Here is a 72,089-nt window from a genome sequence, read left to right as displayed (position 1 = left end):
CTCACACAACACCCGGGCTCTTGTTCTCCGACCTTACAAGGAGATATCACTTCCAACTGGGAGGGGAGGTTACTCCAATTTGTCTCTATGGCAACAGGGCAACCTTTTTCTAATGTAAACGACAGTACAGTGGTGCCCCGCAAGACGAATGCCTCGCAAGACGGAAAACTCGCTAGACGAAAGAGTTTTCCGTTTTGGAGGTGCTTCGCAAAACAAATCTCCTATGGGCTTGCTTCGCAAGACGAAAATGTCTTGCGAGTTCCTGCGGGTTTTTTTCCCCCTTCCCCCCCTTTTTTAAGCCGCTAAGCCGCTTATCAGCTGATCCGATAAACTGATAAGCCGCTAAAAGCCACTAAAAGCGCTAATAGTGCTAATCCGCTAATCTGTCAATGGGCTTGCTTTGCAAGACGAAAAAACCGCTAGACGAAGAGAATCACAGAACGGATTCTTTTCGTCTTGCGAGGCACCACTGTACTTAACTAGCTAGCTTAGTTCCCTATCTTAACAAAGGAAGTGATTTGGTTCCTTTCCCACATATCAATTCTACCGCAGCTGCACAGGTTTGGAAGGTATCATCCAGACTGACCCACACACCCCAACCTACAACACTATATTAGTAAACCTAATATAGCAAAAAGCAGCTTATGAAGGGAAATTGCTTCTCAAAAATGTAGTGAGAATACAGGCAGATATCTCACTGGACCAACAAACTTATGCAGGTAAAAACATACACACGCTCTCGCTGGCTGTGGACAGCAGACTAGGCAGGGGTCAGGATTGTGCCAACCAGCTCCTCCCTGTTTATTTCTCTGTAGGTCTGCTCCCCAGTTTTTACTTCCTTAGACCTATGGGTACTGGTTACCCACAGGCTATTTTAATTCTGTCTTTGTTGCTATCTCTCCTGATAAGCCTGCTAGGCAGCTGGGCAAGGGAGGGGAGGAAACCACTGGGTACCATTTATCTCTGGAGAATGATGAGGGCCTGAGTTCTCTCTATATTGCATCCCAGGGGGAAGTGTGTGTGTACTTATATATAGACATATATATATCCTTCTTGCACCAGCGATAAATAGGAAGGGAAAAGAAAACTGACTGTGATTTGTAAGGCCTGGTTTGCGAACCGTGAGCATTCCCTGCCTTTTCCTTCCCTTCGTTGTTTTTGTTTTGTTTCGTTTCGAAAGCCTCTTCTCATATTTTATTGTGTTAGCAGAGCAAAGCCAAACAGCACACAGTAAGACCCGCAACTTGCAAAGTGAGCCTATGCCAAATCCATCTATCACCCTGAGAAATCAAAAGAGTAATAACAAATCATCTCTTAAAAGTAATTTGCTTTTGAGGGTTAGCACGTCCTTTCCTTTGCTTACTAGCTTTTTTTTTGGCTAATCAATTTATGTCGAGATTTCCCCATTCATTGGCTGCCTGACCTTTATAGAGCACGGCTCCAAGGGGTAGCAATATGAACAACCTCTTCAAATGTGGGACTTGCCAATATATTCAGGTAACGCTTCTTCTAATCTCTGTTCGATGGGGCTCCCCGCTCCTTACAATGCTACTGATTAAAGTGACGCAAAGAGCAAGGACATGGAATACTTGGGCCTGGTGTGTCTTTTCAGCCAGAGTGCAGTTCTAGCACCTCTCAGGTGGTTGCCATTGTGGGCCTTTGCTCTCCCCACCTGCTTCCTGCCTTTTCATACTTCTGAGCAGCCCAAAATGAACTTTTCAAGTCAAAATGGCAGCTGGCCAGTGTGCGCCAGTCTACACTTCCTTTTAGAGCTATGACTCCACTTAGCTTCTAGCCACTCCTAGTTGCGATTGGTCAAGCTATGGGGCAAGGGCAATTTGTATTTCCTTTGCTTCATTCCATCTCCCCCGTAGTGGCGGCAGGTTTTAAGCTTTCAAGTCAGGCCTCTCCCATTGCACGTGCATGCATTTGTGCAAAAGCTGTCCCAGCCATCCACCTGAATCTAAGAGAATGAGGGAGGTGGGGGTCCATTTATTTGACCTGCCCTAGAACCAGGGATGATCCCCAAACCAGCTAGGGAGACAGTTTGCTTTAGTTTTCAGCGGGACGTGAATGTGGCTGTTGTCAAACCGGTATCTGTCTGGGGCTGCCCTGAGTCTCCCAACAGTTTACTGTAGCAACTTACTCCCAGCAGTTTACTGTAGAAAAAAAGCACTGCTTGGGTCTCAAATCTGGGTGGGCACAAGGGAGGAGGAGCTTCCATTGAAGAAGGGATGCAGGATGAGGCCCCATGGCACTCTAGAAGCTGCTGGACCCCAACTCCCAGCACCCCCACCTTCTGGCTTCAAACTTGTGCTGTGAATCTTGACTGCCCCCCTAAATCTAAATGAGCCCTCCCCACTACTCTGAAATGGGACAGAGGAAGAAAGAAGGAAGGAATTTAGAAGGAATAGTGTGATTTAAAAGTTTTGTGGAGGTTCCTTCCCTCCCCACTTTGAATGTAATTAGAACAAATCAGCAAGCGATTCCTTTGTGGAGTCTAGTCTAGACCTTTAGCTGCTTGTGCATGATGTTTGCCTGCAGATCTCCCCTGTCACTGCAAGGTCACTTCGCTTTGGTCCACTTGAGACTATCTTCCGGCAGCAGACTTGTTCTTTGCCATCTGCGGCACTTGGTCCCAGTTTATTCATGTGGGGAGCAGCCAGTTCTCATCATTGAAATGCACATTAAGAAGTTGACTCTGAGCCTCTTTGCCAGACATTCTGACTCTCTAAACAAAAGGCACTGAGATAAGGGACAAAACTGAGTTTCCATTTGTGAACGACTTTCTTTTTCTGCTGCTGTCGTTTCTGAAGCAGCTATCAAGAGTCTGCTAGCCAGCCCTGGCCAATCACAAATCACTCCAGATAGCCAGCCCCAAAACCTTCAAATTACGTCTCTCCAAAGTAGCCCTAATCTCCACAAATTGCTTTCAAGGATGGCAAGTGCAAAGCCAGACTTCTCTTCTTGATGCTTGCTATAACAGCTGTGACAAAGGAGTGTGGGTTGACGCAGAAATACTGGGAAAGAGCATTCAACTTTTAGGGGACACTTTTGAGAACTAGTTCAGTGTCATAGAATCATAGAGTTGTAGAGTTGGAAGGGACCCTGAGGGTCTTCTAGTCCAACCCTCTACAATTCAAGAATCTCAACTAAAGCATCCATGACAGGTGGCCATCCAAGCTCTGCTTAGAAACCTCCAATGAAGGAGGCTCCATCACCTTCCGAGGGAGTCTGTTCCACTGTCAAACAGCTCTTACTGTCAGAAGGATTGTCTACATCAGGGGTCGGCAACCTGCGGCTCCGGAGCCACATGTGGCTCTTTTACACCTTTGCCGCGGCTCCGGGGCAGATACTAGCGAGGGGAGGAGGCGCATTGTGCTCCCCGACACTCCCCACTGTGGCGGGCGTTGTACTGGCTGTGACGTCGCATGGGGGCGGTGCGTGTGTTAGTCACGCACCGTCCCGACGTCACCTTCCCGCCCGCCCGCTACATTGTAAGGGGCATGTACACTGGTCACTGCATTGAAAGGGGGCATGTACGCTGGTCACTGTTTTGAAGGGGAGTGAAGAACACACACACAAAAAAGGTAACTTGTTAATTTAACGTTTATTTCTATGAGGAGGAGTAATTCTGAGGGGTCAAACAAAGAAATAAAAAAAGTGACAAAAAAGTTATTTTTATAATGACGAGTTTTGCGGCTCCCAGTTTTTTCTTCTTCGGAAACGGGTCCAAGTGGCTCTTTTTGTCTGGTCTACATGTTTCCAGAGAAGGGGCCATCTTAGTCTTGGGCAGCAAAAGGATCTAAGAACCAACCATTTGATCATGTATTATAGACAAGGTTTGGTGTGCTTGAGCCCCAATCCTCGGATGCATGAAGCGTTACAGCAATCTATGTGGTCGGGTGATGGGGGCTGTCAAAAGTAAAATGCAGAAAATTGCAGGCACTGAGGACTACATGCATAACACAAAACAGTTTTTGAGGAAACATCACATGTCGGCATTGGTAAGCCTATTGACACAGATAAGGTGCTAAAAATCCTTTGTTCGGCTCACTCCAGAAGTGATAGCTTCAAAACTCTTGATGTACTGTAATTCAGCACTTTCATGGTGCAGTCTCCCTTTGAAGTATCTTGGCTCCAGGGTGTCCTGGAAGGCTGAACTGTTCTGCCACTGCCTAAGAATGTGAATTGTGAGCCAAGAAGTTCAAAACCAGGCTTTACTTATTCATTTTGTATACCCTGCCTTTCAACTGAAAAGGTTTTCAGTGTGGCTTACAATACAGCAGGTTGTAATAATGAGATGAGGGGAAGGAATTCTCTCTCTCTCTCTCTCTCTCTCTCACACACACACACACAGAGAGAGAGAGAGAGAGAGAGAGAGAGAGAGAGAGAGAGAGAGCGCTTGCAGCCTTTAGTCCTTTGATGGAAGGGGTCAAAACATAAGAGGAGTCAGCAGTCTCTTCTGATGTTCATAACATGCTTCCCTTTAGTTCCACAGTCCCAGGGCAACTAGCTGTAACTAGCTGTCAGATCAGAGAAACACAGGAAGCTGCTTTATACCAAGGCAGGTCATTGGCCTGTTTAGCTCAGTATTGTCTACACTGACTGGCAGCATCTCTCAAAGTTCTCAGACAGAGTTCTCTCCCAGCCCCACCTGGAGATGTTGGGGATTGATCCTGGGATTTTCTGCATGCAAAGCACGTGCTCCACCACTGAGCTGTGGCTCTTCCCTGAAAACGTGCCCAATTCTAGCCTAGTGTTCCACACTCTGACTGGCAGCAGCTCTCTGGCCTTTCCCATTTTCCTGATCTTTTTCTTTGGAGATGCCAGGAATGAAACCTGGGACTCCCAGCAAGAGAAGCAGGTGCTCTACCACTCACTGACGTATGGCCCTTCTTCCTAGGAAGTGATTTTTGTTGTCCAGCCAATCAGTTTATGATTTGCGCCCTCAGACCGCACTCAGAGGCAGCTTTGCAACAGAAAGAAATACGAAACCAAAAGAGGGAGTACATATAAAAAAAGCAAGTGTATAAAAACGTCACAGCGATAAAAATGGAGGGCAGCTGTCTAAAACACGAACCAGGTGCTCTGATGGAGAGCAGCACCACTATGAGCACAGATCACCTGTCCTAAGCCTTTTGCCAAACGTCGCTTCACCTTAACTGTACTGGCAATCTGTTTCTAACATTGCATGTGCACTATACATTTAAAGCCATATCATACTACTTTAAACAGTCACGGCTTTTCCCAAAGAATCCTGGGAAGTGTGATTTTTTTAAGGGTGCCAAGAGTGGTAAGGAGACCTCTGTTCTCCTCACAGAGCTACAATTCCCAGAGTGGTTTAACAGTCCATCCCTCTTCCCTGGGAACTGTAGCTCTCTGTGAGGGAAACAGGAGTTTCCTAACAACTCTCAACATCCTTAACTTCAGGATTCTTCGGGGGAAGAAGCCACGGGTATCTAAAATGGTATGGAATAGCTTTAAATCTGTACAGTGCAGACAGGGCCTCTTCAAGCCACTTTCTGATGTGCCAAGGAAGCTGTATCATCCCTGTTACAAGGGACGTGGGTGGCGCTGTGGTCTAAACCACTGAGCCTCTTGGGCTTGCTAGTCAGAAGGTCGGCGGTTCAAATCCCTGCTATGGGGTGTGCTCCTGTTGCTCTGGTCCAGCTCTTTCCAACTTAGCAGTTCAAAAGCACACCAGTGCAAGTAGATAAATAGGTACCGCTGTGGCAGGAAGGTAAACAGCATTTCCATGCGCTCTGGCTTCCGTCACAGTGTTCTGTTGCACCAGAAACGGTTTAGTCATGCTGGCCACATGACCCAGGAAGCTGTCTGCGGACAAATGCTGGCTCCCTTGGCCTGAAGCGAGATGAGCACCGCAACCCCATGGTCGGATTTGACTGGACTTAACTGTCCGGGGGTCCTTTACCTTTTTTACCTATCATCCCTGTTGTAGCTCAGGTCTCTGCAGTTAAAAACAAAAAAATAAGCAGTGAAACTTGCTTTCCGTTTACTTGTACAAAGTTGCAAGCAAAATTCACCAGACCATATCCTGCAAAAGGAAACAAAACAATCTCCCTTTCTGCCTTCAGGGTGAGCACAGAGAACTCAAGAACCTTTTAGTATTCAGTATCAGCAGGATACTTCCTTTGTCTGGAAGAGCAATATTTCCAGCAGGGATACTCCTGTTGATGGATTACCCAATCTTGTTGTCCAAACCATATATATATATATATATATATATATATATATATATATATATATATCGTTCCTCCTCCTCCCCTCTCCTATGTAATTTAGAGGTGTCCTTGCCACCCCCAGATACAGGGCAAAAGTGGCTGATGAAGCAATCAGGTTGCTGCAGAGAGGGGTGAGCAGGTGGAATTTTAAGCTACAGGATAAGGCAGCAGCAAGCTTGTGTTGTTGTTGTCATCCCCCCCCCCCGCCAAAGGGGTGGTGATGTCAAACCAGTGCAGCATAGCCAAAATTACCACTCAGAAGAGGGGATCACTTCTTTGCTGAAAAGGAAGTTGGGTTTGGAATTGGGGCTGGGGGAGCACTGTTCTCCGGCTCTGATCATCTGCAAATCCTCCTGTCAGGGAAGAGAGAGGTCAGGCAATGACAGGTTTCTGCTGGTCATTAGATTGCAGAGCATGCAAAATGAGCCAAGCATGAAACAGCCTGTTGTAGGAAGCCAGGACGGAATGGGAAGTGACCTCTCTTCTTGGAGTGATGATTCGTACAACCCTCCCGGGTCTACTTTCTATGGATTTCCTCTCTGCTTAGGCATGCGTCTCTGTCACCCGCAGAGAAGCGACAAGAAAGTTGTGTGTGCATAACATGGACCATGATGAAACCTGTCCCTCAGCATCTTGAAAGTGTTCCTCTGCCCGTGAAAGAGGCTTGGTTTTTCTGCCTCATTCTCAGGATGCTTTAAACGAGAACGGGAAAACGTTTTTGGCCTTCCCTCTTCCGGGAGCCACATTCTGGTGGTGGGCGGGGCCACGGAGGAAGTGGGTGGAGCAATGGAAGTGATTTACAGGGTGGCACCGTGGTCTAAACCACAGAGCCTAGGGCTTGCCGATCAAGGTCGGCGGTTCGAATCCCTGTGAGGGGGTGAGCTCCCATTGCTCGGTCCCTGCTCCTGCCAACCTAGCAGGTCGAAAGTACGTCAAAGTGCAAGTAGATAAATAAGTACCGCTCCGGCAGGAAGGTAAACGGCATTTCTGTGCGCTGCTCTGGTTCGCCAGAAGCGGCTTAGTTATGCTGGCCACATAACCTGGAAGCTGTCTGCGGACATATGCCGGCTCCCTTAGCCTATAGAGCAAGATGAACATGCAACCCCAGAGTCGTCCACGACTGGACCTAACGGTCAGGGGTCCCTTTACCATTACCTTTCAAATACACAAAAGTCAGAAAAGTATTCTATACGGGTACATACCTCTTTCTGTCCAGGCAAGCCAGAGGTACTATCAAAGTTTCCTGCCAGGCATGGAAACACACTGGAAGAGGATGTACAGTGGTGCCCCGCAAGACGAATGCCTCGCAAGACGAAAAACTCGTTAGACGAAAGGGTTTTGCGGTTTTTGAGCTGCTTCGCAAGACGAATTTCCCTATGGGCTTGCTTCAGAAGACGAAAACGTCTTGCGTTTTTTGCAAGTTTGTTTCCTTTTTCTTAACACCGTTAATACAGTTGCGACTTGACTTCGAGGACCTTTTTTGAGGTTTTTGGCGATTTTTGAAGCTTTTCCAAAACTTTTCCGACACCGTGCTTCGCAAGACGAAAAATTCGCTAGACGAAAAAACTCGCGGAACGAATTAATTTCGTCTTGCGAGGCACCACTGTATAACAGGAGCAGTTAGGGAGATGGCTGCGGCCTGTGGGTGTCCTTGATTGCCAGGATTGGACTCTCGCCCTTCCTTCCAATTTGAACAAAGGAGAAACACAAAAAGCTTTCCTTAGTGAGTGATTGAGCTGGTGGCTAATTTAGGCTCCTTCCCCACCATCACCAATGACTGGGCTGGCTGTTGGGGAGAGGAATGTTGATACCATTTTTGGGTCCTCTGTTTCTGCTCTTCATCATTGTATTTATAGCCCACTCAGAGTCAAGTGTGAATTTCATGCTCTTTATTCAGCTCGTAGTAGAAATGAATGAAGCTTTCCCCAAAACATCTAGCTATATATACATTATTTACACAATGGGCCCCGCGTGATTGGCTAATTCCGGGCTGCTCCTGTAGGCCAATCAGGTTGCGGATTCTCTTCCTCCAGATGCCTGATTGGCTGCTCCTGCGGGCCAATGAGGTCACTGATTCACTTCCACCTGGAGCTGGATTGGGTGGCTTCTGCAGACCAATCAGACTGCTGCATTCTGGATCCTATTGTTCTAGGATTCAGCTCAGTACATAACACCACCGTTTCTCCAAGGAGCTGAGGGTGGGGCACATGGTTCTCCACCTCTCCATTCAATCCTGGCAAGAGCCCTGCCAGGCTGTGACTGGCCCATGGTCTCCCAGTGAGCTTCATGGGGATTTGAGTGAGGATTTGAACTCTGGTCTCTCTGGTCCTAGTCTGGCGCTCTAACCACTAGACCACGATGTGCGGCCTGAATCTTGAAGCTAGCAAAGAAGAAGTGCTTGCTAAGTTTCTTACCAAATTATTGGGCTGCTGTGTGAAAAGGCAAGGCTGTGCAGGTGGAGATTGGCTGGGAGGGGTGGGATAAGAAGCAGGCCCGAGGTGGAACGAATGGTATGTGGGCCAACATTGCTTGCTTCCCTGCTGAGAACACCAAGTCCCACTTCCAGCACAGGGGAATAGACCGAGGCAGAAAGTCAGACGAAAGAATGCCAAGGGAGTTGGACCTTCATCTATTTCCTTCTCCAACATTCATCCCCTTCCGTCTCATTAAACAACCTCTCTCATTAAGCCTTAATTTTATTTACAAACTGTGATCTCCATAGCAGCATCCCATTAGCATTCATTTTATCATTAAGCAGCTATTTACTCACACATGCATCGATTCCTGGCATGAGGTATCTGCTTTCCCTGTTGTTTGTGAACTGCTCTGGTGGGGAGGGGGGGAGGAGTAAAATTTTCCAGCTAGCAAAACATTCCTGGAAAAGCTACAGCTAAAGCTATGGAAAAATCAGAAGTGGAGCCCTGGAAACCAAGGTTCTGTGCACAACAACAACAACAACAACCTTTTATTGCATTTATTTAGTTATGCTTACACTACAGTTTGGATCCTAACAAACTCTCTGTGAATCGGAGGGCCACCTTCCATTCATGAGGAGAAGTGGGATCCAGGGGGTGGTCTTGCTGGAGTGCGAGAGTGGGGTGGGTTCCCCCCTCCCCTCTGCAGCCCCCTATGCTGCTCTGGAGAGTCCTCCAACTCTCCAGAGAAGATTTTTTTGAAGGGGGAAAAGGTAGCAAGGGAAGGGTAAACTAGTAAAAAACGAAACCAAACCCAAATGCTTTCGTACCCCATCCACTTATGAATGCATCCCATGAATGGAACTCCTCTGACAAGACACTTCCACTAGTGCAGCCTTTCTCAACCTGTGGATCCCCAGATGCTGTTGAACTACAACTCCCATCACCCCTTGATAACAAGGCCAGAGCTCAGGGATGATGGGAGTTGTAGTCCAACAATATCTGGGGACCCACAGGTTGAGAACCGCTGCACAAGTGGAACCACAGGACAATGGGTAACTTTAAGAATAGACACTGATGTGTCTCTGCAGGGTATGATTTAGGTTGCAATCCTAACCCTACTAACCTGGGAACAAGCTCCTTGGTATTGTATCAAACACTTCATGTATCCACCTGCTCAGTGAGACTTTCCTTTTCTATCCTCTCTCTGCATGCCTGTCCCCCAGTCTGCTCCGTAGGAGATGTATAGGGTGTTTGTCTGGCTCAGCAGAGGACCACCCCAACTCGCCACCTGAGGCCAAAGGGGAAGATGATGCCACCCCCTGCTGGTCCTAGGGCCGTCTTTTTAGGGGGGCAGCTCAAAGTTGTTTTTAGAGGGGACCAGCGAACATGAAAAAATAAAAAGCAGCAAGCAGCAATCATGTGAAAATGAAAGACACCACTAGGGGCACCGCTCAAAATGTTGATTCGGCGGCTTCAGTGGCAGGTGCCCCCCAGAATTCAGCACCTGGGTGCACCACACCCCTTGTACCTCCCGGGTAAAGACGGCCCTGGCTGGTCCACCACTTCTGCCACTGCAGTGCCCCCTCTCACTGAGATTCAGTGAGAGAGGAGTACTTCACAAGGCCTTGACTCTTGTCTTCTCCACCCCAGGGGAGGGCACTATCACCATGAGACATCTGAAAAACATCACCCGATTCTGTCGACTTCAGTTTCTCTTAGTTTCTCATCTTTCAAAACTTTAGTTGTTTTTGACGCTTCCACAACAGCTTGCAACTTTTAAAAAGTCTTCACAAAAATTCACCAGCATTTAGCATTTTTGTGTGCCTTCCTCCTACCATACGTATCTTTTGCAAGCAATTTCTACTAACATACACAGTTTTGCAAGCTTTTCTTTTGCGTTTTTAAAGCATTTTTACATGTTTTTGTCATAATATATGTGTTTATGCACGCGTCTCCTGATATACTCATTTTTGCACACATGTTTTGTTTAGAAAACTGCGTCACAAAATTTGGAAAGGTGTGGATTTTAAAGGATAGCTCTGTCTCAGCTCGTGTCTGGTTTCAGGAAATGCAAATTAGGCAGGTTCGCCTGAAAATGGGAACTGAACTAAATTTATGCCCCATCCTTTTTTTTTAAAAAAAAAACCGAGATGAACTTGAAAGACCAAACCGTTCTGTCTGTCATCACTCTGTGTCTGCTAAATGCTGCCGCTGCTACCACACTTTCAGCAGTGTTCCAAGATGACATTTCCTGCAGCAAGATGATGTGTTGAAAGATGCCACTAAAATCTCGTGCGATGCGAGGCAGGCATTAAAAAATGAACAGACGAAAACAGGCAGCTCAAAGCTGCAGCCAAAGCTTTCCAAAGCCACACATTCCAGAACCTGATTTTTTTTAAAAAAAAAAATATAAAAATTTTACATTAGTATTTAACTGGTACATTTCAAAACCTCAAGTGTGAGAGAAATTAATGTGTTAAAGCCGAATGAAAAATATTGTTCACTTAAATGATAATATGAAACTGTGGGGTTTTTCTTTCTTTTTTAATTAAAGTTCTTGAGCATAAGCTCATTTGTCTGTCCGTCTCTCTCGAGTAGCAGCACAAACAGCCTCTCAAGTGCAGTTGTCACATTATAGCAAACTAGTTAAAGTCCTTTGGTGCAGAACCTTGCCTGGCAGTGTAAACCGAAGTTCATTAGCCAGGGCACTGTAGTGGAGAGGGCTGGGGCCCCTCAGCTTTCCATTTCCATACATACTTTTTCTGTTGAGTGCTATATATGAATAGAAGAGTTAAATGGATAACTTCTCAGTGTGACAGAACCTGCAAATCTTTTTCTTTCTTTCTTTCTTTCTTTCTTTCTTTCTTTCTTTCTTTCTTTCTTTCTTTCTTTCTTTTTTACAGCAGCTTAATTGTTATCAATTCAATATCGCTAGAGCTTTAGGATTTCCCCCTCTCCAGCCTGCCCCCTCCTGTAAACACACAGAATATTAGCACTGTATGGATGGATCATTTGGCCATACGGCAATCATTTTGCTATAATGAACTGCAGCGCTTATATTAAAGGCTGATCTGGGTCTGTGAGCTGAGACGGAGCAGAAGATGGCAAAAACCCTTTGGTGGAAAGGCTTATTGCAATCAGAATTTAAAGCTGATCTGGGGAGGGGGGGGAGAGACAGAGAGAGAGAGAGACAGAGAGAGAGGAGCTAGTGGGTACTACAGTTGTTGTTGTTGTTTAGTCATTTAGTCATTTCCAACTTTTCGTGACCCCATGGACCAGAGCATGCCAGGCACTCCTGTCTTCCACTGCCTCCCGCAGTTTGGTCAAACTCATGCTGGTAGCTTCAAGAACACTATCCAACCATCTCGTCCTCTCTCGTCCCCTTCTCCTTGTGCCCTCCATCTTTCCCAACATCAGGGTCTTTTCCAGGGAATCTTCTATTCTCATGAGGTGGCCAAAGTATTGGAGCCTCAGCTTCACGATCTGTCCTTCCAGTGAGCACTCGGGGCTGTTGTCTTTGTCCATGGAGTTTTCTTGGCAGGGATACTGGAGTGGCTTGCCGGTTCCTGCTCCAGGTGGATCACATTTGGTCAAAACTCTCCACTATTACCTGTGCATCTTGGGTGGCCCTGCACAGCATAGCTCATAGCTTCTCTGAGTTATTCAAGCCCCTTTGCCACGGCAAGGCAGTGATCCATGAAGGGGTACTACAGTACTATAGGAATATGGGAACATACTGAGTCGGGCTAGTGGTCCACCTAATTCAATATTGTCTACATCAGAGATGGAGAACCTGTGGTCCCCCAGAGGTGGGTTGTGCTCTAACGTGCTGTGATCCATCCATTGGTAACCTCTAGACTTGACCACTGCAACATGCTTCATGTGGGGTTGCCCTTGAACTTGATCTGGAAGCTGAAGTGGTATCGCTGGGAGATTCCGGCGGCATGGTTGATCTCCTGGGGCCACTTATCAGCAACAGGAGACCACTCTGTTTGAAAGTGGCTGCCAGTGGCCGCTACAAAACTGGATACAAGGTTTTTGCTACTGGTATCATAAAGCTCTGTATGGTTCTGGGTCAGGGTTTCTGAGAAGTCACCTCTCCCTTTACATCCCACCACTGTGGGTGAAGATTTGTCGATCGGCCACACACCCCTGTGCTGTGAACTGAGCCTGCTGTGAACTCGGCATTGTGGCACCAGTTCTCTGGAATTGTGTCTGCATAGAAGTGAAGCGAGTCTCAGCTTAGTTCTGTTTTTGACATACTTTCCCTCCCTCCCAAGCCTTTCCAAACCAGTCTGTTTAATTTCAATTCTTGTTGGTTTTTATACTATTTCAATATCTGCATTGTGTCATATATTCTGTTTCCGTACCCTACTTTTTAGGCCGATTCATTGTTTAGCTGTTCCACATTCTGTCATTTTATATGCATGTTTTCACCAATGATTATCAGCTGCTTTGTGGAGGAATGCGAGAACGACAGAGCCCTGCTGGATCCAGCCAATGGTACTTCTTCCTGCAGCACATAATCAAACTATACAACTCAGGAGGTGGCCGCCAACTTGGATGGCTTTAAAAGAGAATTACCGGTAGACAAATTCATGGAGGAGAGAGCTTTCCATGGCTTCTAGCCACAGGGGGCTATGCTCTGCCTGCAAGGCAGCAAAGCTTCTGAATACTAGCTGGTTGGAAACACAGGATAACAGAGTGCTCAAATGCTGCTTGCGGATTTCCCCCAGGCCACTGGATGGCCACTGTGAGAAGAAGGATGCTAAATTAAATGGGCCATTGGCCTGATGCAGCAGAATCTTCCTGTTTTGGCTGACTGCTGCGTTAACTCAGGGGCAACCTGAAGAAGAAGAGTTTGGATTTGATATCCTGCTTTATCACTACCCTAAGGAGTCTCAAAGCCGCTAACATTCTCCTTTCCAAACACTCTGTGAGGTGAGTGGGGCTGAGAGACTTCAAAGAAGTGTGACTAGCCCAAGGTCACTCAGCAGCTGCATGTGGAGGAGCGGGGAAGCGAACCCAGTTCACCAGATTACGAGTCTACTGCTCTTAACCACTACACCACACTGGCTCTCTGTGGTAGGTGGGACCAGAGCCCAAAGTAGGCAAGCTACTCTATTTTCTCTCTTTCTGATATCCCTTTCTTTCTCTCTCTTCCTCCCCACCCAATTGGCTGCAAGGGGAGGGACAGTTTGCTCAAACTTAATCGACTTCCCTCCTGCAGGGCCTGTAAGACAGAGATATTCCGCCTGGCTTTCAATTTCAAGTAGCCTGATGCTCTATTCTTTTTTCTCTTTCCTCTTCTATGAAGAAACCCTTTCTGGGACCCCACATTTAAATTCTTCCCTGGTCTCCTTGCTGGCCCTAGTAGGACCAACTTGGCCAGTTTAGCCCTTGTGATCATTTGATGTCTACTGACTGGGTCCCCCCACCCTGAAATGATCCCTGAATTTTTGAATTTTATTGATATTGATGCTGCATTTTATGTTGTATTGTATGCTGTTTTTAAGTCACATTTTAATCAATATTTTATATTTGCCATTATCCACCCTGAGCCCGGTTTTTAAACCGGGAAGGGTGGGGAATAAATAAAATTTATTATTCTTATTCTTATTCTTATTCTTATTCTTATTCTTATTTGTTCCATCTGTTTTTTTCCTCCCCCTTTCTCCTCTTTGGGCTACCCCCACTTGCATAAAATTAGTTCAATGGCCATGGGTTGCCTACCCCTGAGGTAAGTTGCATTAACTTTTTTCACATTTTCATAACACATTTCACAGTTAAATGACATCCCTGTGACTGTAATCTTACATGCTTGCTTGAGAGCATTGAACTCAGTGGGGTTTACTTTTGAGTAAACCCAGAGGACTGGACTGAGCACAGATCTGCCACTGGAAATTACATTAAGAACAGCTCTGTCAGTGTTCCCCCCCCCGCCCCTCCCAGACGACTTGAAAATCGCTGAGCGTCTTGGCAGACTGCTTAATTATTTTTCCGCCTATTGTAGCCATTGTAATGCACTGTGCTAGATGCTGCTTTCTTATATTTCGTAATTTACTGTACTGCAGTTTGAATTCAGACTGTAATGCAACAAAATGCAATGTGCGAAACAAAAGAGGCAAACAAATTAAAAATTGAAAATCAATTTGACTATTTAATGCAATGAAGGTATCATCTCCTATCTTCAACCACAAATCTACAGGCACAGCATGGGCCACATGTAGACCATTGGTGATGTGCAGACCACGTTTTGGGAACCCTGGAGCATTGTGCTTGTACTCTAAAGGAAAGAAAAAAGTTGAATTGCTCAGATTTGTATCATTAAATTGACTGGATTAAATTCACATCCAGCAGCTGCGATGGTTAACCACACACACACGTATAAAGATGAAGTCAGAGAGGAAAAACAGACTAGCCATGCAGAGAAAGAGCTGTCGAGCTTTGTGACACATTGCGCATAACCTTTCAGTGCTCGGGAGAATTTCCTCGGAAGAAGATCTAACATTGTTTTTCTCTGCACTCTCTATTTCAAGCTTTGCTGAATTCTTTCTAGATGGTATTTGCTCACCCTGTAAGCCACAACTCTCTGAAGCGAAGAACCACCAAGTTGTGCGTGGTTGTTGGATTTTTTAGGTGATGGTTTTCTGCCTAAATGACCATGAAATTATTAATTGGTTCTCACCGCTGCTCCTGGGAAAAATGCCATCTGGAAATTTACATTCTGTCACATAGCTGTCCTCTGCAGTAGAGACACTCAGCCCACAACAGCCACCTCAGAATTTATAGGGACCTCCCAATTTCTGCGTCAAAACCGGTTCTTCGGAAAGTTTGCAAGAAACGAATTCCATGATTGGTGCTCATGCACTCAGGTATGTGCATGAACTAAAGTACAGTCATACCCAAACGCCCTGGAACTTGGACATTTTGGCTCCCAAATGCTGCAAACCCAGAAGTGATTGTTCCAGTTTGTGAACGTTCTTTTGGACCCCAAATGTCCGACAGGGCTTCTGTGGCTTCTGATTGGCTGCAGGAGCTTCCTGCAGCCAATCAGAAGCTGTGATTTGGTTTTGAAATGCTTTGGAAGTCAAACGGACTTCCAGAACGGATTCTGTTCAACTTCCAGGGTACGACTGTACTCCATAGTTTGAAAAGCGATTAGGATTGCTTATGTTATAAGAATTTCAAGGTCAAAGTGGGAAACCTCCCCATTGTCTCTTTCCTCAAATATCCTGTCCTCACAAATCCTGTCTTAAGGGCACAGTCAAGATATGAACAGTGTGTGGGCCTGTGACCCACTGTGACCTAGATTCAGGAATTATGTAGTTATAATAACAAAAGAGTGGCCCAAACCCAGATAATACAATCAGGTAACTTGCCAGACAGGAGATAAACAATGCACTCAGATTTCTGTTGTAGACCGCCTTTTCCGTGATGTAGGTATGATGTATCTGGGGGGTGGTCTTGGGCTACACCCCTTCTGTAATGTATGTATGATGTTTCTGGGGGTGGTCTTGGACTCGGGCGGGCAATTTAAAATGTCTATATAAGGGCTTGCACGCATGGCTCAGGGTCCTCCTCCTCCTCCCTCCTGCATGTGGTTGTGAGCACCCTGTTTCAACAGTTAATAAAGATCAGGCTTACTAGCTGCTTTGCTTCTCAATATTCTCTGGTTGGTTTCTGTTATTTTCTCCTACTGGTAGATAACCTACAAAAGGACTCTATATGGGTTCTTGGGTACCCCATAAAGGAAAAGGAGCAGTTCTTTTTCCTTATATAACTTAGCATCTAAACAGCAAAGTCTCACTTAAGAATATAGGTACAGTGGTACCTCGCAAGACGAATGCCTCGCAAGACAAAAAACTCGCTAGACGAAATGGTTTTTTGTTTTTTGAGCTGCTTCGCAAGACGATTTTCCCTATGGGCTTGCTTCACAAGACGGAAACGTCTTGCAAGTTTGTTTCCTTTTTCTTAACACCGTTAATACAGTTGCGACTTGACTTCGAGGAGCAACTCATAGAACGCGGTGTGGTAGCCTTTTTTGAGGTTTTTAAAGACTTTGGTATTTTTGAAGCTTTTCCAAAACTTTCCCGACACTGTGCTTCGCAAGACGAAAAAAATCGCAAGACAACAAAACTTGCGGAAAGAATTAATTTCGTCTTGCGAGGCACCACTGTAAAGGTAAAGAGACCCCTGACCATTAGGTCCAGTCGCGGACGACTCTGGGGTTGCGGCGCTCATCTCGCTTTATTGGCCAAGGGAGCTGGCGTACAGCTTCCGGGTCATGTGGCCAGCATGACTAAGCCACTTCTGGCGAACCAGAGCAGCGCATGGAAATACTGTTTACCTTCCCGCCGGAGTGGTACCTATTTATCTAATTGCACTTTGACATGCTTTCGAACTGCTAGGTTGGCAGGAGCTGGGACCGAGCAACGGGAGCTCACCCCATCACGGGGATTCAAACCGCCGACCTTCTGATTGGCAAGTCCTAGGCTCTGTGGTTTAACCCACAGCGCCACCCGCATCCCCACTTAAGAAGATAACAAGAGGCTATTGAATCAGGCCAATGGCCCATCTAATGCAGCACCCTTTTCTCACAGTGACCACTCAGATGCCTCTGGGAAAGCAGCAAGCAAGACCCAAGCACAAGACCACTCTCCCTTCCGGTCATTTCCAGCAACTGGGAATTTAGAAACATTGGTATTCCGCACAATGCCAGGCACTTCACATTCATTCATGTCCATATTGCAGACCCTCCAAGTGCCCCTATTTTCCAAGAACAGTCCCAGATTTACAGAAGCCTTTCTGGTTTCTGATTTGATCCCAGAATGTCCCAGTTTTCCTTGGGAAGTCCTTATCCTCTTTGGAGAAATGTTGGAGGGTATGGAGTTTTGCAACTCCTGAGCCAAGGAGATAAGGAACTATACAGCCTTCAGAAGACATCTGAAGGCAGCCCTGTATAGGGAAGGTTTTTTTTAATGTTTAACATTTTATTATGTTTTAATATATATTGGAAGCCACCCAGAGTGGCTGGGGCAACCCAGTCAGATGGGAGGGGAATAATAATAATAATAATAATAATAATAATAATAATAATAATAATAATTGAATAGGACATTCCTATTTTCATTGCAGAAATGTTGGGGGGTATGCTATTGGGTCGTATCAGAGCATCAAATGACCTTGTGAGCAATTTATCTGAGGCTGTCTATAAATGTAATATGAAATATAAAAACACCACAATGAAAGGTCCAGTCATTATGCATGGGAGCGGATTGGATTTCCCCCCCTTGCTCCAAAGGTTTTCCTTTGCACTTCTCTGCAAAGTTTCCTTATTGACAGCTGCCCCTGGAGACATCAGCGTGGAAGTGCAAACTTTGTTTTACACCTGCACTACGTTCCAGTGCAGGATGTCAATTAAAAAGAAAGAAAGAAAAAAAAGGGGGGGACAGGACAGGCTTTCCAGCAGACTCAATCTGTTTTAATGTGACATTAAAGTTGATTGTGAAAAGAAGCTGACAAGTGATGACTCCATCGCTGCTAGAGGAATGACATCCTCTTTTGTTCAGGGAAAGAGTGGAAAGAAGATCTCCGGGCCTTTGTTCCACCTGAGCAGCAGGTGCTTTGCAGCAGCTGCAAAACTGGTATCTCCTGTCCATGGTTTCCAAGTTTGCAGAGTTTGTTGTGTACTGAAAAGTAAACTTGCATTACAAAAAGCCCTCTCTTTTATATTGAGCCAGTCCAGAGGAAGCAGGTTCGTCAGGGCAAATGGTGCACAGACCCACAAACCTCAGCCTGCCCCCATCCACCCTGCCTTCATACTCACGAGTCCAGTGGGTGGGGGCCTGGCTGTCAGCTTCCTTTAAACCTCACTTTTGCCCTTGTATCTAGATTCAGGTAGGTAGCCGTGTTGGTCTGACGCAGTAGAAATATATATAAAAAATAAAAAAAATGTCCAGTAGCACCTTAGAGACCAACTAAGTTTGTTCTTGCACACGAAAGCTCATACCAAGAACAAACATAAAGGTAAATGGTAAAGGGACCCCTAACCATTTGATCCAGTCGCGGACGACTCTGGGGTTGCGGCACTCATCTCGCTTTACTGGACGAGGGAGCCGGCGTACAGCTTCTGGGTCATGTGGCCAGCATGACTAAGCCTCTTCTGGCGAACCAGAGCAGTGCACGGAAATGCTGTTTACCTTCCCGCTGGAGTGGTACCTATTTATCTACTTGCACTTTGTGCTTTTGAACTGCTAGGTTGGCAGGAGCAGGTACCGAGCAATGGGAGCTCACCCGTCATGGGGATTTGAACCGCCAACCTTCTGATCGGCAAGCCCTAGGCTCTGTGGTTTAACCTACAGTGCCACCCACGTCCCACAGAACAAATTTATTTGGTCTCTAAGGTGCTACTGGACAATTTTTTTTTATTTCTTTTGCCCTTGTAGACAGCCGTATAGCATCAGGTGTTGGGCCGGTGGTTGCACAAGCAGAGGGGGTGCACACACTGGGGGGCAGGACTCTAGCCCAGCCCCTGCTGAGGCTGGAGGGATCTCACCCCAACTGGAGCAAAGTGGGCCTGCACTGAGCTGTCTGCTTGCCCAACACAGGGAGGGAGGAGCCTGGCAGGCAGATGTGGCCCTTGGTTGGCAGAGAGGAACACTAGGTCAGGCTGCGCTGGGGGCACCTCTGTGAGGGTGATTGGTTTGCTGCCACTCAAAAATTGTGCGCCCGAGGTCACGGCCCCCCTGGCAACCCACATGCTTCACCCCTGCTTGTAGAAAACAGAAGGAAGGAAGATGGGGACAGGACTAAGAACCTAACAATGAAAGAAAAGCCTCCTGGATCAGGCCAGTGTGGTGTAGTGGTTAAGAGCGGTGGACTTGTAATCTGGTGAACCGGGTTCACTTCCCCGCTCCTCCACATGCAGCTGCTGAATGACCTTGGGCCAGTCACACTTCTCTGAAGTCTCTCAGCCTCACTCACCTCACAGAGTGTTTGTTGTGGGGGAGGAAGGGAAAGGAGAATGTTAGCCGCTTTGAGACTCCTTCGGGTAGTGATAAAGCGGGAGATATCTTCTTCTTCTTCTTCTTCTTCTTCTTCTTCTTCTTCTTCTTCTTCTTCTTCTTCTTCTTCTTGCCAGTGCTCCATCTGGACCAGCATCCTGTTCTCGCATTGGCCAAACAGATGCCTGATATCCGTGCTGTATACCTGAAGGAGCATCTCCACCCCCATCGTTCAGCCCGGACACTGAGGTCCAGCTCCGAGGGCCTTCTGGTGGTTCCCTCCTTGTGAGAAGCGAAGTTACAGGGAACCAGGCAGAGGGCCTTCTCAGTAGTGGCGCCTGCCCTGTGGAACACCCTGCCATCAGATGTCAAGTAAATAAGCAACTATCTGACTTTTAGAAGACATCTGAAGGCAGCCCTGTTTAGGGAAGCTTTTAATGTTTGATGTTTTATCTTGTTTTTAATATTCTGTTGGGAGCAACCCAGAGTGGCCAGATGGGCAGGGCATAAGTAATATTATTATTATTATTACATGAGTGAAAATCACTGCACCTCTGGCCTTCTCGCGCAAGGGGTAAGACTGGATGTTGGTGGCTGTGTATTGTACTTTACAGAGGAGAGTCCTCTATTCGAAAGTTTCTCTTTAAAGGGCTGTCTGGTCCAAATCTAAAGAAGTTCAAGGAGGGAGAGCAACAGAACCATTGAAATGATCAATCTATAGTTAGGGCCTGGATAACAGGTTGAGCAGGTGACACAGACCACCTGATCACAGTCTTCCCCACGATGGTGAGATGTATTCTATTTAAAAGTACACTGACTCCCATCTAACTTTCCATGTAAGCATACACATTAGCACATTTAAATATTATGCAAATCTTCACCCTCTTTCGACCTCCTTTTGGGCAGTACATTTCCTCTTTTTGGGTGCTGCATAAGTGGTCCTCCTACCAGGAGAAAAAGAAAGGCAATATCCCTCTAGCTAGATTGAGTATTTGTCACCCTCTGGGACCATTGCAGTACAGTACCTCAGAGGACAAGGGACGCGGGTGGCGCTGTGGGTAAAAGCTTCAGTGCCTAGGGCTTGCTGATTGAAAGGTCGGCGGTTCAAATCCCCGCGGCGGGGTGCGCTCCTGTTGCTCGGTCCCAGCGCCTGCCAACCTAGCAGTTAGAAAGCACCCCTGGGTGCACGTAGATAAATAGGGACCGCTTACTGGCGGGAAGGTAAACGGCATTCCGTGTGCTGCGCTGGCTCGCCAGATGCAGCTTCGTCACGCTGGCCACATGACCTGGAAGTGTCTCTGGACAGCGCTGGCCCCCGGCCTCTTAAGTGAGATGGGCACACAACCCTAGAGTCTGTCAAGACTGGCCCGTACGGGCAGGGGTACCTTTACCTTTACCTTTACATCAGAGGACAAACAAATTCTTAAAAAATCAAGTCCTATAGACATTTGGGACAGAGACCGTGGCTCCGGAGAGCAACACTAATCAAAAGCATTAGAAGAATTGCATTTCAAGAGAAATCTCCATAAGCTGCCTTTGACAACCACCAAAGATCATAAACATCTCCCTCTTTCTCCAGATTCTTTGATTTTATGATTGTCACTTCAGGCTTGTGGTTGGTTTTTTAAAAAACAAAAACAAAAAACAAGTCAGGCTGCAATCTGTCACTGTGTCAAAAGATAACGGAACTGCATTCTGTGTATCTAATGCAATTCCTTTTGTTCTCAGGAACCTCTTTTCTCCTCCATTTAAGTCAAAGAATCTCCCAACCCGCTTCCAGGTGAGACGCAGATTGTAGCGGGATAGTTGTTCACAGCAGGTACAACGCAATAGCTTTGCACACTAACAATAACTTCCAAAGGCAGCTGTTTTTCAACCTCTCTAGAAAGGGAAGGAAAAACCCCCAGATGGGATAAAGTAAAGTTTTGAATGCTGCAGAAATGAAAAAGAGGGAGGCGGCGGCGGCAAGTGAGGAACAGTGTGAACGCTACAGGTCAACCCAGGAACGCAGAGAAAGGATGCAGTTGACAGAATCTCATCTCTGGGAAGCGCACAGGGAAATCTTTGACATTAATTTGCAGCGCATTGTGCTACCTGCCCCTCTTTTGGCGAAGCACCTCTGACAGAAAAACCTTTTGAGCTCTGCAAAGCGGGAACGAGAGAGCTCCCTGCTCCCCAAGCAACTGTCTGTTAAGTGAGCGCTGAATTTCCTTAATAGACAAGAGAGAAGAACCAATTTGTGAGCCAACTGTTTGGCAAATCCTCATTATTTATACAGGCCAAGCAGCTGGAGAGTTCTCCACCGCAGGCTTGCTGCTGATCTCAAGACTGTGATGTAATAGAGATATAAATATGAAGCCTCTAGCCACTTCCCACAGTCAGCTAAATTGGAGACCACTTCTGAGATTTTCTAGAGCAAGGGTAAGTGGAATCTGTGGCCCCTTCAGATGTAGTTGGACTGTCCCATGCTGACTGGGGCTGATGGGAGTTGCGATCCAAGAACATATGGGAGGCCAGAGATAACCCATCCCTGATCTTGAAGCAGGGGTGGTTAGGTAATCTTAGACTCTGGACTTAATGGAGCAATGAATGTACACATCCTCATCCATTCCTCTCTACCCTCCACCCAGGCAAGCAAGAGGCACTATCAAAATTCAACACCATATTCCAGCTAGACAAAAATATTAATGACCGGTTAGGTGCGTAGTCTTGACTTTTGAAGGCCAGACAGAGGAAGCTAGAAGGGTACCATGGCCCTGAGGTTCTCCAACTCTGCTGTAAGAGATCTGTTCTCTTATCCTATGATGGCTGTTTCCTCACAAACCTTTGTTCAGAGATTTTCAAATGCCCAAGTATATCATGCCTGTTGCAATATCCTTACCAAATGCTTGTTGACACTTTTGAAGAACTTGAAAAGGTTAGCGAGGCGGGACTTACCTTTCCAGAAGCCATGTCGGCAATTTATCTGCAGCTAAGACTTCTCATTCAATAGGCAAGTTCAAAAATACCCAGCTGTCTTCTGCAGAGTCCTAAGGGGAGAGTCAACCCAAAAGAGAAAGCCTCTGGCCAGGCTTTCTGAAATGGAGAACCAGGTTAGTCACTGACAATGGCAACAAGGATGAAGAGCTCAATCAAGCACCCTCCAGTGAGGATTCTAACAGCTGCCAAGACACCTGTCTGATGGAAGAACTGTGTGGCAGGAGCTGCTCTGGCTTCCTGGTTTGGACTTGGTCATGAGCTCTGCTCCTGGATCTGATCAGGGGAGCAAGGGTAAATGCTTCTGGAAAAAGATGGTTGTTCCAACAGCCCAATCCACCACGAACATGGGTGATGACTTGCTGCTCTTTTAGAAGGCCAGAATCCGCATAGACAGAACTCTATAACTGTGTTATAAGAACTATACCATGGGTTGGCAGGCTAAGGGCCGTGGGCCGGATCAGGCCCAATTGCCTTCTAGACTGTCCACGGACAGTCCGGGAATCCAGGCAGCCGGCATAGCGCACACGTGTGATGGTTTTTGCAACTCAGCCAGGCTTGTGGGTCAAAAGTGAGGTGGGCAGCTGCCCCTTCTCTGTCTGTCGCATGCCAGAGGATGTGGAGAGTGCCTGGCGGCTGCACTCCAAAGTAGTTCTACGCTCTGCTGGGGAGGCCACTCATTAGTTACACAGTGCGAGCCATGGAAAGGTAAATAGCTGCTGCCACCTTGTCTTCTCTCACGCGGGGAAAAAAAAAACATTTTTGCTTGAGAGGCTGACTTAGCGTGGCCAACGGCTTTTCCCTTCACTCACACATGCACACATGCTCTCCAGGGCTGACAGGAATGGCGCACTGACCTCAGCCCCCCACCCCACCTTACAAGAGAATTAATAATTGTCAATGCATAAAACGCAAAGGAAGCAGCATGGGTGTATGAGGGGAAACCCCCCCCCCCCAAAAAAAAAATCACATTTGGGCAATGTTGGGGTTGGTCCCAAGAAGGGTTTTTGTCAAAAATGTGGGTCATAATCATGGCAACATATAGTCCGGACCCCAACAAGGTCTGAGGGACAGTGGACTGGCCCCCTGCTGAAAAAGTTTGCTGACCCCTTCAAGAACTTGTTCCTAAGGTTGCTTTTGTGACTATCAATCTGCTGTCCAGTCGCACTCCTGTTGGGCAACATCTGCTGGGGCCGGCCTGGGCAGAAAATGCAGAGTCGCAGCGGTCCTGCCGTCTGTGTGAGATAGAGGGATAAATCAAGTCCAGAGACAGGAGAGGCCTGGAGAGAGAAGTCACAGCTTTCGCCTCCTCCCTTCCATTCTCTTTTTCCTTGTGTGTCATGTGCGCCTAAGGGCAGGGACTGACTCATTACTGCTTTTCATAAGCTGCTCTGAGAGCCTTTTCTTTGCTAAAGGGCAAGGTATAAATGCCTTTAAAGTGAACTTCAAAGCAACACTCAAGGGTGCTACCACCCAAAGTGAAATTTGGGGTGCTATCTGGGGTCATGCTAAGAGCAACGTTATTCCCCAAAACTTGTGAGCTGGCATCTGTACTGTTTTCCTCCGACCCTTGCCAACTTCCCTGTACATCACCATCTTTCCTACATTATAAAAGCTCTAGATGTGTTCACTCCGAACACTCATTTGAATTGGAAATACCAATTGTGAAATCATTATTCCAAGACTTTTGTATCCTCTTCCATTGTTTTTTGGGGACAATATGTCCAACAAAAGATTAAAAACAAGCTTCCCTGCAGCGAAGTGCTAAGGGTCATAACGAGAGAAATCAGCGCCATTGTTCCTGCATGTGCTTGAGGGCAACTTGGGTTAATTACAAGGGAACTCATCAGCCTATTACAAAAGGACATAATGAAATACCTTCTACTCTCCATTACAAGGTAAAGGTACAAAACCCGCCATGTGCCATAGCTTTGTCATATCTCTGCACTGCGAATTAAGAGTGAGCTGTCTTTTCTCACAGAAGGGCAGGGGTATTAAATGTAAGCTGGGTGAATGATAAGAAACTTGGTTTGGAAAAATCCCCACCCCTCGGTCCAAATTTAATTAAAAGTCAAGAGTTCTGTTGGTACAAGTCTAAATGCAATATTGGCAACCATGTGCTAATGGTGGTGCTTGTTATTAATCATTCCAATTAAATTTCTCCACGAACATCACACAAGTGTTTTTTCCAAGTCCTGATTTGAATGGATCCACAAAGCCATTTGCTAACAATGCAAGAGCCGTGTGCCTATCTCCCCAATTTCAGCTAATCTCCCTATACCTGACACCTGAAGAGGGCCCTCAGCTCCCAGGAACTGCTTTTCTGGGAGTGTAAAGATGTTGCAGTGGGAAGGATTCAGGAAAGTCCCCTTTGCACAAGCTTGTGGTCCTTGGAACCTCAGATCTCTTCTGGTCTCAACTCTACCCTTCTTAAGGTGTTTACAGACTACTCCCATTACTTTATTCAAAAGGCAGGGCTGCATGTGTGCCACACGTTTTTCTTCTTCATAAAAAAAGAACTGCACACAAAAAACTTTAATTTTGTATAAATTATGCACATTTGCACAACTGAATTTGCAATTTGCTGCTTTGCACGATTCGTTTGGGCTACACAAATCATGAGTAGAGGCAAGTTCAGGATGCTGAAACCCAGCACACCAACCACTCGAGACATTTCACTGCCCCTCTTACCAGAAAAGGTATTGCCCACACTCTCTTCAGCATGACTTTGCAGCCATGAGGACTAGAAACCTTTTTTTTTTTGAAAAGTAAGTGGCAATATCTTGGGCGAGCTGCATTACGGCCAACTTCACATTCTGTATCCCCACCGAACCACACTTCCAGGGGCAACCATTTGGTACAACTTCTCAAACGCACATTGGTTTTTGAACTGTGCTGCATACTAATCAATAAAACGTGCAATTCACTAGAAGCTGCACTTTCCCACAGACTCAGGTAAGTCACCAAGTTAGAGCCACATCTTGTACTCTTCAGTGAGCTATACTGTACCATTTTTAGAGGCACAACCCTTCATAAGAGCTACTTATGGTGAGCTTCATGGGTTGCTGATAGGAGTTTCCTGTAAAGGGGTAGCTAGAACAGAGTGTAAAATCTATGCTTTTCAAATGATGTGTGTAAATAATATGGGAAAATGAAGGAATCTCAGTTCTGTCAGTGAAATAATTTAGAAGGAAAACTGGACACAGCGCAACATGTCTTTTTAAAGGCCCTGCTGTGAATCATCATACACTGCAGAGATGGAGGCTATGGTAGCTTAACTGGAAAAACTATGAAAAAGCTATTATAATTCACAGACCAAAAGGAGCCCTGTATGTTTCCCAGCTACTCTTAAGAGAGGGAGCTCTGGGCCCTGGAATTTCTTTTGGAGTAGGGGCTGGTTTATGTTTACAACAAGAACACTGCCTAACTTCACCACTTGCTAAAGCCATCATTTCTTCTTCTTCTTTTTTTGCGTGGGGTGTGTGTGACAAGAGAATCATGGGAGTCAGGTTAATTGCAGATACATTCATATATGCAAATAACTACACTCAACTCAACACCAGATGCATTAATCCTCAGTGCTCAGGCTCTTCAAAAACAGAAATTTATTGCTGGGTTGAATGCCTGAACCTGCCCAGGCATTGGGTAATCAAGTAATTGCAATTTAAGTGAGGCATATGCATGCATGTATTCTGTATTCACACATCCCTTTAATATGGGAATGTTTCTTTTCAGAAAATTAAGAGTTGTAATGTAGAGTTCTGAGCATCCCCCAAAATTGTAGGTTTGCTGATCTAGGTAATGTGTGTTAAGGGACATGTTCTGAATCCTCATCTAACTATGAGAGAAGAATCGAACATAAAATCAGAGGCAGCAGGATTATAATTTTGAGCTGGGAGCTTCCAAGTACTTAATCAAGATAGGCCTTTCCCAAAATATGAGGTTTGCCATTTTAACTACCATAATATCAAGGTAAGAGTGGGGTACACAAAACGGGTTTCATAAAGGATTTTAATGAAGTTGCAAAGTGCTAGATGCGGAGGATTATAGTAGAGCTATAATTCTATAAGGTTGGCAGTCGAGGGAGAACAGCGTGGGAAGTATACAGAGGCAGATAAAGCTTCAGATTTTTCTATAGCACAATTCAAGTTTATTCCATTCATTCTTGCAACACAAACTTAACACAGTATCATTTAGCAATCCAATGTCTATGAACCATGATAATGATAAACCAAACTGTGTCAAAATAGTTACATTGTGGAAAAAGGTCAAATATCAAAATGCACAAAGCACTATTTTTCTTCCATCAATTGGGTAGAAAGATGTGATTGTTTTCCCCATTTATAAAATATAAGACTGTTCAGTTTGAGATTTAGCATGCAACACTGCAACTGCTCAACTAGGACATTCCACTCTTACCAGCTTCTTCTATCCATCAATTAACCCATTTAGTACTGCATTAAAGAACTAAGTTAAGAAAGCAATGCCTATACAAAGGGGAGCAGAAAGCTTTAAGACCGCAAGTCGTTATTTTAAATTGAAATCTGAAAGGAAAGGAAAGATATTGGTGCTAGAATTTGATTTCTAGAGTGCTAGCTTTGACGTCTCTTAAGTTTCCTACCTGGAAAAAGCATTTACTCCAAGAGTTTTCACTATCTAAGAGCTAGCATGAGACATTGGTAGCCATCATTTTTCTTCTGAAAAGCAGGATATGATATGAATAGTACATGATCTGTTCACACCAAGATCTAAAGTTGGGTTTGATTTCTTAATTTCTAAGACAGAAAACAGTGGGTGGACCTTTTATGCCATAGCAAATTCAGAAACATTGGTTTGGCTTAGAGCAAACACTTACGTATTCTGACCCAAGTGGCTAGAATATACTTTATTATAGCCACACATCAGAATCCATTTCTAGTTGCGAATAAAGATGCGCCAGAAAAAAAGAACTGTGCAAAACGCCAACATGATAGTTTTTAAACAAAAGGCAAGCAGGCAGAGCCTCAAATGTCTGGGCAACGAACTGCATGAAAGAGGCTCAAAGTGATCTAATACTATCTAAGGAGGATTGAAGGCGAATGGACACAGGGTTATGAAATAGCCAGTCATGAAGCACAATTTCAATTTCTCCTTCCCTTGATCCATCAGATCTTTCATTTGACTTCAGGAGATATTAAGTGGATCATGCTTACTATGACTAAGAACGTTTGATTTAAAATTAATCTGAACATGTTCATTTACTGAATTAGCATCTTCATAAGCAACGCCTTTCGTGTCGCATAGGAAGGTGAACATGTGACTACACAGACTCTGCATGCAAAGCTTGCTATTTCTATATCACATTCCTGCACCAATACAAAAAAACAAAAAACAAAACCAGATTAACATGGTTCTACTTTTAAGAAAGCCTTTAAATAATCTAGTTTCTTCCCCCTTTTGATGCTGAATATTTGAATGTTGGGGGTGGTATCAGTGCTAAAAAGGGACAAATAAATGGCAATTTAAGATGTAACGCTATCCAGCAATTTTGCATTGTCTATAGAGGCCGTATTCCTAATTCTGTTTTACTAGGGTATACAGAGGGTTTTCCCATTTAAATGAAATGCTTTCAAAATTGAAAAGGTACATTCAATACTATGAAATGTGTATACAAAAGCACACGCCAGTTACCTGGATGACAATGAAGACATTGTATTGCACATCTTGATGCAAAGTCAGTAGAAGCCTCAGTGGGAAATTTTCAACATGATACAAAATTTATCCATAGTTTCTGAGGAAGAATATCCAAGTGCTATTTGCCCCAGCATCTTCTAATCAACACATTAGCATATTACAAAACCTTATGCCTGAATGTTCTTTAAAAATGTCATCTTGAAGAGTATTTGTGAAATGTCACGTAGAAAGAAGCATCCTTTATTGGGCAGCAATAAAGGCAGGGTTTCCTTTGGAAACATGACTATTTAATCTGTCAAATTACATTTTTCATAGACAATGCCACAGCAGTGACTCAAATCTTATTTCAGAGACATATGCATTTTACAAGATCAATGTGTTGAGGATGAAACTAGGGCAAAGGAAGCTCCTGCCTTCTTTAAAAGAATGAAATTAACTTAAACTGAGAGCCATTCCTTCTTTAGTAATTAAGATACTTTGAGTCTAAATCTTGAAGGGCAAAGTCATCATCCTCTAGCACCAATAGGTCTGGAGCTGTCACTTTCTTCCAGTTAATATTATGATGTGCTGGGGTGAGGAAGTTCCAACTGGAAGTCTTTGAACAGCAACTCTTACCCAGAACTAGGCACTGTCTATCATCTGGCTGGTTCTTCACAAAATGTTTGGATGGTGGAAAAAACCCCACACGATTTTGATCATCCCTTGGCACCCCGTTTTGAGATGCATTCCTGCTATCACTGTATATTCCATGTTAAAATAGGCACCCAAAATTAGTGTGGCATCCAACTGTTAAATACCGGGGAATGATAAACCAAAGCCTTCAGCATTGCACAACCTACGTAAGGCACAGGGATACAGTTATCCCAGTGCCTTGACTGGGAGATGACAGCATAGCAGCACAGGGCTGCTACTGCCTTTACAAGTTAGAAAGTACAGGGATGGAGCTTCTGTCTGACAAACTTCCAGCAAGTCTTAGAAGAACAAGGAAAGTTTGCAGACTAAATTTCAGACTCCATTCTTCGCCCCTTCTCCAGCAGAGGTTCAATTTTGCTAGAAATGGGGGGAAAATTGTACCCTGAACAAAGTCCTAAGGAGAAACCAATTATATGGATTTCTACTTTCTCCAAGCAGGTTGTCTTTTTGATAGAGGTACCTAACTAGTCTGATTTACTGTGATTTTTTTTCCTCCCTCCCCAATATTTAGCTGAAGAAGCTGGAAGATACAAAGAGTGACAGACAGGCAGCAGTGTGAGGCCACAGGAGAGACATTAGATCTCAGTCCATCCGTCACTGGAGAAGAGCTTTGATTGCCTGATTGTCAGTGGCTTCAAAGGCAGTTAGACCATCTGGCCCTCTCACAGTCTTATCAGCACCCTGTAAAGAGATGAGAAGAGCTGTCACTTTTAGAGAAAAGGTGGAATTACATGTACCAGAAGCAGTTTCTCGTGAGAGGGTCCTGGTACGTTTGCTTTCTTACTTTACAGTCTATATAATTTCTTAAACTAGAGTCACATTGGCTTGACTAGGGTATGTGCGTTAAACAAGAGAGATCATTTTCAATTCATTCACCATTAAAAAGACAGGCTTTAAGTAATATCACAATCCAAATGGCACATTTAAGTTATAGAAAGCTTCATGCTCCCATGAAGACACCCCAGCCTCTTGGGCCCACTTGAATAATAGTATTTTCAAAGTATTAATATACATTAAAGTTTTCAATCAAAAGACTCAGTTCTAGTTATCTTAAGACAAAATGCCAATTAAATCCAGGTGAAACCATGGTTCCCAAACCTTGCCTACTTGACTCCTCTTCTGATACAGAGCCACAGCCACAATCCTGTTCCAAAGCCTTTACTGGCTTTGCATATACACTGGAGTTTTACCATACACCTTTAGTGGCCTGGGATCCATTCTGCTAAAGACCTCCCACAGCTCCAGGGTGGAATTCAAAGTGATTGTTCTGTCAGTGCAAACATTTCTGCTTGCCTGATGGACTGCTCTTCTCTCCCTTCCCCACAAGTGGTGGTAGGGTTTCCCCCCCCCCGACACCCCCCCCAAGTAGTTTTGGGTGAGAGAAGGAGGATGGGTGGCCCTGTTGTATTAGCAGGACTCGTGGTGGTTCCTGCTAGTGCAACAATTTAGTTGAATCTGGTCCCAAGTGTTGCAACCTTTGAAGGAAAATGAAATTAAAGAACTCTAGATGACACTGACCTGTTCGCCTACAAGTAACCTTCTCCCGGAGCTTTATATATAGGTGTACAGGTAGATATATATATATATATATATATATATATATATATATATATATATATATATATACACACACACACATGTAGGCGTACATATATGTAGGTGTACAGTGGAATATAAATATCAGACTTGCAGAGCATTTCCTCCACACCCACATGCACCTCTACAAAATGTTGGAAAAGGTTAAGCTCTACAACAGTTACTATTCCTAGATGCAGTCATTTCAGAGATAAAAGGATTGAAATTCTGTCTAGTTAAAAACCTACCATATTTCCTCGAGTCTAATGCACCACTGAATCTAATGCGTACCTCAATTTTCAGAACCTTGAAACCAAATGAAGTGTTTGCTGCTGAATGTAAAAGTGCCATTGAATCTAATGCACACCTTAATTTTTGCAACGTAATTTGGCCAAAAAAGGCGAGTATTACATTCAAGTAAATGTGGTAGTTAAAAGAACTTTAATTATTGGAGACATTGGCCTAGAAGAAAGGTTGATGTACTCCTTCAAGTTAGACTGTCAACTTTCCACAGGGTTGTCTGTCTTTTAAAGGGGATGTCAGGTGGGTCTGGAGTACCACAAGCACAGAAGTATGGCCCAAAGATGCTTAATGGCTCCACTCTGTCAAAGTCAAGGCTGTAAGAGACTATAGCCAATCACTATGATTAGTATGTCAGCTATGTCTGGGAACACTCATTCACTTGAAATCGCCACACTTGAAAATTTTCCAAGTACACCTTAGTTTGAGGTAAAATAATAAATCAATTTGAGCATGTCAGTCTCCACATTATTTGGAGTACATTTGAGGAAAATGGCATGAGAAAAGAACACAAAAGGGGAAGAGGGCAAGAAATGACGTTTGGCTTGAGTGCTCCTGTACTACTTGCAGAAGGGGGAAAATTAAGGAACAAACGTTTTCTTTGCTGAAGATCCTACAGGGGTCTTAATGTTCCACAAGATTAGTAAACATCTATGTTGCATTATGAAGCTAGCATAGATTTAATTTCTTTTTAACCAGCCTGCAGATTGAAATAATGAGTCTTGCTTTTGGGGTAAAGGGTTGAGGAATGTTTCCTACTCAAACTAGAAACTCAAGAGGTTTTGTCAAGATACAAGGAAAAGTATAGAAAGAAAACCAACAGTACTTAAAAATAAATAAATCTCAAATACAAACAATGTTTCAATTATAGGACTAAAAAGATTGTTAAAATGGGGGAGAAATGCAATCATGCATATGCACCGATGCCATCAATTCAGTGTAGGGTAATCAAGGCAGATCGATCTAAAACAACAAAACATTTGGCAGCAAACTTATGGAAGTGATCAGCAGGTGAGGGGAGTTTTAGCACAGCAAGCCACATTTCAGTGATCCAGGATCCACTGAGATCTAAACATTGTAATTGCTTTGCTTTTTTTTCTTCTTTTTTTAAAGTAATCCACACAATCAACTCATTTGTGATAGAACAAACTCATACTGATGTGATCAAATATACTTTCTGAATCAAACGCATAAACTACTGGCATTGACAAAAAAATAACCTTGAAGGTCTTCTCCAAATTTTCCCTTTGTTCTTTTTATACCCTTCCCATATACTCAGTACCAGAGTTGAAAAAGCACAAAGTGACACTAACTAGCTTCCAAGCCTTTATTTTAAAGTCAAAAGATGAATCTACAGACTTTTGACTCCACAGGTACTTTAAGGACAAATAATACAATTCATAACCTACTTCTGCTGGCTTGAAGTTTTAGTATGAGTGAATCCTAGCAATATCTCTCTATATTTTTCAGACAAACAGCAAGTAAACACACACAGTTTTAACTCCAGAGAACCACAGTATTTTGTTATCATGAGATGGTATGTGTCCTATACAACCTCCAAAGGGGAAAAGCTCTCAGAATAAATTGGCTTTATTTTCCTTAGTTTGAGAATGTTAAAGTCAACCAAATACTAGGGCTGTGTGCATTTGCTTCAGACAAATTCCAAATCCAGAACCAAAGTGGGACATTTCATATATTTGGGAGTCAGCCAAAGCAAAGCAATTTCCTTCTGAACTGTTCCAAGGCAACTCTGTCTGTTTCCAACATTTCAGAACCTATTCAAATGCACAAACACTGAAAATTCGTACTCTCGTACCCCTAGATGCTCTCCCTGTAAAGAAAATACCAGGGAAGTGGGGGTGTACTTTTGTGACTGACAGCTGTAGCTCTCAACCAGAGGATTTTACAGGGCTCTTTTTTTTTTAACTTCCCGTCAGTACCCAAGGTGGAACTTACCAGAAAGTCTTCCAGTGTTTTTCCACTGCTTTTTGTGACTGTGTGTCAAGTAGCAGCAGTACTGAAGGCTTCAAATAATGGACTGAGAAGCACCAATAATTCATGGTTCACACCCAGTCTCCAAGGCAGACAGGAACATGAAGTCCCACTGAGTCCCCATAACCTGAGTCAAGCTCTCCCTGTGCTTTCTCCCTGGCTGCTGATACAAGGAGGGCTAGGCACCATTTTCTGGGACCATCATAACCCTGCAAAAAGCTTATGATGGGTAAAAAGATATAGGTACCAGAGTTTCTGGAGGTGCTGGGAGATAGCTGCCCTTGTCACCTCTGCTGCCTACTTTGTCACTGCTTATAATAAAAATGCAAGTGATGAGCAGGGCTCCCCCCCCCCACAAAAAGGAGGATACTCCCCTCCCCTCTTGAAATAATATGGGGAGGGATGTGTGCAGGAAGAGCTTTAGATGCACAGATGCTCTTACTATAGAGCCAGTAATGAGATCTGGGCTTCCAAGTTCTGAAACAGAGAAAAGAGGACACACACATACACCCTTCTTTGCCTGAAAGAAAATGATTTTAGTGGATCTCTGGGGGCTTTACAAGCAGGTAGGGTTATATAGTTATATATAAACTGTTAGGCTGCCCAATACAACTCCTCATTACACCTGTCAGCGTGAAATATGGCAAATTTCGTCCTATAGAAGAGACTATTATGTCTACAAGTTTTATCTCATTATGTCAGAGAGCAGAACAACTATAGCTATTTGTTGATTTCCCCATTGTAGTCACTGGGGGCACCAAGTTTCAGATTTTCCAAAGCAGGGTTCTGATTCTGACCAGAGGTGAAGTGTGTGGTCTGTGAAATGGTTTCAGCCAAATTCGGCCACATTCCAGATTGTCTATCCAGTGTGCTAGAAAACATGTAGCCCAAACTTTGTAACAGAGCACATCCTTTGTATGCAGGAGGCTGAAGGCTGACTCAACAGCATCTTCATCTATGTAATTTTAGGTAGCAGTATTGCGAAAGAAACCACGAAGAGCCAGTCACCAATCAGATTCGCCTGTTTTGTGCAGTACAATGGTGTGACAAGCTCTCACTTAGAACAAGCTTTTATATACTAAATATGTGGCTCTTCTAAAACTTCCTGTAGGAAGTTTCTCTCCTTGCTTGACTAGCCTCTACTTTGTAGTCACATTGAATTGCCTATCCTTCTCACCGCGGTTACATTTAGCATTCTATAGCATCAGAACAGCTCAGAAGATAGCTACCTAAGGGGACTTTCAAGACTAAATCATAGCAAAAAGGAAGACGCTGTTGACTGTACGCTTTGTTTTTCCCAAGTTATGTTAAAAGCCTTGTCCTTAGCTTCTCTTCTTCTGTCTCTTGTCTATTTTAATATTGTAAGCCTATGGGCACAGATTTCCATTTTTCCATTTTTGTATTGTGCCCACTGGGTAATACTGACTAAGTAATAGGAAAGAGCCACTGAGATCAGTAAGCAACTTAACAGAGAGGAGAAAATTGCAGGGGAGAAATAGTAGACACAGGAAAGGTTAAGCATCCTTACCTCTCACCTGCTAAGTCATAACCAATGTAAGTTCATTGATTTCAATGTGTCTACTCCCAACATGATGTAGCTGGATTCCACCCAATGAATATTAGGCTTTTAAAATATATATATATGATGAAATGCTTGAAGGCATTTCATTTGTTAAGTTGCTGAATGATTAACAAACCACCAGGCAAGTCTCCGCTTCTTACCTTTGACAGGAGTAACTTCACACAAGACACATGGCCTTCATAAACTGCTGAAAGGAGTGGAGTGATATTGTGTTTGTCTGGAGCCTGTACGAAAGAGAAATGAAGTTACACAATAAATTCCATCTACAATATACTATATCTAATAATGCTCAGATATCACATTCTTGGCAGGTGGGTACCTGCCAAAAAGGGTACTGTTGCACACAGAACATATTTAGCCAGCTGCAATGTTGCTAAATGAAAGCAAGTCCAGACCTACACTTTACTTCTGCAAAAGCAAGTCCCTAGTTTTCCTGAAATGGTTTATAAATGCTGTTAATTATTGGAATTGGTTACCAAATGGAATTACATCAGGCTACAGCAGGGGGAAGGATGGGAGGCAAGGCCATTCCAAAAAAGTATCTCCTTTAGTCTCCTATTCTCCCTGAAGTGTTTCATCTCAGCTAGTCATCATAGGAACTTCATACATTTAAGAATTTGGGCATGGATTTTCTTGATTTCCTATTTCCTAAAGACTCTTTTCCCCTTTTGTTTCATGGCTTTTAGACTGCAAGCCTAAGGGTAGATGTTGCCCTGTTTGTTACTGATTCATCTAGGATATTTTTGGGTTGAAGAACGGGGCGAAAATATTTACATAAAAACTTAGTATACAAAACACATTAGAAAACTGGCAGACTTTAACTTGAGTAGAACACAGTTACTGCAGAAAGCAGTTTCTAAGATAATACCAACTACTATTATCTTACTAGAATACTAACAATGAAGCAGATTTATCCTCTCATAGGTCTAATATGAACCAGACAGAAATTGCATTGTATCAAATAAAATGGAAGCGTAAAAACTCACTTCATACAAATTGTGTAGTGAACTGTTGAATCATTCAAATGTCTGAGCCATTCAGATTAACCAGATTAGTTATTTTTAATTATCGGCCAGTTACTGAAGACTGGAGACATATTAGTTTTCACAGTGCTGAATGTAGCATAAGAAGCATTTTACTTATGGACGCATCTCATGATCCCTTCCAATGAATAGTCTGTTTTTGTGTTGTTTAAAATACATGCAAGACCTGTTTGAACAAGAGGCAACAGTGGAGCAACAGTGGAGCAAATATTGCTGCTGCTGCTGCTGTTGCTACTACTACTACTAATAATATGCATATACATCCAAGGACAACTATGCCTCTACATCATTGTTTTGAAATGCACAGAAAACTATCATTTGTCTTCAGTCAAAGACAGAACTAAACCAGAACTAGACAGAGTTTTAATCAACATACATACATTCATATCAGCTCCTTTTAGTAGAAGGAACTCCAGGATCTCAAGCTGTCCACAGTCTGCAGCATAGTGAAGAGGTTTCCTCCCACCTTCCAGTGTCCGATTAACATCTTCACCCTTCAGAATTAAAAAGTTAATAATTTTATATAATTCTACATCAAATTTTGCTCTGAGATCTAACTATGGTCATTACTCAAACATAGCAGACAACACTTGCTTAAAACTCTTGCTCAAAACACTTGCTCAAGACATTACAGCAATATGGGGAAGGTAGTCTGCAAAGCAATGCCTCATTTCAAGAACCAGGAGTGTCAAAATTTATATCCATAGTGCTTGTTGCAAAGCAATTTGTTTTTCCTGTTCCAGTCATCCCTCAACACCTCTTTTAACTTTCCCAAACTTTGATCTGTTCATAGCTTGAAGGTTCACCATTATTAGGACTAATAAATGTACAGCAGGTGGTATTAATGTAGCTGTGAAATCTTACTAATACTATTAGAAGTTATTTAAGAAGTAGATATTTTGGAAGCATGACCTCTCAGTAGCATGCACAGACATAGTGAATTGCAACTCGCACACGCACAGACACGGGTTGCGTTCGCTTCAGGATGCGAACGGGGCTCCAGAACGGATCCCATTTGCATCCAGAGGTACCACTGTATAGTCCGGCCCCCCACAAGGTCTGAGGGACAGTGGACCGTCCCCCTGCAGAAAAAGTTTTTTGACCCCTATTCTACATCATGTTTCTTCCATAGGCCACAAGATGCTTTGTGAAGCAACCAAGAAGTCCATAAAGGCAACTGGTATTCCCTGGTACAGTATAGTGATTCTGAACCTAGAGGTTCTACACAACTATTAACAGACATAATATCCACAAAATTTAATGTTTTTCTTGATTAGATTAAAAGTTACTACCAAATTCTGTATACTGTCCATGTCTTTGGTTTGTTATACTTTCAAGTGTTATATAGAGTCCTTATAGCAAGCACTGTATGAAAATTCTGAAGGATCCACACACCACAAGCATCTTAAAAGATTGCGTCATGTCCCAAGTTCAATGACCCAATAAATTCCTTAACTCAAATAATTAGCAGTTTCCAAGAATGTAGCAATTTACTCTGTCACAATATACTTTTTGGCATACTTCTGGCACAACAACAGTATTTCTAAAGTACTGGTAGCGACTTTTCTTTTATGGTTCAGAATTTTATGCTGAATGTCCCTTTCATTTATTAGAACTCAAAGGCTTCCAGACCATATAGATATTGTGCTTCCAGCTCTGAATAAGACTCTTGATAAAGTCTAATCATTTAAATTCCTCCATTCATTTGCATCTCAAATTATAAGACTGAATTAAATTTTTATTGTCTTTACTCATTTGATGCACCATGACATCAGAACATTTAAAAAGCACAATGAATAAATTTAGTGATAAATCTTTTAATTGTGCAACTCTAAGTTTATAATTTAAAATGTTCATTGCTTTTCCTTCTGATTATTAAGCCAAGCCAACTATCTTTGCTTTTGCCTGTCTTTTGCATTTCCCTTTTGTTACACTAAAAGATTATTTCTTTGAATACTGAATTCAGTCAAACTGGTACAGAATGCTCATCAGCACTAATGCCCTAATCACTTGAGACCACTGAATGCACCTCTTGTTTTGATAATACCAACTCCTATCCTGAACAGCAATATAAAAATCCACTTCATGTACCTTCTTCTCAGCTTCTAACTAATAAGCACTTAAAGGCTCTTTTCAGGTCAATATTACCTCCTCTATTCATACATGTAATGCATAACCTAAGGGAAATATGTGTCAGTATAAGAAAACCTATTTATTCATTCTAAGAAAAGGATTCTTATAGTATATCCCTTCAAGAAGAAGTAAAAATGAAAGTCTAGATTCCAATTAAAGTTTTTGAAGTGTCTCAAGACTGAAAACCTATCCCAGAAGTCTTATATTTCTTCACGGTGAATGTAAACCATCAGATAGTAGAATAATTCTCTCACACACTAAAAGGTTCTGGGTTGGCTGCAGTTACTTAGGAAAAAGATCTTGAAGATGAAAGTAGCAAGCTCTCAGAAGTCAGCAACTTGGCTTTCTTAAGACCAACATTATTCGGAGAGGAACTGAGAAGACACAAAGTAACAAACTCCTATAAAATATAAATCTAAAGTCCACATATCACACAAAGAACTCAAGACAAATTTCGAAAGTCCTCTGCAAGTGATCTGCTCCTGCTGGGTAGAAAGCAGGAGGGAAGGAGAAAGAGAGAGAGAGAGAGAGAGAGAGAGAAAGGGGGGGTCTTCTTTTGGATCTGTCCCAGTCCAGTCCTTCAAGTCAGCCCTTCTCACAATTGGCATGTGTCCAAGACATTACTCCTGAAAGAATGCAGGCCTCAACAGAAAAAGAAAGAAGGAAAATGATTGCCCACTCCGATCTATAGCAGGCTGATTTTTAGAACACCTATTTGCTCTAGTTTCTTTATGTCAAAGAAAAGGAACTACAGAAAGTAGAGAAAAGAGCAACTAAATTATCGGGTGAGAAGCATAAATTTGCCCAGAGAAATACAAGACATAGATTTGAGTTTTTTCAAAGCTCTGAAGACTCGAGGAATGTTACGATGTTTAAAATTAAATGCGCTGGTGGAAGTTAATAGAACTCAACCCAAGAACTGTGGTTACCTTGATGAAACTGACAAATTATCTGATTTAAGGCAAATTTAAGATCTAGGACATCAAATTTGCTACATTCCTGTGGTGAGTGGTAAACAAGGGAGAACTGATGAAGTGTTGTGTATACTGCCCCGTCTAGCTTTTTAAACAAGAGAGGCAGCAAATGAGGAAATGTGAACTCTGGACCAGGCCTCCTTAGTTCTGGAAGCAAGAACATCTCATCCAGGAATGGCTGGCGACATGGTTGAGCCTTTCTGTATGTCAGTGCGCCCCTTTCTGTGTGTCAGATTACAAGAATCTTAGAACCACAATATAATCATTTTGATACTGAAATGTTCACAGCAAACAGGTACATTAATCCAACACAAGTACAGGCCCAATAGAAGGGAGAAGAGTTGTCTGAATTGGGCCTTAGTTTTAATTAGAGTTTTTCAGTTCTTTGCTTCAGACTCTCCAACCCTTAATCTCTTTGTCAAATCTGCCAGAAAAACAGGAAGCTGATGTGCTATATGAGCAGGCAAAAACAAAAGTCTCCCTGTCTATTGAATTGGCATCAGGCTCTTTTATTGTACAGTGGTACCTCAAGTTACAAACGCCTCAGGTTACAAACTCTGCTAACCTGGAAGAGTTACCTTGAATTGAGAACTTTGCCCCAGGATGAAAACGGAAATTGTGTGCTGGCGGCGCAGCAGCAGCAAGAGGCCCCATTAGTGAAAGCACGCCTCTAGCTAAGAACGGACCTCCAGAATGAATTAAGTTCATAACTAGAGGTACCACTGTACTCTTTTTCTGCTTAAAATATTTTTGTTTAGGGAAGCTATTCAGACAAGTAGATGTTAATGTGTTTACTGCTGATTGTAATTGCTTTTTATACAAATGTTTCAATTACCTATTTTTAACTGTTTTATTTATAATGGTAATATTTCTTATAAGCTGCTTAGGCTTTGCTACAATCAAGCAGCATATAAATCTTGTTAACAAAAACATAATATAAAATGTGGCCTTTTACATATCGCTGAACATCTAGTCCTATCTGTCCCAGGTCAAGGATGAATGGAGTTGTAGTCCAACACCTGAAGGACCACAGGTTTCCTATCCCTGGTCTAACCAAAGTCTCTAAACAGGAAATCTGGAAATAATGTTTGGGGTGGAGGAGAAAGGGACAGTTAAAAGAAAAATGTTTAAAGTGAGCACTAGAAAAATTTGAACATGAAACCAGCAGAGGCTGCTATCAGGAGCTGACACAGATCAAGCAGAAACAGAAAGGATCTACTGTAGTGCAGTCCAACACATCTGAGTACAGCAGATAGCATCAGAAATGCATGGACTACAAGTCACAGAGGGATAGTAGTATTTATCGGGCTAGTTGAATATACTCATGACTCAATCAGAGCTGATGAGACTTTCATAGAGAAAATTGAGTTCAGCCAATAGGTTTTCACAGAATCCTACTTGACCCGAGTTGTGCTTTAGACCTACCCCATTTGTTGCAATGAATCCAGAGCTAGAGTATCCCTAACAGATGGCTATCCATCCTATGCTTGAAGAATTCCAGGGAGGAGCTCATCAAAACCCTAGGTAACTGGCTCCATTGTCATACTCATTACTGCCTCCAGGCAACAGAGGACAAGACTTTGTCCCTTTCTACACAACAGCGTTCCAAATATTTGAAAAGTGCAATTAAGCCCCTTCTTAAACTACTTCTCCTCTCCAGGCTCAACAAACCTGGTTCCTTCAACCTTTCTTCACAGGACTGGTTTTTCATACCAGTGACCATATAGTCTTTGTTGCTCTCCTCTAAACCTTGTTTGAACTTGTTCACATTCTTCTGATAGTGCAGCACCCAGGAATTCGAAACAGTACTCAAGATGAAGTCTGACTATTGATTAATTTATTATGAATCAAGACCTGTCAAATCAAACCCCATTATAAGCCCATTCACATTTTTAAAGTATTTGTGCCTAACTGCAGTCAATTGTACATGCATGGCAAGCTGATTAGCTTCTCTTGTCACATAGGTTTATCATAGAATCACAGAGTTGGAAGGGACCCCAAAGGAATTTCAACTAAAGCATCCAAGACAGATGGCCATCCAACCTCTGTTTAAAAACCTCCTGAGGCAGTCTGTTCCACTGTCAAACAGCTCTTAAGTCAGAAAGTTATTCCTGATGTTAAGTAATGTGCTAAGTAGACATCTGTGCAATTCAAATACAAAAAATGGAACCTAGAACCAGCAGATTCATACCTTCAGAACTCAATAGAAGAGGCTGAACATATGTTTATGACTACTTCACACAAATATGATCACCACTATAATGTCCTGTTGTACCATATATACCATAGGATCAGACAAAGACGCATTCCATATTACTAATTGCACCCTAGGGATGGCAGCTTTCTTTCTTTTATTAGCCTAGAGGAGGAGGATGGAAAAGTAGATGAGTGCATCTCTCTTAACTCTCTGCATGCTATTTCAAGCTGGAAAGAACCCCACAGTTGTAGCTATTGCTATTGTTATTTAATACCTGCTGTATTTAATACAGCATTTAATACCTGCTTTTCTACATAGAGTACCCAGGGCACCTTAAAAAAATAGAAGTGTTGTTAATATAGAAATTGATTAACATGACCACCACCAAACCCTAACACAATAAGGATATTGTATACAAATCTAATTTTCAAAGTGATATATGTCTATCCTGGAATTTGTACATCATTTACAAATGTCCTACATAGACTGCCTAAATTCTTCAACAAGTATTCTTCAGTACAGGTATCAGTCTACAGCAGGCACTTTGTCCAAAATTGTTTGCCAGAGCCTACACAAATCTATAGCTACAAGCTGGGTGAAGTGATTTTGTTATAGATACACTTACTTTCCCTCTTCCCCGACATTCACGTTTTATGAAGCCTACATCCCTTCATCCTATAAAACTTTTGTGAAGTATAATAGTCTACTTCTATAGTATATAAAACAACACTAATCAGACCAAAGGTCTACCCAGCTAAACAGCATACTTTGAAAGCAACCATACTTGGGTACTTTCCAAAGTTGTTACACAGGAAGGCAGTAGTTTCATGGATTTAAATACTGAAGTGTCCCAACTATTTAGTGAATGAGTTGGGCAAGTCTATGTAATTTAAAAGCAAAAGGGGAACACTGATGAGGAGGGCAGAACTTTCCTAGCCTGCAGCTTCTATCCTCAAGTGGTTTCCTCCTGGCGCTGTGGGTTAAACCACAGAGCCTAGGACTTGCCGATCAGAAGGTCGGCGGTTCGAATCCCCGCGACGAGGAGAGCTTCCGTTGCTTGGTCCCTGCTCCTGCCAACCTAGCAGTTTGGAAGCATGTCAAAGTGCAAGTAGATAAATTGGTACCGCTCCAGCGGGAAGGTAAACGGCGTTTCCGTGCGCTGCTCTGGTTCGCCAGAAGCGGCTTAGTCATGCTGGCCACATGACCCAGAAGCTGTATGCCAGCTCCCTCGGCCAATAAAGCGAGATGAGCGCAGCAACCCCAGAGTCGGTCACGACTGGACCTAATGGTCAGTGGTCCCTTTACCTTTAAGTAGCCTCAGCTGCCAAAAATGCCTGAACACAAGAGCCCCAGGGGGCTTCAGTGTCCTCACTTATTTCTACATTATTAAATGTGAAATTGCCCCTAACACCTAGAACTATTGCCCTAACATCATTTTTGGACCCAACTTCTACCAAAACTCCACTGCCTTCCATTTCCAGGAAACTGCACCTTGTCCAAGGACACCCAATTTTACAGCCAGGCTTTGGTAGTTGAAAGCCACCATTTCTATCCCATCTTTACTCCAAGAAGCTCAATTTGGTGTACACGGTTCTCTTTGCCTCCATTTTATCCTCACAACAGCCCTGTGAGGCAGGCTAGGCTAGGAGACTGTGACTGACCAGCATCACTCACTTAGCTTCATGGCTGAGCAATGATTTGAACCCTGGTCTCTCAGGCACTGGTTTAACACCAACCGCTAAACCAAACTGGCTCTCTTATAAATCTGCCTACCCTATTTCTGATATCAGTTATACCACTAGCCCTGGAGGCAGAAGGCTCTGCAGATCAGCTATTTGTTTATTTGGCCACCAGAAACATGAAAGTAGACAATGAAATCCTTTTGCTGACCAGCTCTTACTTCTACCCTTGCACAGAACAGCACAAGAGGCTGTCATGCCCACTTTTTAATAAATGTTTGAATAAGAGAGAATATATAACTGAATGGCAAAAGCTGCATCTCATGCATGCTTCTCCAGTTCTTATGAGATGGATTAATTAGTTCTTAACACAACTTGTTATACACTCTCAACCGGACTGGCTAAAGAATACTAAGGTCTTAATCCTCCCCACTTAGTTTTTTCCAATGCTACTTTATTTTATCACCTTTGGCTCAATAAAAACCTAGTGGGTACTAAGGTCTTCCATTCAATGTTTCCATTGCTATTTTAGTTCATCACCATTTGCTCAATTAAAAACCCAGCAGGATGTCGGGACACCAATCTCATTTCCTTCACACTCTTATCATGCAGCGATTATATTTTGTTCCATGCTAAATAAAATAAAATACAAGTAAAGATATAGCAGGTAAGGACCACACATTGGAGAAAGAAAGGGTGTGGCTTTACGTTTGCAGCATACAATTCACTCAATATAATTTGGGAGTGGGGCAATTCTGCCCTCTAAACCTTTTGGGGGGGGGGAAGGGTTCAGAAAGAGCGATCTGGGGAAAGAGGGAGGATGCTTGAACCTCTATAAAACTGACGAGGAACGATGGCACGCTCTCCACAAGCAAGCTCAAGCATAAGGGTGGGCGGGGACTAGGCCTCTAACAGGAGGAAGAGGCAAAGCCTTCCCTTCAGCTTCCATCACGGCGTCGGGAAAGATGTACCGTAGCCCCACGACGAAGGGGGGCGGGCGGGGAGGGGATCACCCACCATCCAAATCATTTCCGGTGCCCTGGAGTGAGGCAAGAGCACCCCTGAGCATGTGTGGACATCGACACACACAGCCTCCAGAGAGTAGTAGGGGAAGAGCTCGGGTCTGAGCCCCGGCACCTTTAGTTTGCGAAGAAGATGACGGCGGGTCCTGTGAGGAAGAAGGGGAACCCTGCCTCAAGGCCAGGAAGCGGCGCCCAGGCTCTCCCGCCCTCCCTCCCCGCCCACCCACCCCCGGCGGCCTTACCTTGGCCACGTAGTCCTTCACCTCGTCCAGGTCTCCGTTCTTGAGGGCCCACATGAACTCCTTGTCGGACATAGCGGCTGCCGCCCTGACAGGGGACACGGCGAGAGGGCCTGGCAGCGTTCGCGCGACGAGGGGCGGGGGAAGAGGAAGAGGAGGAGATGGGCGGGGCTGGACCGGAAGCGGGCGCGGCGTTGGTGGCGGCGGCGGTTGGACTGCTGCCTCTCGCGGCGGTGACGGCCGTTGCCACGCCAACGGCGCTCGCTGCGCGCGCCTTACTCACGGAGAAGCCGGCAGAGGGGGAAACTTTGGGTCCGCCATTAACGTTTCGAGTCGTTTATACTTTAAACGAAGTGTGCTTTTAAAATAACAATAACCCCCCAAAAAACCGCCTTTCGCATCTCTCCTCACACCGCTTTCGCTCGCTCGCCCCGCCCCCACAGAAAAAAGTGAGACAAGCCCGCGGAAGCGCGCATGCGCCATGGGGGCGGTATCCGGTACTCAGCCGCTTTAGCCGCCTTTTCCCCCTCTGCCTTCTGCGCCGTAAGGAAGGGACGGGCTGCGGAGCATGCGCAAGGAGGAAGGAGCGTCCAAGTCGCTCATGGAAACGAGAATGGACCGGCGGATTAAAAAAAAGCAGTGCGCATGCGTCTTATTCCCTCCAGGTTAGCTCGTTCAAACTTAAACCGGCGAAATCGTTGGGTAGCTTTCGTGTTCGCGCATGCGTAAATGGTTTTGGCTGTGATGGGTGGTGAGGCTTTCCGATTCACCAATACTGTACTGTAATTTAAGGTCTCGAAAGCAGCTCGATGCTCTCAGGGTTTACTCTGAAGTAACACCCCCCAGATTTCAACAGGGCTTGCTCCCCTAAGTATACGTGCAGGTCCTACTTAGAACTAGGTCCCATTGAGTTCAGCAAGGCTTACTCTCAGGTAAGTGCAGCTTTAGACTGCAACCCTGTGCACGCCAGTAGCTCAGACCTAACCATGCCTGCTCAGAAGTAGGGCCTGTTGAGTTCAATGGGGTTTACTCTCGGGAAAGTGGGGTTAGGATTACAGCCGTACTCTGACACTCAGTGGGACAGACTTTTGAGTAGACATGCTGTGACAGGACAATCCTATACAAGGCTGCTGAGGTGTAATCACGCTGTTGAATTACCGTAATAGCTCTTCAGATCGTAGAACAAATGCCAAAACTTCAAGGAAAATAGGAGGTGGGAATATTTTCTTAACATTTCTGCTCTTTAGTAGAGGTGCATTTAGTTTCTTCCTTTGCCTGAGTCTGGAATTTCCTCCTAAGGAGACACAGTTGGCACCAGGTAGAGTTCCCTCTGTTCTTCCAGGCATTTTAACATTTTCCATTTTGGGAAGATTGTTGTTGGTTCTAGTTTATTCTTTAGTTGTTTGGGCTTTGATTTGTTTTTATCTCTCCTTTTTTTGGCTGATTTTAAATTGTACCTGTGTTTTGCATGAATTAGTTCTTATTCAAGCTTTGTCTGATTTTTTTTCCCTCATGAAGGGCAGTCAACAAATATTTTTAAAGTCCAGGGTTCAAATACCCACTCAGGCATGAAGTGGAATGTATGCCATTGTCAGCTTGTTGGAGGAAAGGTAAGATATCAATGTAATAAAATAATTCCTGTGTTCACTTACTTGGGTTTAAATCTCATTGAAATCAACAGGACCCCGCTTTTCATCCAAACAGGCTCCCTGTATCTTAACAGGTCAGTACCAAACAAAAAAAGTTTACAGTCTTAACAGGCATGACACAAAAGGAATAAGGGCTGGAGAGGGAGGAGGCACATGAGTCGGTTGATAATGTTGCTATAATTTATTGTGTGCATGTAGTACATTTGTTACCATTGGACAGGACAGCCTCTGCTCACAGAAGCCTTCAAGTACATTGCTGATTTATAAATTTATATATTGCAACACCCAAGCAATGTGCATAAAAGCAATAAAAATTCAACAATTTTCAATAATGTTTCATTTAAACTGAGATGGAAACAAAACTATATAGCACAAAGAAAGCTGAACAGCACTGAAAATTACGTGCCAGTCTAGGAAATATTTGGTATACATAAATGTTTCTAAGCGGCAATTAAAGGTGAATACTGTCTCCGCCTTACAAATTGCTTAAGGGCATTCCATAGGTTGGTGCTGTCACCAAGAAGGTCTGCTTCCCTTTTGTCAACAAGTGACAATCAATCAGCAGAGTCTCCTTGAAACATCTACCAGGGATCTGCTAGCTGGTTTGCTACATACGGTATTGGTGTTGTATAGAAGGTGGGTTATCTCTAGGATGTATAACCTCTGTACAGTGTCTTCTAAGTAACAGTGGTAGGAAACAAAATGTTTTATGAGTAGGTGAACGAAGGAAAGTTTCTGGGGGAGTGCCAGCAAAGAACTTAAAGCTAGGGCAGCAGGAATTGGAGCCAAGTTTCTCAAAAATTAATACAGTTCGGTACAGCTGCATGATTATGAAAAGGCACCATTAATATAGAGAGACCTGCCAGCGATGCCTCATTAATGGAAGGTAAGCATGTTAGAGGATCCTTGGGTTTTATTTCAGTGACTTTCTCCTTTCGCCTTTGTACTGCTGAACCTTGAAAATGTAAAGAGCTTCAAGAATTTTTGAAACAAAAACTCCTGACAGGGGTTAAGTGCTCATTAAAATTAATAGGACTAGCAAAGGAGGTTGCTTCCAAGAAAACAAAAATCTGGGAACATTTTGGCCTGAATAATGACTGATTTCACTAGTAAATGGAGAGGTGAGCAATACAATATTTTTCTGCAGTCTTACCCCTTTTTCGCTTAAGAATTTTTATTATTTTTTTTTAAAAAAGGTATGAGGCATAACCTCTCAAAAATGGTTAATGTTTGAGTTTGGCACCCTGATCCTATATATTTGTATATGCTTATCAACCTACAAATATCCCAGAGGCATTGGAATAACACTGTGTTTTTTTAAAAAAATTAAAAAATAACATGCCACTTTCCCCCTTGATGTAGGATCAACCAAAGCGGCTTACAAATATAGAAGCAAACAGAGACCCAATAGCCAAAATGCAAAAGATCAAAGAGCCATGCAAACACAGTGAAGTATCACTGATACAATAGTGGCAATAGAATCAAAACCGAGCTTAAAAGGGGGGTATTTTCAGTTTCCAGCACATCTCCCATTGCTAGGAGGTCAGAACACTCAGGAAATAGGAGGTAGTGCTCCTTCCCTGAGTTCTAATATTTCCCTTCAATGGTGCTTTGCAAGCAGAGGTGACTTGTGCAAGGAGGAGGCACAACCAATTTTGCCATGGGCATGGCAACTTCAAGCATCTTGATAGGCCTGATTTGGGCTGCGGAGGACACTAGGATTGCATTTAGCCCCTAGAGCCCTCCGGCCTTATATAACTTCCTGTTGTCCTAACCCATCACATAAATCAGGACAAAACCTCCTGATGATAGATCCTGTTATCTACGCAAGAACTATGCTTTCTTTCTAAATGCCTTACATCCAAGAGTTCTAACCACAGAGGGCCTTCTCGGTGGCTGCACCCCTGTTATGAAACACCCTTCCAACAGGGATCCTTTTAGCATCTACAACACTGCCTTTAGCAGTAGGTAAACACTCCTGTTCAACCAAGCTTTCTGATTATTCTGTTCTGCATTACTTAGAGGGCATATCTGTTAGCGTAGTTTGCTTATGCTGGAACAGCTTTTTGTGTTGCTTCTATTGCTCTTTTTGAGACATTGTTCCTAATCTGGTGATGGTCATTCTTGTTTTTGTTTGAAAATGGTTCTTCTTTGCATGAGCTGCCTTGAATACTACTGTGTATCAGAAAGACAGCACAAACATACTGTCCAGTGGATAGGAAATATTTGTTTTATTTAGCAAAATGTTATACTGCATAATGAAAAAGAATCCGCTCAGCGATTTGCATAAAATAATCTAGAACTTTCATAAGAATTTGCCAATAAAATCAACAGTTCTAAAAACAATGAAATAGAATAAAATTACTGGTCTGGGTACAGGGTTGTCTAACAAAACTTTTTAGCAAGCATCAAACGCAATACAGCTAAGGTGCCTGTCTAATTTTAATATTGCTATGTTTGCAGTGCAGTTGATAAGCGCCAGGGCAATCTCAACTTGGATGCTGCTTCTGCTGCTGAATAGCTCTGACTCAAATCCAGTGTGCACTTTCATACCATTACTGACTTTGACTGTGCTGACAGCGGCAAAATCTTTTTCCAGTGAGCAAACGGGGCTTGTCCACTTGCAGAATTGAGACAGGAAGTAGCAGATGTTTTTCTTCTGAGTAGGATCTGTCAAAAACTGTACAAGATATCTGAATCTGTTTCACTTCTGATTTTTGTAAGCTGCTCTGGAATTTTTTTGAGCTAAAAAGCAAGGTAAAAAAATCTTCCAAATAAAGAAGGGAGCAATCATGACTCCCACCCACCCAGCCCCGTGGGGCTTTATTTAGTACAGGGGTGACTTCCACATCTGCAGCTTGGCCAGAGATGGTAGCCAGGGCAGAAGGTGGGTAGGAAGTTTCATCAGGCCCAGTGCCATTAAGGAATGGAAGTGAGCTCAGTTTTGGATCCACCCCCCTAAAGATCATGTAAATTCACAGCTAAATAACTTGGCTGCATTGTTATTTGCATCTTTCGTTGGGTTGTACTTACACGCTTTCATTTTAAAAAAAAATCCCATAGAAGGATTGTCTTTAAAATATTCCCAAATAGCAACCTTCCCCAACCTGATGCCTGCCAGATGTTGTTGGACTGCATCCCTCATCAGCCCTAGTCACTATGACCCATGGTCAGGGATGATGAAACTTGTAATCCAAATTGTTAGGAAGGCTGTTAGTGGCAGGTCTTTGGAGCAGGGAAATGCAGCAGGGTTGACTTACCACATTTTGAAGTAATACACATTTGCTCTCCCCCCATTATATTTAGAGGGTTGTATGCAATATTACTCAAGAGTAGACATATTGAAGTTAATTCACATGGCTAATGTAGATGCCATGGGTCTACCTCTGAGTAGTAGGTAGCTGGATACAAGCAGGAGTCTACAGTTGTTTAACTGCACATCTGTGTCATCCCTACATCTTGTAATACATCCTGTAAGGTTATTATACATTTTGTGAAGAATTTTCTTTTCTCTGTCCAGAAACTACTGCTGATTACTTTCACTGACTTCTATTGTGTGTGTGTGTGTGTGTGTGTGTGTGAGAGAGAGAGAGAGAGAGAGAGAGAAGCAGTTTCTCTCTCCACACAGTTCATAAATTTATAAACCCTCTTTCTTGCTCCTCCTTTGTCATCTTTGTTTTGTTTCATTAATCCATTTGTCACACTTAACTGTCATGACTAATAGCCCTTGATAGACCTATCCGCCATGACTTTTTCTAATCCTTTTTTGTACTAGTGAAGACAGATGCAATATTTAAGGAGCGGTCACAGCAGATTCTTCACCCTTGCATGAGACCCTCTGCAAAATTTGCATAAGAAGCATATGTGCCAGTACAATGGTTCAGCCACTGGGTTTAACCCGCACCCCTTGCTTCAGTCAGGCACGTGAAGATTTATTCATTTATACTTTCATCCTTCATCTTAGTAAAGAACAAACCCATAAAGGTTTTAAAAAGATGTTCTTGGGGATTGTAGATGATGTAATGAAATAGCCAACCAGTGCCCTTCATAGCCAGCTCTTCTTTGGTTAAGAATGAATCATGCTGCCAATTTGTGGAACACATTTTCTAGAGCTCATGCTGGGAGAAAAAGAAGATAGTACCTTTGTATTGAATACTGTAATCATGGAGTAAATTTTGAAGTACAAGAACTCATCATTGTAGCCCCTAAAGTCCTTAACCATGCCCAAAAGTCCAAAAACTCAGGCAGATGCGCTGATCCATTAAAACACACATAAACAGAGCAGCAGTATACAGCATTATACCCAGTTTAATTAGATTCATTGTCTGTGCTTTTGTTCATCAAGTATTGGGGAGTAAGCTCCATTGAACTCAGTGCTTCTTCTGACTGTACAAGTTTGAGATGTACAACAGGTGGAAGGTTAACAAAAGCTCTTCAACCTGCTGAATTGCCACCTTTAGTTTTCCATTAGAAATGCAAACAGGCTTGCAAAAAAACAACTAGGCTTGCAAAAACAACATTTAAACTACTAGTTTGAAGTAGGAACACTATGAAAGAAAAGGAGAGAAGAATCTAGCCCATTCTTGATTGCTTTTCCTCTCGTTCTCTGACTTTCTTGATGCTGAAAGTGTAAATCTCACCATATCTTCCTCAAGTGCTTGTGTGTTTTTGTGTGTGTTTCCCTCTCTCAAATATGACTTGGCTGGAATGTAGTGTTGCACAAAGGTACAAAAGTTGCTCTGCCACTTTTGCTTCTGGCCCTCTCCACTACTGGTGCGTGGCCCCTGGAAGGTCATCCAGGAAAAAATGTGGCCCTCAGGCTGAAATAGTTTCCCCACTACTAGTGTAGGCAATATTGGGTCAAACACACAAATAGCTTGACCTGGCATAAGGCAGCTTCCTGTGTTCCTTTGCTGCTGCCCCTGAGGAAAGCCCAGCTCCTGTTCTCTCCACATGTGCAGAGTGGCTGTCTACATTTCTGCATTGATAACATATTTCATTTCAGCATTGGACTCTTGTTAGATTGCCGTGTTTTGTTTAATCTAGCACAGTTTTTTAAAAAATAAATTCAGGGTGATGTTTTCACCCAAACCTCCATATTCTCTCATATATATATTCAGAAACTGCTTCTGTTCACATGTGCCACAGGTCTTGCATAACCCAGACAGGCGGTGGGAGCAAGTGCGTTGCTGTGACATTTATTACACTGAGCACGAGGCTTCTATTCTGGTCCCCCTCAATACCAGGTGCCACTCTAGGTGGCAGGTGGTAGGTTTTAATCAGCGGCTTTGCATTGCTTCATATGTTAGCCTTGTTATTTTTATCTCTTTTTGGGGTATGTTTTTGCTCTATTCCTTATTTGAGCAGCTTCTAAATTACTTGATAATTAATGCAGCAACTCGTTGCTTCCCCTGAATGCAGAGCCCGAGCCGGTGCAATCCTTTCAGTGACAGCTATTTATACATATATGTGTGGCATGGGCTGTGTTTTCCTCCCCCATGTTTCGAAGCAGGGTACATCTCACTCCACCCCCAGGGTGTGCATCTTGGTTTCCCTAATATGCTTTGTGCAGCTTCCTGCATTGTGTCTGATGAGAAGCTCGACTCGGATCCAGATGGGGGGAGTGTTGCATTGCCCTGCTCTTGCTCCTTTCCCTGCGAAAGCCTTGCTATGCTGCAGCCAGATATCGCCGCCTTAATTACACCCGCTGTGCCTCCCAAATAATGTGAATTCATGTGGGGCGGCAATGTGAAGAGGTGCCTTACTGTGATTGCTAATGACTTCGGCTGCTGGTCAGTTGCATAGCTGCCCTCCTTTCACTTATGAGATTTGCTGCTGCAGCAGTTTAGCTCGCCAGTCTCCCCGGGACTGCAATTTATCCTGATGAGGAGCTTGCCTTTTCTGTATGGAAACAACAGTTAAGGCTCATCTTCACTGAAATCATAAGGGTAGGTCTCTGTATAATCTTATAGACCCTGCAGATTCTTGAAAAGGATTGAAGAGCTCAACGGACTAACTACACAGTAAATATTTTTCAAATAATAATAAAAAGCATTGCCACTGGAGTCAGATGACCATTGTCTTTGCAGTGATTTTCCAGAATGTAAAGGTTGTGCAGAAACAAGCACACAGGCAAGTTCCACACTTGTGACATCAGTCCAGCATTCTGAAATCCAAACTTGTTGTTGTTTAGTCATTTAGTCGTGTCCGACTCTTCGTGACCCCATGGACCAGAGCACGCCAGGCACTTCTGTCCTCCACTGCCTCCCGCAGTTTGATCAAACTCATGCTAGTAGCTTCAAGAACACCATCCAACCATCTCATTCTCTGTCGTCCCCTTCTCCTTGTGCCCTCCATCTTTCCCAACATCAGGGTCTTTTCCAGGGAGTCCTCTCTTCTCATGAGGTGGCCAAAGTATTGGAGCCTCAGCTTCACGATCTGTCCTTCCAGTGAGCACTCAGGGCTGATTTCCTTCAGAATGGAGAGGTTTGATCTTCTTGCAGTCCATGGGACTCTCAAGAGTCTCCTCCAGCACCATAATTCAAAAGCATCATATTATCTGACAAGGCCATATGGTTCTGGCCCAAGAGCAGCTGGTTTCAGCCAGCATGTCTGGCAATGAGGGCTGATGGGACATGGAGTTCAGCAATATCTTATACCCTGCCTTATACTGAATCCTTAGTCAATAGAACCCACCACTGTTAGATCCCAAGACTACATAGAGATGGATGCTGGGAGTTCTATACATCTTCCATGCAAAGTTCCTGGTTGAGAGCATCCAACAAATGATCCTGGGTGACTTCTTCACAATCTATCGTTTCTGTAGAACAAAGTGCCTGGGTGTCCAGAGTGAATGAAAGAAAAAAATACACATGTTAATTGTGTATGATTTTAGCAGACTGCATGGTGAAGCAGTTATTGAATAGTTGTGCTGGGGAGATAAGTCACTTTTCAATGGAATGAGATAAGCAATTCCCAAACACCCCCCCCCCCGCTACTAGCTTAATTGCGGAAAGGTAGTCAGAGAATCTGGACTGCTTGCAGGAGCCTGGAGGGAATGTGAAGAGGAACCACCACAACATTGTCCTAGAAGTGACAAGCAGCAGCAGCAATAACAACTCCAGGGACTCCTGAGATAACTTGAAAATACAAAGTGCACAAGCTTGTGTTTGCAAACCTGTGGTTCGTTCGTTCATTAGGAAGCAAGGGTTGTCTGTGGCTCCTTGTCGGGTGTTGGTTTGTAAGCAAAGCTGGCTTTGCTAGAGCATGATGTGATGGGTAAAAAGGAATTTAAACAAGGTAGACTGGCAAGAAAAGGAAGCACAGCTACAGCATCTGCCATGTCAAACAAAACGGCTATAGCCTTGAGTTGGCCGCCATAGGCTTTCCCCAATTGCACATCACTTTAGACCAGCCTTTCTCAACCTGTGGGTCCCCAGATTTTGTTGAACTACAACTCCCATCACCCCTGGCTAGCAAGGCCAGAGCTCAGGGATGATGGGAGTTGTAGACCAACAACATCTGGGGACCCACAGGTTGAGAACCACTGCTTTAGACCATCATTAAAGCTTAACTATGGTTTAAAGAGCACACATGCTGGTGCATGAGACTCAAACTCTGGACACTTGTCCCTTTCCTGCTCCTGCCACACACTGCCAGGAGCTAAGCAATGGTTTGGCTTAGTGCAGGTTAGAGTTCAGCTAACATCCTAAGTCAGGTTTGCAAGCTACGGTGCTACCTTGCTTCTAGAACTTAATCCGTTTGGGAGTCCCAAAACTGTTTGAAAACCAAGGTGTGGCTTCCGATTGGCTGCACAAGCTTCCTGCACTCAAGTGGAAGCCGCATTGAACATTCGGCTTTTGAAAAACATCCACAAACCAAAGCACTTATTTCTGGGTTTGCGGTGTTCGGGAGCTGATTTGTTTGGCAACTGAGCCGTTTGACAACCAAGGTGTGACTACTGCAGAAAGGTAGAATTCACATTTCTCCCTCTGCCCCACCCACAAGAGGCTGCTGGATCAGGCCAATGGCCCATCTAGTCCACCATCCTGTTCTCACAGTGGCCAACCAGATGCTGGTAGGAAACCCACAAGCTAGACCCAAGCAAAAGAGCACTCCCCACTCCATGGGTTTCAGAGCATAGCCATCATGGCTAGCAGCCATGGATAGCCTTCTCCTCCGTGTGCCTCCCGGAAGGCACGGAAAGGAACCTATTAAGTGTTGCTCATCCCTGCACGGTTGGGGCAAGGACAAAGTTTTGCCTTGCTGCGGTGCTTGAAAGAATACAGGGCCTCCTTTGCGTCCTGTCAGCTTATAAAGCCAAAAGGGAGTCCCTGATCAGGTCATTTATCTTTCTTAACTTTTTTTCTAAGCCTTGAAAATTGTCAAATAGGGGAATGTCTCTTTTGATCAGAGTGCATGATACCTTCTTACTGTTAATCATTGCTATCTCCTTCCTCCTCCTGCCAAGCAAATTGGTATCCATGGCTACTTTCCCATGCCTGTAATGATTTATTCATGCCATGTTTTAATTTCTCAGCAGAGCCAGGGATATTGATTGCTCAGCATGGTGACAAGGGGGAGGAATCCATATTCATTCTAAGGGGGGGGGGAAGTATTTAAAGAATTCGTTGCTGCAAGAAAATAGCTAATGCTACTTCATCATTGCTTCAGTGTTTACATCCTTTGAAGTGAATGTCACCATTCTGATAAGTTTCTTTTATTGCTGTTTTTTAATGGCTTTCAGCTGTCCCTTGATATCCCCCACACTTCTAGGACTTTATGCTGTGCTTACATTGAAAAATAATTCTGATGTCCCAGGTGGATACATTTCTTAGCTGGTCCGGGGCTAGGTACATCTACAATCCATTCTAGATCATGTTTTTGATAGCATGAGGCAGTGTGTAAGGAGCTACTGGCTCTGCAAGCGACCCCACCATGTGGTGGACAGTTGCATTGCAGGTGGCAACTTCTGAATAAAGTACTGTACAGTTATGTCCTGGACAAGAAAGAGTATAAAAGACTTCCTGTTCCAGCTGAGCTCTGCTTGAGGTCTACCTGAGTTCCAGGAAATTTCCTGAAAGCTTAGTTAATGTTGTTGTTTTTTGGTCCTGATCCGTTCCTCACTCCTGTCTCACTGTTTATGTCAGAGGTCAGCAAACTTTCAGCAGGGAGCCAGTCCACTGTCCTTGTGGGGGGCTGGACTATATTTTTTTTGGTGGTGGTGGGGAAATGAACGAATTTCTATGCCCCACAAATAACCCAGAGATGCATTTTAAATAAAAGCACATATTCTACTCATGTAAAAACACCAGGCAGACCCCACAAATAACCCAGAAATGCATTTTCAATAAAAGGACATATTCTACTTGTGTAAAAACACGCTGATTCCTGGACTGTCTGCAGGCTGGATTTAGAAGGTGATTGGGCTGGATCTGGCTCCTGGGCCTTAGTTTGCCCACCCATGGTTTATATTCTCTTTCCATCTTGCTCTTTGTTCCTGGTTGGGCCTACAAGTCTTGGTGCCTGTCTCAGCTCAGATCACTGTTCATGGCTCAGTCCTGACAGGGGTCTAGATTCAGGTAGGTATCCGTGTTGGTCTGACGCAGTCGAAATAAATAAAGTTTTAAAAAAATTGTCCAGTAGCACCTTAGAGACCAACTAAGTTCTGGGTATAAGCTTTCGTGTGCACACACATTTCTTCAGATACACTAAAACAGAAGTCACCAGACCCTAATATATAGTGGGAGGGTGGGGTGGGTTTTTTCTCAGAAGGCTAGTAGGATATGGGTGATTGACTCAATGGGTATGGTAAACCTGTTGACGACTGTTAACAACTGTAATCAGTCCTGCAGGAAAAAGCAAGGGATAGTATGCAGATGGCCAAAAATACCTTTAGCATAGGACAGGGGTGACTCACCTGCACCCTGTGGTCAGTATCCAGCCCCTTGGAGGTTTTTTGTAGCACATATTTTAAAGTCATTTTAACTGTTCTCATAGGGCCCCCAGTGCAATGATACTTTGATTCCAAAAGGTTTTTGGGTGTCGCTGAATGTGTCCAGGTTTTTAAAAAAACTCTCTCTCTCTCTCTCTCTCTCTCTCTCTCTCTCTCTGGAATATAATATGACCACTCGCAGGGAAGCCATGCTGAGATTCTGTAATGCCAAAAAGTTTTTGTTCTTAAAAAACCCCACAGTAATAAAAAATACATATTTTACTTGACCATTCCCATGGATACACCTGTCATTGACAAGGTCAGGCAGGAATGTGCTGCCAACAAGCACACCTCTGTGGACATGCCTATCACCAGATGTGCAAGGTTCACCTGAAAGAGTTTCAGGAGAATGGTTAGCTTGAAAGGGAGCTGTTAACCCAGCGGAACTGCAGCGGAGACTGAGACTTTTATAGTTAGTTCCTCACCAGGTTTTCTGCTGGGTTATTTTGAGGGACAAAACTAGGGCTTTGCAAGGGGAAAGGCCCACTGCATTATCCCTACAAGTCCCCATCTCCTAGTGCTGCAGCAGAGATGTTTTAAGACTGGTGCTGTTGAAAATGTAGATCAGCCCTGAAGGCTACAGAAGTCATCCAGACGTCCTCTTGTGTTAACCTCCCGTTGAATATTTTGTGTTCATATACATATCTTACTGCATATCGTTTAACCAATATGTCTCACTGCATGTCTTCTGTCTTTTGCCTTTTTCGAACACGCTGGCGCTCATCCCAGTTAATTTTTAAAGAGTTGCTCTCAAAATATTGGAGACAGATGCTGCTCCGAGTCGAAAATGATTTGCTCTTGATTTTAATAAATTCTTAAGAGCACACCAATTGTCGGATGCCCAGTTTCTGAGCATGTACTTAGCGTTGTGCTTGCCACGAGGTACCTTTCCCACTGGAAACTGCAGCGCTGTGTCAGACTCAATACAGTTTCTCAGCAGAGACAAAGGTAAATGTCAAATTTCACTTGTCGCCATGGTTTGACACCTGCCTCAATCTCTGCAAGGAATGTGCCAATCATCTTTACCCCTTTCCGGTTTGTTTCATTGGAAGGTGTTAACTCTGGTCAACCATTTGTCTGCGTGCATGAGCTGATTCTGTGAAAGGGGTGTGTGTGTGTTGTGTCAAGTGAAGAGGTGACCTCTTCTCTGGCCTTGTTTAGCTAACAGCTAAAGATGTTTTCTTTCAAAGGGTACAGATGACTAGGAGATGCTTGCTCAATAAGCATTGCTGGCTGGTGGCCCATAGATAGTTTTACGTCTTACCTCCTGGGTTGGGGGAAATGTGAAGGAGAGAGAAGTTTTTGCAGCTGACTGAGGGCATCTAAGGGAACACTTTCCTCTGGGGAAAACCTAATGTTCCTCTTAAGATGAGCAGTGCCTACATATTGGCCTGCTTTCCCATTCTCTCTCTCTCTCTCTCTCTCTCTCTCTCTCTCTCTCTCTGTGTGTGTGTGCGCGCACTCTCTCTCTCTCACTCACACACACACACACACACACATGCAAGGAGATGGGGGAGAAATACGATTTTGTTTGCATTTTAATGGAAAGCTACCCAATCCACACTGCTCAAACCAATATGTGAAAGAAGCACAGCTATCCTTGCAATTTGTACTTCCCCCATATTTAGTAGTGCAGTTCTACAGCCCAAGCAGTGTGTATAAGAATGCATATATTAGGGACATGAGTGCACAAAAAAGCATATGTTGGTGCAAATGGCAAATATGCATTTAAACAAGGGGAAACCACTTGCAGAAATATGTAACTCAATCAAGCCTGTGTACAACGATGTGCCTGTTGAAGAAATTCACAGTAGAATACTGTACTGATGAACTTTAAATAGCAACACCCGAAACCCCTCAACTTTCTGCAGAAGTGTGGAGAAACTGAAACGGACATATTTGTCCTTCCTTAGCGATACAGCTGTGGTTCTCCAATCTCACAAAGGAAACTGAAGAGAGGCTGTTCCTGGATTTTCCTACTGCTCAAGAAAGTGGGCAGCTCCTAACTAGAGAAGAAGTAGGACACTCACCCTGCCGCTCATTAAAGTGGGAGAGGGAATAAAAGTGAAGAGGATGGTTCTGTGACTGATAGAAAACTGAAATTCCATACACATCTCATAAAACATACCTGGATTACTTTATTTATTTAAATAAAGCTTTGAAAGATCGATATTTATATCTCTCTTGCTTGAAATGTGCAAAACCCTTTCACATATAATATATCCTCATGTCTAAGGTAGAGCAGAGTGGTTCCACTGCCCCCACCCCTTGAGGGGTATTTAAGCACTCCCATGTGAGTGGGATCCCTGCGTGATCAAGGTGTCATCATATGTATCCTCCAGACTTCCATGGTGAACCTGCAGGTGCCAAGGTGCTGTACTAGTATTAGCAAACAAGGCCCTAAATGGCCTGGGACTGAAGTTCCACAAAGAGCACTGTGGCATTTGCCCTCCTAGGTGGGTCATAAGGAAAGGGTTAAATGAGTGTGAAGTGATTGGCCAGTGGGAACCCAAGGGGAGGAGTTAGAGTTGGAGTTGTTGGGAAGTCAGTTGGAAAAGAAAGAGGGAGGATAAGTCTGGGCTGGTCGAGTTTTGATGTGAGAGAGTGAGTGTAACTGTTAGGAGGAGGCAGATAGACAGTTGGGATAATCAGTTAGAAGTATTAGGATGGTATAGGCCGGTATAAGATAAGAAGGATAAGAAACTGACAAGAAAAATTATCTGAAACCTTAAACTTGTTCATGCTTATAAAATAAACTGATTATTTGTTTTAATGTTAACAACTGTCTGGACTCCGTGTGTACCCGAGAGAAACGGGTTGGTGGCAGTGGGGAAGTGATCATAGTGGTGGCACAGGGATCAATAGACCGGGGACCCTGTGTGATCACCACAAGCACCTTCCCCAATATCAACTATCTCAGGCCTTCGACCAGCAGGGGAGGCTCTTGGTGGCAGTGTCACAAGGGGTTGCCAAAGTTGACAGAAACCTGTGAGAGGGCTTTCTCAGTATTGGTCCCCAATCTGTAAAATGCGCACCCTCGTGGAGTGTCTCAGTCTCCCTCACTATTGTCGTTTAGGGGAAATTTGAAAACATTCCTTTTTTACCCAGGCATTTGCTGGTAGAAACATCTGCCCCTGGCAACCCTGAAATTATAAGTTTTAGGATTGTTTTTAGGATTTGTACTGTTTCTACTGTTTTTTGAAGGTCGTTTCTTACTGTTTTTAGAAGTTTGAGTGTAGTGTTGACACCACTGATTTTGGATTTGGAGAAGGAGCGTCTTTATCCAAAAATAAAAAGCCCTTCCCCCTATGGCGCCAGGTGGAGAACACACTGAATTGTTTGAGATCCCTCTGCAAAAATAAGATGAAGAAGCTTTTCAGTTTTACTGTCTCTTTCTCTTTCTCTTAGATGAGCAAAAGAAAAAAGACCTGTTAAAACTTTTTCAAACTTTTTGTTTCAATTTCTAGCATTCAGTTTGAATTATAGACTTTTTCTGTTTTGCTTGCATGCTCACATTGCTCTAAACCGCTCTTAGAGTCACTGCCTGCAGATTTCTTGGGTTTTTTAATGTATGAATTTTTATGGTGTGAAGCACTTTGAGTTTATTTTTCAAAGAAAAACAGGATATACCTTTCTAACTATGGCCCCACTGTTTTCTGAAGTTTGCTTAATGGTAATATGGAAGAGAGCCTTTTGAGTGTCCCAGCTCTGGAACATCATCCCCTCTGAATTTTGAGTGGTGTTGATGTTGTTGAGCTTTCTGCATCAACTAAAGACCTGGCTTTTTGCCCAGGTCTTTGCCGGAGTTTAATATCAGATTAAGTGCTGCCACCTCTCTACTACTGGCATTGTTGTTTTATGTGGGCATATTTATCTTTGAACTTGTAACCCACTCTGAAATTGCTTGCAATAAAAAGCAGAACGCTGGCAAGCCTAAGTCAGGCTACACATGGAATACAGTGTCCCGTTCTGGGTACCACTGTTAAAGAAGGATGTTGACAAGCTGGAACGTGTGCTGTGGAGGGCAACCAAGACAATCAATGGTCTGGAAACCAAGCCTTATGAGGGCGTTGGGTATGTTTAGCCTGGAGAAGACTGAGAGGCAGTATGATAGCCATCTTCAAATATCTAAAGGGCTGTCACAAGCAAGCTTATTTTCTTATGCTCCAGAAGGTAGGGCCCAAACCACTGCATTGCAAGGGTTGGGCCAGATGGTGTAGTGGTTAAGAGCGGTAGACTCGTAATCTGGTGAACTGGGTTCACATCTCTGCTCTTCCACATGCAGCTGCTGGGTGACCTTGGGCCAGTCACACTCACACAGTATTTGCTGTGGGGGAGGAAGGGAATGTTAGCTGCTTTGAGACTCCTTCGGGTAGTGATACAGCGGGATATCAAATCCAAACTCTTCTTGGGGTTCCTTCCAATTCTGTTATGGTTTTCCCCCTTAATGCTTGTCATGCTGTTATAGCTACTAAGTCAACTTCAAGTTTTGTTGTTAAGATTTAAGACATCTAAACATCTTGGGACTAGGAAAGCTAGCTGACCACCTCAGACAAAGCTGATCTTTAAGATCTTCAGAGGAGACCCTGCATGGTCATTCCATGGCCAGCAAATCTTTACCTAGTTGAAAATACGGAAGTAGGACTTCTTGGTGATATCACCCACCCTCTGGATCTCCCTCCCTTGTGTAATTGGCTTTTAAACACCTATTGATAATACAGGACTTTGGTAATACACTGCCCTGAGTGAGGACAAAATTTGGCACACACCCCCCTCTCCCCAATATTATTTATTTTCACAATAATTCCTATTGGTGCAGTTTCCATTTGTATGGATCTTTTCAGCAGGTACCTGTATAAAAATAGACATCATCATCATCATTATTTTCTGTTTGCATTGCTCGACCCCCCTGTGTGGAAAAACACCACCCAAAATCCAGCACTGGATAATGTATCTGTTTACCCAAGGTTCCCTGGACTCTTAATTTTTCACGTGACTCAGTTTTATTTGTGCTGTGCAGATGCATCTTAGTTTTTATGAAGTTTTGTTACATGTAACATTTTTATTATGTGAACCCCATAGATTTTTATTATACTAAGCAGCATAGTAAATAAATGAAAACAAAAGTATGTTCAAGAGTTATCTGCAACTTTCCATTTTCTTTCTAGTGACCTCATTTAGATTAATGCCTAAATTTCCCCTGAAAGGTATTTACCAATGTGTGCTATTTTGGAAAGAAAGAAAAATGGAGAGCCAGAATCTCTATTGTTTTACATAGACAAATCTCTTTGCAACCACAATTTTCCTCAGCAGTCATTTTTCACTAAATGATATAGTGTGATTTGTCATTAAATGCTATAGCAGACCTCAATATCATGCTTTTGTGTTAGTAAAAAAGAAAAGAAAAGGTGTTTTATGCAAGATGCCATAGTTCACAACTGAGCAATATGTAAGATTTTTCTTCTAATTATTCCCTTCTTTTGCAAGATGGGTTCACCATGTAATGCTTCTCGCTGAAGCCATCTCATCTGACCTCTGCTGGCAGTTTGAAGTAAACCACGGAATGGCCTTAAAATTATCGTTCTGCATAACTGTTACCCATTTGTGTAAATTTGATCTGGAAAAATTAAATGTAATGCAGGGGCAATGTAGCAACATTAATTGGGAACAACCCTCAAATCCAAAGTCTGATCTCTATGGCTTCTCAAACTATAACCTTTCAAAGCCTCCATCCAATATCCCCTTTTTACAAAGGAGGGATCAGTAAGCCTTCCTCCTTCAACAGGCATTTGGCTAGATTTTATCTCCTTTGCTGGCATGTGAGTTTATAAATGGACATAACCTTTCATTGCTTGTATTATTTTTATTAGCTGATTTAAAACAAACCAACAAACTGGCATCTTCATGTTCATTTGCATTTTAAGAGGTCTTGAGCAGTTTTAGGGAAAAGGTGGGATAAATGATCTGATCCTGTGTGCAAGGGCACAATGCTTGTTTTGTTTTTCTGTTTATGTGCCACCATCATTTTTAGTGGAGTAAATGTACATTGAAAACATAGTCTTCATTAGGTTTTGCTGGATTGGGCTGGATTGGGTCCTAAAGAGCAGCAGTGGGGAACCTCTGGCCTCTAAAGCTACTTAGCCCACCTGGTCTTTCATTTTGGCCAAGCCACACCCACCTGCGCTACACCAGATGACATCTTGGAACCCTGCTATTCTCCATCTGACAGATGCTGCTGCTCCTGCCCCATCCTGGCTGGCATCGCAGCAATCACAACAAAGAAAGCCTTTGCAAGCCCTGACAGCTGATCACTGGGGCTTCTGTGAACAGCACTAGGCAGTGTTAGGATCATCCTACTCTCGTGTAGGACCCTGGCAGAGACACATGCCCAACTGGCATGTTCTCTCCCTCCCAGTCGATAGTTCGGGAGCTTCAAAAGCTTTCTTTTGCCCGAACATCACAGCGGCTGATGCCAACAGACATCAGCAAACTCAGGGGTCCGCAGAGTATTCCAGTTTGTGTAACAGACCTCAGCAACTCAGCATCTTGGCTAATCTACGTTTATTTACATATAAAACACTCGGAGCATTCTGACTTAGCTCCTTTCTCTTTCTCATCAGACAGCAAAGAGAGAGAACAAAGGACAACAATTCCATTTCACAGAACACAGCAACACAAACATCTTGTCTCCGTCACTTCCCACACTGTGGAATGAAAACATACACCGTCATGTGATAGACAACAATCCCAAGACTACAGACACGGGGAATGAATCTCCAACATCCTCCCCCAATTCATGCACTGTGTTGCAGTCATCAGTGTAACTGCAACAACCATACAGATGTCATACACACAGTATACCCCTGTACCACTCGTTCTACCCTTGGAACTACCTGCAACTGGACTGGCCTTGGACCTTACCATCTTGCACTTCTGACTAGTCTTGGTGTCATAACCCTTCTGACTATCAGGAAGTCCCACACTTGGCAGTCACCTGATGTCATTGTGGCATTGGGGGAATTAACAGTTGGATGGCCCAGCCACCTATCACACAACCTGCAGGGAAGGTAAAGATCCAACCCATTGGCTAAATGGGTTCCTCTGCTTGAAAGAATTCCAGCTATGGTCACAATAACTCCATTTAAAGTACTGTGATACCACTTTCAATGGCTTCCACAAAAGAATCCTGGGAACTCTAGCTTGTTAAGGATGCAAAGAGCTATTTGGAGACCCCTGTTTTCCTCACAGGGCTACAATTCCCAGAGTTCACCGTGAAGAAGGATTGATTGTAAAGCCTCTCTGTGACAACTTTAAGTGGCATACAAACTGTTGAGACAAATAAATGAAGCTTTTATTTAGATTTAAATGAAACTAGAGTTGCCATTCAAAAGTAAAAATGAATGTGAGGTCCCTTCTTCTGGCAAAACACCTGATATATTTGAATGCACCCCTCATTTTTTATGATTATGAAATGAACATTTCATAAATATTAAAATGTTTTAATAGATTTCATGCATTCCTAGGTTTGCCAGCAGGTTTCACCTAAACTGAAATGGGAAAGAAACTAAGATAATATGCCTCTTGGAGAATAATAATTTTCAAAGGAAGCTGTAATAGGTATGAGTTACTCGTGCGTAAGCTGGTGCCTTTCTCGGTTAATTTGCCTTGTTAAACCTTTCTGACTGCACAGCCCCTTCTCACCGTGACTGCCTCAGTCACTGGCAGAATCCATCAGTGGGCGTTTCTTGAACCTCTTCCAACATAAAAGTTGTTTGACACCCAGTCTCCTCCTCCTCTCACTGCGTGGGAGTCTTCTGCGCAGGGAAGGTGTGGGTAGCGGAGGACCTGGGCTCTCCTCACTGATGTCCAGTGAAAAGTCCTGGAGCCCTCTCTCCAATTCCCCCGTCTGCCTCCCTTTTCCCCCGGTGTTGCGCTGAATGGCTTCCCCCTCTACTGAGCTGTTTCTCCCCCTGCTGCTGGGTCCTTCGCCAGCATCATCTGGGAGCCTCCCCTTTGCCTCTCGCTCCAATGTCAGTTCCCTGACAGAAGCCAAGAGATTTGATAAGATCAATAAATTGTTCTGGTTGGGGGGAGTCTACTTCTATTTTGTGTGTCATCTATATAATCAGTAATGGGGAACTAGTGGTTCTCCCGATGCTGGACTTCCATCCCTGTAAGCTCTGATTAATTGTCTGATGTCAGATCTTACAGGGCAAGGCAGGCCAGGAGTTGCAAAGCCTCGAGGAGGCAACTGCCTCTGACAGAACTTGAAAGCAGACTGGACCTTTTAAAGCCTCAACTCTCCACACATCCTCTCCAGGTTTTACACTCTTATGGAACAATTAGATCTTTAAAGGGCTGACTTCCTGGGATGAAGCCCTACATGTCTCCTACACTCTGTGGCCTCCTGCCCTGCACCATTGAACTGGTGGGAAGCCCTAGGTTCTTCAGAGTCAGAGGGAAATTTCTGTGAGGGTTATGAAGACTCCTATAGTTTGGTTCTATAGGAGGTTGTCCTGTGGCTTATCTGTCAACTGGCAGACCCAGGGGTCTCCTGAACTTCAGCAGCAGGCTTAGAGGTCAGAACCTGGTCTGACTCCCTAAGCTGGTGCCTCTTCAGCCTCTGACTCCATGCTGGACTCAAGGGTCATGACACCCAAACAGCTTGGTCAGTCATAGGAGACAGTGTAATTTTTGGAAAGCCACAGGCTCTCCATCCTTGCCCACAGACTAAGCATGGGTACATTTCAATTTTCCTGCTCATCAAGTTTGAGCTGTCTGCCAAAAATAGGTTGCTCGGGAGCATAGCCTTGGAGAAAAGGAACTATGCTTTCAGACTTGCCAATAGAAATAAGTGTTAAAATACAGTCTTCTCATTAGAAACCACAATGTGCTACGAAACGAACAAAACTGTGAATTAGATCTTGGTAGATCAGGCGATGTCTTGCCAAATTAATGGCCTAGCTCTTGAGGAAGCAGTGCCACAGGCCCTTAAATGAGGATTGCTATTATTATTACTGTCTTGGTTTCCCAGGTAACTCTTCATAGTCAGTTAATAAGTAGCTGGTGCAAGGTCCATTGCCTGAGTGCAAATCTGAACACTCTTGCTTTCCCCAAAATCTGCTGCTTATATTTATGAGCTTCCACAAGTTGAGTACCAAATTGCTAGGTGGCCATAGTTTCTGGATACTAATCCCTTTATCAGTATTCCTTCTTGGAAAAACATTGACTAATTTGTAAGCACGTCTCCTTTTGTCGGTTGGGATACATTTAAAATACTTTCAGCTTACTGGAGAATGTACCTGCTTTTGGGGGGCAGGTATGGAATGAATTTGAGCTACGAGTAGGAATAATATGTTGTTTTTCAATGAATGATCGCCGGAAGCTAGACAATGATGTTCAATATTCTTCACTCTTCCAGAGAGGGAGAAGTACAACAATATACCTTGAACTCACAGACTCAGCTCATGGTGAGCTGAAATGAGAAATTAGGGTGAATAAATATTTTCCCAAATGCTGTTAACCTGCATAAATAAAGGTTGGATCTCAAGAATCTTTATTTCTTGCTTCTCTCGTGATTCTGTAATGGGATAATCAATGCAGTGCCCTCTGCAGGTTGCTGAACTTCAATTCCCATCAGTCCAATCCAGCATGGCCAATGGTCAGAGATGATTGGCATTGTAGTCCAACGACATCTGGAAGGTACCACATTAACTACTCCGACACAAAACTTCCTTGCTGAGTTTTATATTTCAGAGTGCTTTCCCATGATTTCATGAATTGTGGCTGAAAGGCATGCTTTCGCAACAGAAGAATGGCCGAGCATTTCAGATGAGAGTGGGAAATGCCAAGGCTTTTAAGGAAAAGCTATTTGCATAAAGCCCTTTGGATCTGACAGGTTCTACAATTCCTGTGCAGTATTTTGTATATGGTTTTGATCTTTGATATTTTCAATTGCTAGCTTAGATTTCACACCGTGCATCACAAATGCTCTGTAGCCAAGACATCAATAACACCAGCACAGGCAAAGCATATTAAGTGCGAGTCTCTTATTTCCTGTAAATGTAAAGGTAAAGGACCCCTGAAAGTTAAGTCTAGTCATGAACAACTCTGGGGTTGCAGCGCTCATCTCACTCTATAGGCTGAGGGAGCCGACATTTGTCCGCAGACAGTTTTTCCGGGTCATGTGGCCAGCATGACTAAGCCGCTTCTGGTGAAACCAGAGCAGCACACAGAAATGCAGTTTACCTTCCCGCTGGAGTGGTACCTATTTATCTACTTTCACTTTAACATGCTTTCGAACTGCTAGGTTGGCAGGAGCTGGGACCGAGCAACAGGAGCTTACCCTGGTGTGGGGATTCGAACCGCCAACTTTCCGATTGGCAAGCCTAAGAGGCTCAGTACGCTTAAAATACTCTTACCCCCCCATTTAACTGTCATGGCTTCCCCCAAAGAATCTTGGGTACTGTAATTGGTTAAGGGCGTTGGAAATTCTAGCTCTCTGAGGGGATCCCCTAACAACCTTGTCCCTCCCCCCTCAGCAGCTGCAAATATCTGGGATCAGGCAGAAGGATTTCCAGGTCAATAGTGTTTGTCATTAGCATGGGGATTGTGTAGAGGATCAGCTGTGTGTCAGCAAGTCAGGAGGTTAAAGAGCTACAAGGACAGTGTACAAGCAAATTAATAGGTTGGTTCATCTCTGGTCCCAGTATATAAAAATGGAAATTGCTTCCCCTCATTGTGAAAATTGTCCAAATATCCTACACTCTGCTTCCTGTATCTAGTTTCTAATCCAGGCAGAAGGCCTTCTTGGTAGTGGAGCACCCTCCCTTCAGATGTCAAGGAGATAAAGAACGACATACCGTATTTTTCGCTTTATAACACGCACCTGACCATAACACGCACGTAGTTTTTAGAGAAGGAAAATCCGTAGGCATGCCACCCGTAGGCATTTCCTCCATAACACGCACAGACATTTCCCCTTACTTTCTAGGAGGAAAAAAGTGAGTGTTATGGTGCAAAAAAATACGGTAATTTTTAGAAGACACCTGAAGGCAGCCCTGTATTGGGAAGTTTTTAATGTTTGATGTTTTATTATGTTTTATATATGCTGTAAGCCACCCAGAGTGGTTGGGGAATGCAGTCAGATGGGTGGGGTATTATTATTATTATTATTATTATTATTAGACGACTTTTAGGCTCCACGATTGCTAACTTTATGCAGGCACCAAGTTTAAATTACTGTGTTTACCCACTCAGGTAAGGGACTTTGTTGGGAATTCTTAAGTATATATCATCTACCACAGGTATGGGAAACCTTTGGCCTTCCAGATGTTGCTGAGCTAGAACTCCTCTCATCCCTGGCTACTGGCCATGCTTGCTAAGATTGATGGGAGTTGCAGTCCAGCAATATCTGAAGGGCGAAAGACTCCCTACTCCTCATCTATCAAAACATCCTTATCCACATATCTGTTGACACATCCAATGAAGCCCACAAGCCAGAATTTGTGGAAGCCATGCTGAGCATTCCTCAGCACAGCTTGTTCTTCTACGTTTGATGAATTTAATCATAAGAATGTCCACTGATTTAAATGTAACTGATGTTAAGCTAAGTGACCCCCTACATTCTTGATGGCACACTTCCCTGAATACCCATATAAAGAAATCAGCATCACGTTAAGAGATCAGCATCACATTGGCTACTTTCCAATCCTCCAGCACAGAAGCTGGTTTTAGTGACAAGCTGCATCTTTTCTGAGAAGAAGCAATTTCACATATGAGTTGTCTTGGGTGGATGCCATCCAGAGTTGGTGACTTGTTAATTTTTAATTTGTCAATAAACCCTGGGACGTCATCTCTTATCACTTCTACTTGACTCGCTTTGTCAGATTGTTCCTCCTGAGAAGATTGGTTCAGGCAGCGGTATCTGTCTAATGTCTTCTGCAGTGAAGACAGATGCAAAGAATTCTTTCAGCCTTCCTGAAACCTTTTAATCCTTTAGAAATCCTCACACTTTTCCGTCCTCTAATTGTCCAAATGTCTCCCTAACTAGTTTCCTTCTTTTGTCCTAGTTGAAGGTGTGTTTGGTTTTGGTCCTTGTGTTTTTGGCAATTCGTTTATTAAAAATTATTGCCTACTTCAATCAATCAATCAATCAGTGGCTTGGATATATTGATTGTAATAATCAGGAGCCATGCATTCCATATTGTGGGCCCAATGCTGGGGTACTCTCCCCCCCATGAGATCAGACAGACCTCTCCCCACCCCCCTGATTTAAATTGAATTTCCAGCACCTTGTGAAAACATCTTAAATTTCAGCAGTTATTTTAAATATTCCCCCCATTTGAATAATGAGCTTTAACTGATTTCTTCTTCTTTTTTTTGTATCTTGTTAACCATATAATATGGTGCTTTTGTATCTTGTTAACCATATAATAATCTATTTATTTAAATAAATAAGATTTTAAAATTTAAGCTTTTAAATCAATGCAGCTGAAAATGAAATAAAATACATTTGAAACAGAACCCAAACAGAAAGGGAGCAGAATTCGTTTGTTTCAAATAAGGAGAGATTGCATATGAATTACAGTACAGAGAAAGTACAAAAGCAAAATAAAACAAATATTTTATATATTTCACAAAATTTACACACAATTTGATTGTAATAAAACCTCAGCACTGTTTACAAAATAGCAGCCAACCAATAGAAAATGATAGCAGCAGTGGAAACAGCCACCACTACCCATAAGACAAAACTTGATTTGACAACAGAATGCGTTTAGGGATGGGGCCAGGTGGGCTTTCTTGGCAAGGGAGTTCCACAGCATTGGCACCACCACTGGAAAGGCCCTGCCCCTTGCATTAACACCAAATTCTTTCTTCATGTGCCCGATTGCCAGCTTACCTTTGTTGAACAGCTGTGTTTAATATATCTTAGTAACTCGCCAGGAAGATGGCATGGAAAGGGAGTTCACACACTAATCATGGAACTGGGAGCCCAGTGGCTGCCATTGATAGACGTAGCTTTACATACCCTCTTTTGTTTCCTGTAATCACTTCTACTAATAGTGAACTCAGGTGGTGAGCATTAACTGAGAAACAAGAGGCAGGTATCCACAAGGAAAGGAGGCCTTCAAGGTTTGCAGTTCATAAAAATCTACCTCCAGACCTAATTGAATAATCAAAAATCAGCACAATGAAGACTGAGTAGGCTTGTTAGTGTTGGACCATTCACTGTGAGTTGGAAGATAAAAAAAAAAAAAACTGGATGGAGGGCATTGCTGATTGGCTGGTAACCTATTTAGAGGTGAGTAGCCTATAACATTTTGTTGTAGATCTCATCCATGTCCAATGGCTAAATACAGTGGTGCCCCGCAAGACGAATGCCTCGCAAGACGGAAAACTTGCTAGACGAAAGAGTTTTCCGTTTTGGAGGTGCTTCGCAAAACGAATCTCCTATGGGCTTGCTTCGCAAGACGAAAATGTCTTGCAAGTTCCTGTGGGTTTTTTTCCTTCCCCCCTTTTTCTAAGCCGCTAAGCCGCTTATCAGCTGATCCGATAAGCTGATAAGCCACTAAAAGCCGCTAATAGCGCTAATCCGCGAATCCATCAATGGGCTTGCTTCACAAGACGAAAAAACCGTTAGACGAAGAGAATCACAGAACGGATTCTTTTCGTCTTGCGAGGCACCACTGTATTACCCGCAATATTTCATGGTGTACTAGAGAACAAAGTTGAATTACAGTACCATTTGTAGTATTATCATGGTACTTTGACCGCGGACATAAAACTTTTTCATCTGTTTAATTTTTAATCTATGTTTTATAGCAATATTGGAGATACGGGATAAGCTTCCACAATTACCCCAACTATTTCATGTTGACATCATCGGTTTGTAAAGGCAGAAGACAGCTCCACTGACTTATCACAAGGTTATGGGATCTGATGATGTAATGTGAGGCAAATGCTGTGGAAATGGGATATCAAATAAATGATAGCTTACCATGATTTCTTTCTCTCTCTCCCCCAACTGAAAAATAAATTTTGAAAGCCTTAAATACTGGGACATTTCAAACAAATGAGTTTGTCTGTGCTCAGATCTGTGGGGTATAACAGAAAAACAAGGAAACATTAAATCAATTTCGCTGGAAACAAAAAAAAGGGGGGGAATGCTGAAATTGTCAGCTACAGAAGTAACTTCACATGCTGTTTTTATGAACTGTCCTACCTTGTCTCCATGCAAAGAAAAAGAAATAACATTTAAATGTTATTTTGTTGTTATCTAACATCTAACCAACTCAAGAAAAATTAAAAGAATGGGTATAATGAATGATAAGCTGGAAGGATCTCCAGCTGAATGCAGACTTTTTCATATGGGATGTGTGCTTGAATGCACATTCAAATGTCTATCCAAAGATCTATTTCAGTGTGCGTTCTGCCATGGCCAAAGCCGGAGCAGGGCTTCACAGAGAGGGCAATGTGATTGGTTTGCTTTCCCTGACATCATCATGTAGACAAACCCTCATAGTCACTGTGTAACCCAAAATGGTCGTGATCCCTTGGTGAAAGTGGAAAAAGAAACCTTGTTGAAGTTAACAAAATAGCCACAAACAAGTATCGACTGGGAAACAATGATAACCAAAGGGCAACGGCGGAGCAAACCAATTGGGTGCCTGGGGCGGGGCCAGCCACCCACGGGGCGGGGAGAGCCAGGGCAAGACTCTCCGCAGGGACTCTGAGGAGTCTGCTTGCCTCCTCCCACTCAGCCGCCCTACAGCTGAGGGGGAGGAGGCGGGCGGACCATTTGGGACAGCACAGAGGCTGTGGGTGCCTAAGCCACTGTGTCACTCCCAGGAGAGACGCGTGGCTCGGGCGTGCTGCAGGCCCCACGGTGGGTGCTGCCTGGCATTTTGTCACCCCCTCAGTGGTGACACCCAGGGCAGACCGCCCACACCGCCCCCTTCCTCTGCCCCTGCAAAAGGGTAGGAGAAACTGTGCAAAATGGGAGTTTGCAGGACACCATTGGCAATGATGTATGGAAGTGAGAGCTGGACCATAAAGAAGGCTGATCACCGAAGAATTGATGCTTTTGAATTATGGTGCTGGAGGAGACTCTTGAGAGTCCCATGGACTGCAGGAAGATCAGACCTATCCATTCTGAAGGAAATCAGCCCTGAGTGCTCACTGGAAGGACAGATCCTGAAGCTGAGGCTCCAATACTTTGGCCACCTCTTGAGAAGAGAAGACTCCCTGGAAAAGATTGAGGGCACAAGGAGAAGGGGACGACAGAGGACGAGATGGTTGGACAGTGTTCTCGAAGCTACCAGCATGAGTTTGACCAAACTGCAGGAGGCAGTGGAAGACAGGAGTGCCTGGAGTGCTCTGGTCCATGGGGTCACAAAGAGTCGGAAACGACTAAAGAACAACTACAATTGGCAATGGGACTTACTTGTGAGAAAGCATTTCAGAAGAATTTTGGCCAAGAAGAAGGGTATTGTTGGATCATATAGTGCTATGCTAAGTGATGTGTGGAGCTCCCATCTTTAACTGCGGGAAAGCCATGCCTCAGCAAAGCTAAAGCAAAACTGCCATCTGCTCCTTCTTATACACAGTCTGCTAAGCATTCCTTTCCAAAAGCAGCCCTGCAGGTGAATTGCTTATTCAGGGGACCATCTACAGCCATCGAGAGACATTAACATCATTTTGTCAAGTCCCAGGCTGGAGTCAGGCATTGCTTTAAGGCAAAAACCTTAGTGATAAGAACCATTCAAAGCAAACCCATTCCCAGTAATCAGACAGCAAACTTGCAAATTTGAAGGCTGGGACCTCACTTAACTTATAATTAGACTGTAAGCCTGTGAAAAAGGCCCGTTCTTAATGTTTAATCTAGCAGTTTTCGGTGCTTTATAAATATTATGATGAACTTTTCTGGGAATAAAAATGCATGGGATTGGACTGTAATGGCTGTATAATGTCCAATGCACAGTCAAACAAGTGCAAATTTCTACCCAAACTGTAGCTTCTAAATAATAATATTAATATACCCTGTCCATTTCCTATAAATGTATTCTGGTATTTTTGTGGTGTTTTTTCACTCTAAATGTAATATAATGTTATAGATACAGACTAACTTCCTTTGATCAATATTTATTATCTTGTCACTTGCCTTGATATAAAAAAAATGCAGCTGCTTTGATAAATGGATTTGAAAGGTTATCTGGTTTCACATAAGCTTCTGTAAGTTGCTTCTGTATATTATTCTGCTGTAATGTTATTTTGGAGCTTCTTAAAGCTATGCTTCAGGGAGGCAGGGGGAGAGAATTAGATCCTTTGAGGCAGAAGGGGAAAACGATCGCTGAATCATTATTCACTCTTTCCTCCCCCCTACCCTTGTTTAGAGATGGTGTGCAAGAGTATAATCCCCTAAACAGAGAAAGAGAGAGACTTCTGCACAAAACAAGGTCTCTACACCAGTGTTCTTCAATCTTGGGTCCTCAGAAATTCTTAGACTACAGCTCCCATCATCCTCAAGGATGCACACCAAGGTTGGGGAACTGGTGGCCCTCAAGATGTTGGTGGACCACAACTCCCATCATCCCTGACCACTAGCTGGGGCTGATGGGACAGTTGGAGTCCAATGACACCTGGAGGGCTACAGAACCCCAATTGCTGATTTCACGACTGGGGCTATGCTGAATCCT

At 43.6% G+C, this 72,089-nt stretch overlaps 1 protein-coding gene and 2 long non-coding RNA genes across 3 annotated transcripts; 2 read left to right on the top strand and 1 right to left on the bottom strand.

Moving 5' to 3' along the window:
• Positions 1-26,638: 26,638 nt before the first annotated feature.
• On the bottom strand, positions 26,639-43,925 carry MTPN (myotrophin). Its single transcript, XM_082240677.1, has 4 exons — positions 43,750-43,925; positions 35,883-35,996; positions 34,600-34,683; positions 26,639-29,691 (listed from the first exon to the last, which is right to left on the bottom strand). Exons 1-4 carry the CDS (start codon positions 43,819-43,821, stop codon positions 29,605-29,607), a joined length of 357 nt encoding a protein of 118 aa, XP_082096803.1. The 5' UTR covers positions 43,822-43,925; the 3' UTR covers positions 26,639-29,604.
• On the top strand, positions 29,698-34,510 carry LOC309542134. The gene is made up of 2 exons (XR_014224114.1): positions 29,698-30,571; positions 30,654-34,510. It is a non-coding gene; the product is annotated as an uncharacterized lncRNA (long non-coding RNA).
• Positions 43,926-44,082: 157 nt separating the features above from the next.
• Positions 44,083-54,484, top strand: LOC309542109. Its single transcript, XR_014224076.1, has 3 exons — positions 44,083-44,678; positions 46,206-51,579; positions 51,944-54,484. It is a non-coding gene; the product is annotated as an uncharacterized lncRNA (long non-coding RNA).
• The last annotated feature ends 17,605 nt before the right edge of the window (positions 54,485-72,089 follow it).

This window comes from Podarcis vaucheri, assembly GCF_965113315.1.
Source record: "Podarcis vaucheri genome assembly, chromosome: 10".
NCBI classification, from domain to species: domain Eukaryota; kingdom Metazoa; phylum Chordata; class Lepidosauria; order Squamata; family Lacertidae; genus Podarcis; species Podarcis vaucheri.
This window is presented reverse-complemented; position numbering and strand designations above follow the sequence as displayed.

Excerpts from the sequence above, each read along its gene's own strand:
- MTPN (XM_082240677.1), bottom strand. The coding sequence starts at position 43,821 with ATGTCCGACAAGGAGTTCATGTGGGCCCTCAAGAACGGAGACCTGGAC. Across the intron at positions 35,997-43,749 it reads TGAAGGACTACGTGGCCAAG|GGTGAAGATGTTAATCGGAC; the intron begins GTAAGGCCGCCG and ends TTAATTCTGAAG. Across the intron at positions 34,684-35,882 it reads TAAAAGGAGCTGATATGAAT|GCTCCAGACAAACACAATAT; the intron begins GTATGTATGTTG and ends TCTTTCGTACAG.